The sequence below is a fragment of the Malus sylvestris genome, chromosome 2, assembly GCF_916048215.2.
Source record: "Malus sylvestris chromosome 2, drMalSylv7.2, whole genome shotgun sequence".
Lineage (NCBI taxonomy): Eukaryota > Viridiplantae > Streptophyta > Magnoliopsida > Rosales > Rosaceae > Malus > Malus sylvestris.
Genome location: NC_062261.1, coordinates 17,476,030 through 17,536,977, shown reverse-complemented (window position 1 = coordinate 17,536,977; position 60,948 = coordinate 17,476,030). Strand labels below are relative to the sequence as shown.

General features: G+C 38.9%; 2 protein-coding genes and 1 long non-coding RNA gene across 3 annotated transcripts; 2 read left to right on the top strand and 1 right to left on the bottom strand.

Moving 5' to 3' along the window:
* Window positions 1-3,070: 3,070 nt before the first annotated feature.
* Window positions 3,071-4,448, bottom strand: LOC126613760 (EPIDERMAL PATTERNING FACTOR-like protein 2). Its single transcript, XM_050281350.1, has 2 exons — window positions 3,730-4,448; window positions 3,071-3,608 (listed from the first exon to the last, which is right to left on the bottom strand). Exons 1-2 carry the CDS (start codon window positions 3,853-3,855, stop codon window positions 3,348-3,350), a joined length of 387 nt encoding a protein of 128 aa, XP_050137307.1. The 5' UTR covers window positions 3,856-4,448; the 3' UTR covers window positions 3,071-3,347.
* A 22,211-nt stretch (window positions 4,449-26,659) lies between these two features.
* Window positions 26,660-28,639, top strand: LOC126613755 (uncharacterized). The gene is made up of 2 exons (XR_007620185.1): window positions 26,660-27,481; window positions 28,342-28,639. It is a non-coding gene; the product is annotated as an uncharacterized LOC126613755 (long non-coding RNA).
* Window positions 28,640-32,939: 4,300 nt separating this feature from the next.
* LOC126613754 (ubiquitin-conjugating enzyme E2 1-like) lies at window positions 32,940-35,323 on the top strand. The gene is made up of 6 exons (XM_050281338.1): window positions 32,940-33,176; window positions 33,254-33,338; window positions 33,443-33,535; window positions 34,739-34,827; window positions 34,924-35,009; window positions 35,111-35,323. The coding sequence occupies exons 1-6, from the start codon at window positions 33,111-33,113 to the stop codon at window positions 35,154-35,156; spliced, it is 465 nt and encodes a 154-aa protein (XP_050137295.1). The 5' UTR covers window positions 32,940-33,110; the 3' UTR covers window positions 35,157-35,323.
* Window positions 35,324-60,948: the final 25,625 nt, after the last annotated feature.

The window sequence follows — 60,948 nt, the reverse complement described above, 5'->3', positions numbered from 1 at the left end:
TTCAATAATTTTTCTGTATTTTTTCATAATTTTTAATAAATTTTAATTTAGTTAATTAATCTGGACCGTTGGATTTGAAAAATATTCAAATCCAACAGCCTATAAGCTGCCACGTGGCCAATGGTCATAATTCTGACTGTTGGGCCTTTTTTTTTAATTTTAATTTTTTGGGGGAAAAACGTGGACCGTTGATCTGTGATCAGACGGTCCAGTTTAAAAGTGAAATTCAAAATTTTTTTACCATTAGAAATCCAACGGTCTAGAATAACTAGCCGTTGGAAATCCAACGACAGAAATTGGGCCATGTCACCCACCCGAGGGAGATGTTAGTGCGTCTGTGCCACTGGGCCTAGCCTCTGATTTTGTTGTCTGCTACTCGCGCCCACGCGCGTGTGTAGGACACGCGCCAGGCGCAACAACATAAATGGCCCGGTCCCAAGGTCTGTCAAAAATGGGCTGGTCTGGAGACCATCTTGGGCTGGGTGCCAGGCAAACACACGGGCTGAAGTGGATTGGCTGAGTCCCAGCCTGTTTTTTCCACTGGGTGCTGGCCTCTTTTTGCTCCGGTGGAACTGCTCTTACTGTTCACTTAAGTGGATAAATGCGCTGGGTGCTGGCTCAAAGTCTTTAGGGGTGGAATTGCTCTTATAGATCATAGACATGCCATTGAACCACAAAAGTCAAGAACAATTTTATAACTTCAAAGATCGAATAATGAACATACTTGCAACACTAGATGAAGATGATGAAGCCATGAAAGTTCTTTGTAACACTTAACCTTATCCTCCTTAGCAATAATCAAGTGCTCTCAAAGAATAGGACTTTGAATCAATATGAGCAAGGGCATTGCAAGAGCAGTGGCTAGTGTGTATATACTAAATATTTTTCTTACTGTTCTCCTATTAGAATCAACATAGGATTCAACTATCCAATCTATACTAACATGTGATTAAACACAATCCTAGTAGAATCTCATGTCCTTAAAACTCAAACCACTATAACCGGATCCAATGTTATGTTCATACTCATATTCTAACAATCAATGCAAGGTTGTTCCACATTTGAAGCCCTACATCCACACATACTCCACATTACTTGAGTTGTATTGTCCATATGTTAAGCTTGACTATTCGCCATAAGTGAGGGGTGCTTTCAGAATGAATCCCACATTGATGAAATGAGGGACCTTGCATGTGTTTATAAGTAGTTGGAATACTGTCCATATTGTCAACTCGTTTTATGGTGGAACCTCAACTTCTTCAATTTGTACCATCTTACTAATAGAGGTAGGTACAAATGATAATACAAATATATGATAAGAGTAGCATCTTTTATTCAAATTCCGAGCACCTAAGCATTTTTGGCCTTTCTAGTAGGCAAGTTGAGAATGCAAACAAAGCCACCCATGCGTCCAGGGTTAAAAATTATCCATTTTTTTAAATCAGAATAATGCTAGGAAGACTAGATTTATAAACTAAATTTACAAACTAAATGATGTGTAACCAATAGGAAATAAACACGTTTATTAATGTTTAAGTAATAATTCAATCATCTACTTTTATGTCATTTAGTTTGTAGAATTTAGTCTCTCTATCATTACTTTTTAAATTATTATAATAATTTCGGACTCTTCTTCTTCCTCTAATAATAGTAAAAAAATAAAAATAAAAAAACAAATAACTGCAAACTAACAACGTAGTTTACGTCAGCATAAAAACAGAGGGGTTTAAAAATCTGATTAATTCAAATGATGTGACTGTCCACATCAAATGCCACCTAAAATAGTATAAAAATATGGTATGAATATCATTACTCTTAATTAAGAAGAATTAGAGAGCGAGCATTTTTGGGAAATGGGAAGCGTACTTGGAGTTGGAGAGCAGCACAGAACAAAACGCAGTTTAAAGTGGTGAATGGGTGAGTCGTTACGTTAAGTTATCTCCATGTAAAATGCCATATTAACTCTTGAGAAGATGAAATGGTGGCTTATTGAAGAGGTAAAATCTCACAAAATCATGTATTGTATTGTCCTTTCAGTCCAGTTGTGCACAAAGCAAGGCCACAGTATTATAATACAAATGTAATTGTCACTTTCCATCATACAAAAAACCAAGAAATACCCTAAGAAAATGTTTTGCATTCAAAATAGACGTGGTTTCTATGCGGCCTCAATTATTGACTGACTTGTGTTTATAAACTTAATTTTTTTAACTTTGTTGTCAGACACTTAATATTTATCAATCAATGACTGAGGCTATAGAAATGCCACACGCATTCTGGATGCAGAAGATTCGATCTGTGAGAAATCAAGGTCTCCAACCCTCCGTGCTTACAACTTCCACCCAACTCATATTTCCATTATACTATACTATGCTCATTAATCAATGTATGGTTTTAAATGTTTTTTACAATAATATATTTACATTAAGGATTAAGAAAAATAATTGGTATCAAACTCATCATTCACAAAATTCGAACATAAAATCTTTTATTTACAAGTAGATATAAAAATAGGAAAACTATAAGCATTAGAGGTTAACCAATATGACAACTTGCACGGACCAACATGAAGTTTAACTAGACGTAGAATTTAACAAAAATATCTGACAAACTATCAAGTTAGCCTTATTATTATCAAATATCATGTATGGGCATATACATACATTGGCTACAAGCGATATGCATAATTAAGAGCAATTTAGATTAGTTAAGGTGATTAAGAAAAGTAAACTATACCATAACTTTGGAACCGGATCCCCTCCTGAGCATGGGGACCAGAGCCTACTGAACAACAAATCATTGCCCTTAAAATTTGATCTAACGGCTACAATTATTATAATTTTTAGAGAGATTCCTTGTTTGTAGCCGTTAGATCAAATTTCAAGAATCCAAATGAGTTGCTCAGAAGACTCGGGTCCCAATACTCAGGAGGGGATCCGGTTCCCATAACTTTCACCAAAAAAAAAAATATATAAAGTAACATAATGAATAAAAAATCCGGGTCCACAGTAGCAAAGGAGTTGTCATTTTCCATCATACAAACAACAAGAAATGGACAAGAAAATCAGGGTTCAAGCCGCCAAACGATGATATTTGCATTAGTACATATTTATAGTGCTAATTAATAAAATTACAAAAATGTTAAAACTTGATAAAAAAAAACAGGGGAGCTGAAATTAGATAGAGCATAAGGAACCAATATTTAGTTTTTTTTTTTTTTTTTTTTTCTGGAATTAGTATCATTATCATATGATATATCATCCATTTACAGGATCCAAAAATGGGCAAACTCCTCCTCAACCTAAAATAAACCATAATTAATTAAATAATTAACAAGCTAATCATGATTAGGGATTGAAGATGGAGCTGCCACACTTGCACTTCCAACTCATGGGCTTGTAGTTGCTGGAGTTCTCATCACCTTTGGCATAAGCAATGCTGGATACAACTTTGGAAGAGTTTTTGCTGCCTGTAATTGCATTTGCTTGGGGATTTTCAGGCATTTGAATTGCCTCGCAGTGCCCACAGGAGCTGCACCTTCTCTCACACCTTGGAGGCCTCGAACCTATCTGACCTCTCAGATTCACTTTACTCTCTTCATTCCCTGCCTACCCAAATCAAACCACACAAAAAACAACCAAAAAAATTATCACTTTGGGTTCAAATCACAGGCGCTTGATGAAAGTTCTCTGAGAAAGTTTTGAACAAGTCCACTGGATAAAAACCCACCTGGGAAATGACAACTTTGTTGTGAATTGCTCTGCTTTCAGCCAATTTGGTACAAAATCTGAACTGGGTTGGGCACAGAATCAAGAGAAACATAAGGGAAATTGAGTAAAAGTGGAAGCAACCCATTAAAGTGGAAGCGGAGAGGAAGATTTTGGAGGTGAGGGAGGGACAAAATAATGAAATGGCTTGTGAAAATTTAAGTGGGAAAATTGATGTGAATAAACAAACTAAAGGGTCAGAAACCCTAAAAGAGAAAGACAGGTTAATATATAAGTTTGATGTGCTTCTGAAGGAGCAGCAGAAATGGGGGTTTTTGAGGTGATCGTCTGATGGAACGTGAATGTGGATGGATGCTTGGATGAATGGACAAATGAGAAAAATGGCAGAGAGGAGCCAGTAAAAAGGAGGTATGAAAAGGGAATAACTTAAAGCCTCGATTTGGGAGTCCTGTAAAATCAAAATGTTTTATAAAAATTTGAAGGAAGAAAGGACGAGAACTAGAAAAAAACAGCAGGGTTAGATTTGGGATGGAGGACAATGAACCCCAACAGCGAAAATTCACTGAAATTTTAACCCCACTAGATATGAGATCAGTTGGCGCTAAAGGACATGGATTTTACAGCTATGGATTTTTGGGGGTTTTCGCTTTCAGTGGAATTTTTATTTTTTTGGTGGGAAAAAATTGTTATTTAATATTCGAAGGAAGTTGTTTTCAGGGATTTCTTGCTGCGGTGGGTCTGAATCTGATCAGCACTTCAGCAGTAGCACAACATAATCACGCCATCTCTCTCTCTCTCTCTCTCTCTCCCCCGAATCATGATAGTGTAATCACATTCACAGTTCCACATGGCATGCTGCAAAAGATGTGAATCGAAAAGTTGAGTTTTCATCATTCTTTCGAATCGAATCACATTCGTTATTTTTTTTACTGCCAAGATGTGAACCGTCAGCAAGTATCGAATAGATTGAAAAACTAAAATGGGTGGCGGGTGTGGTCCGTTTGGGTCAGAATTGAAGTGCATTGGACTCCAAGGCTCCAAGCTATCCTACCCGACTTTAGAGAGAAAATAATAATATTGGGAAGACTAAATTTTAAATCAAATTTACAAATCAAATGATATGTTATCAATTGAAAATAAGCACGTTAATTAATATTTAACTAATAATCTAATCACCAATCACCAACCACCAATATCCACATCATTTGGTTTACATAATTTGATTTAGAAATTTTGGTCTCCCTAGCATTACCTTAGAGAAAAACCCAACTTACTTTGTGACACTAAAGAAATTGGATTTTACCATTAAGAATCAATTAGAGCATGACATGTGGATATAAATATGATGGTTCCACCACGCAATAACTTTCCTTTTATTTCATGGCTGCATTTAACTTATGTGTTAGACTGCCTATGTACCCTAAGACGGGATCAAACAATTCGTAGTTCACCCTGTACTAATCTTTGAGATTCTCGAGGCATTAACGAGCATGTCTCACTAGATTTTAGTCTACATAACGAAACCATATGAGAATTAGAATTTTCATTCGTCATTCAGCCATATCACACATTTTTCCAACACAATTCTACAATCATTAAAAATAATCAATCAATGACCCAAAGATGCATAATATAACTATGCTAATCAACCATTACGGTCAAGTATTGATTCACAAAATTTGATAAAGCAAGTGTCATTTATGAGTAATTTCTATTCACAAGAATCTAAGGTTCCGGACTAACTCAACGAAACAGAACAAGGGTTGGGATTTTAGACCACTCAATGGAATCCAACTCAAGAATGCATATGGTTCCCTAATACAGATTAACTAGGCGGAACTATAAGCATCTATCTGATAGCATGATCTCCTAATGCGGATTAACCAGGTAGGATCACCTATGGATCTAATCTAACCAAGTAGGCAGTGACCGCCTAATGCGGATTAACCAAGCGGAAGTCACCTCTAGAATGCATATGGTCCTATACGGATTAACCAGGCATGACCATCCCTAGGGTGCGCATGGTCCCCCAATGCGGATTAACCAAGTATAACCACCTATGGGAATCATGTAATCAAGTAGGCAGTAACTTCTCAATGAGGATTAACCAAAATAGAAAGAGCCATCAACTATCTCTCTAATTTCTACTTCCTACTTTTCTTAACCATAAACCATATTAATTATGTAAATAACAACTTATAATTAGTCATCAGAAGAATAAAGAAATTTGGGATGTTTACCCATATATGCAAGCTACAGGTTGATCAAAAGTGAAGTAGTTTGTTCCCTACTCCTTTCTTCTAAAAAAGTCCTGTTGTATCCGCTCCCGTCGTTCTCTCCGTCGTGAGAGCCTTTTCTCCTCTGTGAGAATCCGCCGTTGTGAGTGTCATCGTGCGGGAGTGGGCTGCCCTCTCCTTGCTGTATATGTGTTCGTCTTGGGTGGTGGTGGATCTATTTTTAGGCGATTTTGCAGAGGGGCTCCTTTGTTGGGGTTTTGACTAAGTAGGGTTAGTGGAGATTTCCTTCCTTCTTCGATTCTCTTCGATTAGGGGTCGTGTTAGTCTGGTTGGGGGGGGTTAGTATGGAGGAGAGTGGGCAAGGCTTTTATCCCTCCCATTCTTTTATTTGGGGGTTAGGGTTACACTGGCTGTTCAATTTGGGGGTTGGGGTTTTACTCCTCTGTACGAATGGTTTCGATGTGGTAATGGTAGTCCGGCAAAAAACGTGGGCTCTGTGAGGATGGAATCAATGTGGGTACTATTAGATCTGATAACATTGAATGCTGGAACTGCATTTATGGGTCTAGAGAGAATTTGGTTGGCAGCTTTAAAGGCGTTCACCCCCTTTTGCCCCCAAATGGTAGGTATGTTCAGGTTTATGCTTTTATTGCCATTGGTATTGTACTTCCTTTGATTCTTAAAAGAAGATTTGAGACAGATAAAGGCTATACGCCTGTTACCGGTGAGTGTTCCTAAGGTTTTTTCTGTGTATTCAAAGTACTCTGCGGTATCTTTGTGGCTGTCGAAGGTAAGGAGTCTGATATTTATGGAAAATCACGGTGTGGATGAGTTTGTGGTTTATCTGGATAGTTCGTTGGATATGTCTACGATGGAGATTGGTATCAAACTGGTTGGTATGGCTTTGACGCAGAGAACATTGAATCGGTGGGGTATTAGAAACATTCTTAACTCGGCGTGGAAGGAACTTGGTGAAGTGAGCATTAAATGGGTCCGTGAGAATTTGTTCATTATCTCGGTTCAGGATCAGAGTATGGCTAATAAAATCCTGGCGCAGGTGCCGTAGGCAGTCATGAAGAAGAATTTTGTGGTGAAAACTTGGCCCCCGGACCTCGCTCTGGAGGAAGTAGACATGAAGACTGTTCCTTTCTGGGTTCAAATCCGTGGTGTCCCGTTAAGTTTGGTTTCCAATGAGAATGTTACTCGACTTGTTAGGACTGCTGGTGTTTACTTGGAGATGGAGGATCCAGCTAAAGCTCATGGTTTCTTAAGGGTAAAAATGTTAGTTAATTCGGAGAACCCGCTAGTTCTGGGATGTTGGTTGAAAAAGGAGGTAAACCGTGAGACTTGGGTTGAGTTTCGATACGAGAGGCTCCAAGACTTTTGCTAACGTTGTGGGCGTATGGATCATGTTAATACGGAGTGTTCTTATGAGGCGAACATGGGTGGGGCGGAGGGCTATGGAGATTGGATAAAAGCTCCCCCAGTGCGCGATTTTGTGGAGCCCGTACGTCCGGCGCGTGTGGGAGTAGGTGAAAGGAGGACGGTTGGAATGGTTAGGGGCAGTGCTCGTCCTGAGTTGAGGTTGCAGCGTCCGATCCATAGTGAAGCCCCGAGTAGGCACGACACATCTGGGGTGAATGTAGGGGAGCATGGTTCTCACACACGTGACAAGAAGAAATGGCGTAGAGTTCAGCGAAAAACTTGTCCTTCTAGTCAATTTCAGGTGGTTGTGCCCCAGCTTCGGCGTCAGCTCAGATGGGATTATGGCAGTGGGAGTTTCCCGCCAGGTCTTAACCAAGTGGATCTTCAGGGTGGAGAAGGAGGACACTCGGTTTGGATTCGGGATGTCAGTGAGGCATATTCTGATACTCTACCTGTTGTGGATGTAGAGGGGTTAACGGGGATCGAGTTTTGTAACTCTAGACAGAGTCCAAGCCGTTTGCGTCATGAGGTTGGTGGCATCAAGCGAGGTGGGGAGCCTTCGAGTATGGAATTAATTCTCTCCCCGCAAAAGAAAACTCGAGGGCCTAACCCGGACGCTGATAGACAAGGTAAGATGGTGGAATTGGTGTAGGTTAGGAGCTTGAAGGAAAGTTGTCTCTTGGTTGATAGGGTTCACTATGATGAAGCTGTGTTACATGAAGGCACTATGGAAGCACACGATATGTGGGATAAGGTGGAAGCAGTCTCGGGAGAGAAAGAGAGCAGTGTCTTGGCAGCTAGTGCGGGCAATCTGGCTCGGGGTAGTGGCGGCTGGCCCTCAACAGCCGTAAGATCGCCATGATTCTGGTGTTTTGGAACTGCCGTGGTCTAGGGTCGGACACAGCAGTTAGGGCCCTTCATGGTCTGATTAGAAACAAACGACCCTCTATGATTTTTTTATCTGAAACTAAAATGAAAGATCATAGATTAGATGGTGTGAGGCATCAGATGGGTTTTTTGAATGGTTTCAATGTTTCTCCAGTTGGCAGGGCAGGTGGGCTAAGTTTGTGGTGGGATGATTCGGTGGAGGTGCAAACTCTGTTCTCTTCTAAGCATATTATTGATGTTATCTTGCATAAGGATGGAGACAGTAAATGGGTCCGGATCACTGGAGTTTATGGAACTCCTTACAGGGAGGAAAAGGCTGCTTTTTGGGATTGGATGTCGACTTATTTTACTCCTTCTGGTATTCCGTGGCTTTGTGCCGGGGACTTTAATGAATTTCTTTGGGATCATGAGAAGTCTGGGGGTGTGGAGGTCCTCTACAATCGACCTCGGTACCTGGAGAATTCCATGCAGGCTACTAACTTGTGGGATTTGGACTTTAATGGCCCTGCTTTCACTTGGCGCGGTATGCGCCATGGTCAGCTAGTGGAGGAACGGATTGACCGGGCTTTGATCAACGGGCTATGGCAGGATTTGTGGCCTAATTCTTTGGTTACGCATGGAACGGTTTTGGGGTCTGATCATTGTCCTCTCATTATTTAATCTGATTCGAAGAGTGTTCGGGGGCGTATGGCGTTTAAGTTTGAGGCGTTCTGGGCTAAGGAGGATGAATGTAATCAGGTGGTGAGCTCTTGCTGGAATAGGTCGGATCCGGGTGAGATTTTGGTGAGGTGGACGAAGAAGATAAACGATTGCAAATCCAGTCTCATACGGTGGAGTCGTAATAAATTCAAGAAGAGGGGTCAGCTGATTCAGGAGCTCCTTCATCAGTTGCAGGAGCTTCAAATGGATTGGCGTTCTAATATTGACGTCATTAAGCAGAAAACTCAGCTTGTTGATGATTTGAGGGCTCAGGAGAAGAGTTATTGGATGCAGCGGTCTAGAGTTAAATGGCTTCGTGATGGGGATGCAAATACAAAATTCTTTCATAATTCTACTCTGCAACGAAGACGACGCAACCTGATTCTCAAAATTAAGGATGAGCTTGGGAATTGGGTGGAGCAACCTGGTCGTGTTCGGAAGTTGGTGGAGGATCATTTTATGCAAACGTTTACTTCTGGAGGAGCCCGGAATTGGGGATCTTTGTTGGATTGTATTAGCCCGAGGGTGACTGAGGAAATGAATCAGGCGCTTCTTAAGCCGGTCTCCGAGGATGAAATTAAGGCTGCGATCTTTAAAATGGGTGGTCTTAAAGCGCCGGGATCGGATGGTTTTCAAGGTATATTATATCAATCCTTTTGGGAGCATGTTTATGCGGATGTTTGTGCTTTGGTGGGGGAGTTAATGCAGGGAACGAGTAGTCCGTCTACTCTTAATGCTACGTATATTGTCCTGATCCCAAAGGTTTCTCACCCTGAGTCGGTCTCGCAGTTCCGGCCTATTAGCCTGTGTAATTATTCTTACAAAGTGTTGTCCAAGGTTTTGGCGAACCGGTTAAAGGTGATTCTTCCAATGCTTATATCTCCTTCCCAAAATGCTTTCGTGGCGGGCCGTCAAATTCAAGATAATATCGGGATTGCTCATGAAATGTTCCATTTTTTGAAAGGGAGGACAGCGAAACGGAAGTTTGAAATTGGTATCAAATTGGATATGCAGAAAGCCTATGACAGAGTAGAATGGGATTTTCTTGATGCGGTTATGGAGAAAATGGGGTTCTGTGGTCTGTGGAGAAAACTTGTGATGGGATGTGTTTCTTCTGTTAATTTTGCTGTCATTCTCAATGGGCAGCCAGGTGACAAGTTTGCTCTTTCTCGGGGTCTCCGGCAGGGCGATCCTTTATCTCCATATTTGTTTATTATTCTGGGGGAGGTTCTTTCGTGCATGATTCAAGCTGCGGTTGATGATAAAAGGCTGGAGGGTGTTCGGATTGGGGTCTCGGGGCCAATTATCTCTCATTTGTTTTTTGCGGACGATACTCTTCTTTTTTTTAGAGCGGAGGCTAAGTACTGTTGGAATTTACTCTCTATTCTGGAAAGGTATTGTGATGCTTCGGGGCAGAAAGTTAATCTGCAGAAATCTAGTATTTATTTTGGGACGAATGTTCCGAAGGTGGTGGCTGCCAATTTGGGTGGCATTCTTGGTGTGTCTATGGTGGATCATCCTGGCACTTATTTGGGTGTCCCTGCCATCTGGGGTCGCTCCAAAAAGCGTGGCCTTGCTTATGTGAAGGGCAGAATTTTGGGGAAGCTCCAAGGGTGGAAGCAGAGTGCGTGGTCGTGGGCGGGAAGAGAAGTTTTGATTAAGGCTGTGGTCCAGGCCATTCTTGCTTATCCTATGAGCATTTTTAAATTTCCTGCTGTTGTTTGTTAGGAATTGGATGCCTTGGTGGCGAGGTTTTGGTGGGGAAGCCATGGTAATGATCGAAAGATTCACTGGGTGTCTAAGGAGGTTTTAGGCCTATCTAAGGATATGGGTGGCCTGGGTTTTAGAAACTTTCAAGAATTTAATGATTCGTTACTTGCTAAACAGTGTTGGCGGTTACTTACGGAGCCGAATTCGTTGTGGGCTCGGGTTATTAAGGCCCGATACTTTCCGCATTGCTCTTTTTGGGAGGCTCATAAAGGGGCCAGGACGTCGTGGGCTTGGTCCAGTCTTCTTTCGGGCAGGGAGCTTCTTGCCAGCGGTTCTCATTGACAAATTATGGGTGGGGAAGATGTGAGGGTTTGGGTGGATAAGTGGCTGCCCTCTCTTCCTTCGGGGTACCCTATGCCGCTTGGTGAGGTTTCAGTTACGCCGAACTTACGGGTTAGTTCCCTTATTGACTCCTCTTCCCGGCAGTGGGATTTTGATTTTCTAAGACCGTTCCTATCTATGGCGGATCAAAGGGCTATTCAGGAAACGCTTATTGGCGACTCGAGATGGAAGGACCGGCTTGTTTGGGCTGCTAACTGGAATGGTATATACTCTGTGAAGTCGGGGTACAGGTGGCTTCAAATTCGTTCAATTGCTGTCTGGGATCATCGTCTGCCGGTGGTTCGCTCGATATCTAAAAATCTGTGGAATTGTATTTGGAAGCTGGATGTGCTTCCCAAAATTCGGCACTTCTTATGGGTTTCGTTGCATTTTGGCCTGCCTACTGGTGTGGTTCTTTTTAAAATGAGGTTATTCCCCTCTCCCTCCTGTCCTCTATGTCGGAGTGCTGATGAAACTGTGGAGCATGTCTTTCTTCGCTGTCCTTGGGTGGCAGCTGTGTGGTTTGGTGGAGCTTTGAACTATAAAGTTGACGCTGCCGGTATTGATTCATGGGCCCTTTGGTTGCTGACTGTGTTCTCTTCTCCTAGGGGATCTTTGGCTGATAGGAAATGGTTCCAGGCCTACGTGGCTTTTACTTGCTGGTTCATTTGGAAAGCTCGTTGTGATTTTTTGTTTAATCAGGTTTCTATCAACCCTTCTAAGGTTCTTTTTTCGTTGTCGACCGCTTTTGGGAATTTTTTGCATGCTGTGTCCTCTTTGGGTATGGCGCGGCTTGTCTTGGGTTCTCGGGAGGAGGCTGTAGTCAGATGGTGTCTTCCTTCTTCTCCTTTTGTTAAGATCAATGTGGATGCTAGCTGGTCGAAGTCTTCTCGGACGGGTTTTGCGGGGGTGGTTGCTAGGCAAGACGGTGGGCTTTTTCTGGCAGCGGCTAGGTCTTCTCTTTTGGCTCCTTCTTCCTTGGTGGCTGAGTCTTTTGCGATTCTGCGTGGTTGTGAATTAGGTGCCTCGTTGGGTTTCAGCTATGTTATCATTGAATCTGACTCTCTTCAAGCTATTTCCTGTTTAAATGGTTCTATTGCTAATGACAGTTGGGAGGATTTCCCCATTTTGGCTAGGGCTCAAAGTTTGGGTTCGGCTTTCCAGAACTGTCGCTGGTCTTGGGTTCCCAGATCAGCCAATATGGCAGCGGATGTTATGGCGTCAGCTGGTCTTACGGAGATGTGTGATTTTGTGTGGGTTGACTGACCCCCATCTTCGTTAGTTCATGTTTTATGTAATGATGGTCTTCCTTGTCCTCATTAGCCGCTTGTGGTGGGTTTGGGGTGACACTTTCTCTTAGTGATTGTGTCGGTAGTTGTATCCCCGCTCACTGCTTTGTTTGGAGCTTTGCTTCGCTGTGTTTGCCTCGTTGTAGGCTCTCTTGCTTCTGTTTGGCTTCTTAGCCTTGGGTTTTCTTCTTAAGCTCAATTCTTCAAAAAAAAAAAAAAAAAAAAAGAAAAAATCCCTTTTTAACATGTAACAATGTGTATAGTTTGACAAGATGAAAACCAGCTTGCTCCTGTCCAAATGTATACAGATACATATATATAAATTCACTTTTTGGGAAATCAATTGACTCATATATATAAAGTAGTATTGCAAAAGTAGAAATCTCGTAGGATTGGATTTGTGAAGCTAATTTCACAATACTAATTCAAAAGTAGTTTTGGTTGATCAACTTCAAACACATGCTTTACTTGAAATAGCGGAAACAATAAATATATAAGTACACACACATGTGTATAGTTTCATGCCGTGAAAGCTAGTTTCGTTTAGCAGTATTTACATCCACGTATATATATGCACACACTTAATAAGAAACTAGCCTATCTGCATGCGCTTTCGTGCGCGCGAAATTTTGTTTTTGTTTTTAATCATGGCGAGTTTCAAATTTTTAGTTATGAATCTTTGGATCATTCATACTTGAGAAAAGCATGGACAATATGAATATATTGATATGAAATTTGGAAACACTAAAATTTTTTTAATAGACCATTTCAAATATTATATTAGTGAGTTTTTAATAGAAAAAAGGACATATGCTTCCAACTACAATTCTCTGCTTTGGCCCCTCCTAATTCAACAAAGCTCCTCCAACCATGTTGGTTTCAAATTGGCTTTTTATAAACCATCGGTGGGTGGAAGAGAATGATATCCTTCGACCTGTCGTACTCTAATAGAAAAAAAGAAGAGAATAAAACGAAAATAAGAGATTAAACAGGTAAAATTGAAAAATAAAATAAAATAAAAGTTAGAAGGTGTTGCAGTTATATTTAGAATAGGAATGTGATTGTGTAAATCCTAGTAGATATGAGAATGTATCTTATATTCCTATAAAGAGTTGTAATCCTAAAGGGAAAGGTTTTTGCCTATCCTACTACTATAAATAAAGGCACAATGAGGTGATACAAACACACCTTACAATTAAATCACTCTCTCTTCTCTCTAATTGCAGCCGCCCCCCCCTCTCTCTCTTTTCCCCTAGATTAGTTCAATAAAATAGGCCTACAATACATTATTAGCACACTCTTGCCAGAAGTTGAGGAATTGACGGATCGTAGGAGGAGGCTATCTTCCATAAAATTCAAGGGCTTCTCTTTGTTTGCTGCCAATCAGGTATGCTTAAAATAAAGGAAGATATTTGAAACATCCATGAAGCATGAAAACATTTCCCATGATGCATGAACCCCTCTATGTTTATATTTTCCTTACGATATATATATATATATATATATATATATATATTGTATATGTTCATATATTTGTCAATATATATATTTGTTTCATGCATTACATAATTAAATTGCTATGTGGAATTGTAAGTCAAAGTATATTCATAAATTAGAAGTTAATCTAGGGTTTATAAAACCCTAACCATGTTGAAAAAATATATGGCGTTGGGCATTATGCGACACCACCACTGCGGACCACCTTGGGACGGTGTCTTCCGACGCCTTGGACTAATCACAGCATCCCATTAGGCTCGTTGTCCCTGCACCACTGCTAGGCTTTGCCCTGGATTGGACTGCACCATGGGCCCGAATACCTCTGCCTACACCCATATGTCTGCAGCCATGCTGGGCTTCGTCCCCCTTGCCTCGGCCTGCATGTCGCAGCCTTCTTGGTTGATGGGCTTGTGCCACAACCCAATGAACTCGGCCCTAGCCTCGGTTGGGCCTCACGTGACCTAAACACGCAAGCCAGCTTCAATGGGCTTGCTTTGCACGCCATGGTCTTGACCCTAATTAAGCCAACACTTGTTGCTGGGCTTCAAAACCCATACTGCCCGTGTCCTGAAGCCACCCATGGCTTCCATGATCAACCATGTTTGGTCCCGATTTATTGAATTAATTAAAAGTGATCTGCAATCCATTAATCTGATAATGAATCCAAAATTATTGACCTGAAGATCACTTTTGGACATTAACGATTCAATAATTTATTTTTATACTTTGAACCGTTGACATACTTTCGTAGTAACGAAACTCTCATACTTGAGTTCCTGAAGAAACTCAAACCCACTATACTTAAGTTAGCATATTGCATTATGTATTTCTTGCAGGAACCTCTTATTTATGAACTAGTCGTTCATAAAAACTAAATTGAACTTGTAGTTTCAAATTAAGTGCCTTTGAAACCCGAAGTTTTCATTCAAAACATACCACATGAAACCTGTAGTTTTCATGCATAAATTAAACCAATACATGTCTATAGAACCTGTATGTTCTACGATATATGTTTATGGATCACCATATGACTAATCACATTTTTTTTGTACCCTCCGTTTTAGGGACATGTTAAACTTGAACAAGCTCTATTTCATCGCTCAAGAAGTCTCCGGAAGAAACTATCTGAAGTGGGTTCAAGACGTGAAGCTCCATCTAACTGCAAAAAGTATTAGAGCCACCATCGAGGCATCTACCGACGACAAAGTTGTTGACGAAGAAAGCTACTGCAATGTGTTGGAAATGTGCCCTAAAGCCAATCATATGATGATACTTTACGGACATTTCACATGTTAAACTAATCTAGTTTAACTATAAAGGGCAAACATTATTGTTTGAGCCGTCTCATATAAATGTTATATGCTTAAACGATAAAGTCCAAGGAATATGTGATTGGGAGAATGCGATCTAATGAAGTTAGATTCATGAGACCATTCTTTCGTAGACACATCCTAAACGTTCCTGATCATAGGATTGCCAATTGGGCATTGACAGTCCGTTAAGATCAGTACGTGCTGTGTCTTCTCTCAGGGAGAGTGACTAGTCTCGAGTCATTGGTATGTGTGACATCAAGACAAGTACGTAGGTGCTCAATAGAGAATGAGTTCACTGAACACGATCAACGAAGAGTTCTCATATTCATGTCACATGAGAACTCATGGTTGGGATAATGCAAAGTAGTCCTTTGACCTGAGGCATCACAGTTGTCTTGTGGTTAAGTTCTTGATCTTTGATTATGTCAAAGTCACCCCATCGGGGTGTCCACGGCATCATTGGGGTTAAGCCACTTAGTCATGGAGACAAGTGAATGTGCAACAAGGGATCTCTAACCTTCAAACCGTTTGAGGGAGAATACTCTATGATATGATTTAGAACCTCTGGCCAGAGTATGAATGAGATTTAGGAAAGCGTTCCAAATCACATTCAAGGTAATCATATAAGCACACGAATCACATTGGATAATAGACATGAATAAATAAACTATCAAACCAAACAATGTGGTCAAGAGTATTGTATTAGAGAAATACCGTATTGCATTTGTAATCCCAAACTGAATAGGTTCTTCACCTCTTCTGATTAGCTTGGGTAACCATGATATGCTTCTAGGTGTCACTCATGGTTTGTGGAAGCCCTAAACGTGTGTAATCACTAAAGGGAGAATTGAAAGTAAGTTTCAATTCACAATCGATTTGAAAGAGTTCTAATCGCCCACTGCCTCGCTAAAAGGAACCTAATGGATCGTACACCGTGTAAGGTGGAGATTGAAGAAACAATGGAGATGAGTAAGAATGATTAAATTGTTTAATTATTTATTTATGGCAAGGATTAATTAATATGTTAATTAGTCAAACGAATAAAGTTCGTTAAAAGACCACGGGTTAGTTTTGGGCCTCAAGGCCCAATGGGCTTCGAACATCAAGTCCATTGACTTAAGTTGTATGACAACTTAATTCACAAAGGCCCAAAAGCCCAAACAAAACCCCATGGCCGACCATTTAGAGGAAGGGTAGTGAACTTGCTTTAATTACAAGTTTGCCACTCAAATGAATAAAGGTATAAATATGACTTTATAGCCAAAATTCATTTAGGGTTTGTTTTGGAGAAAATTGGAGAGAACATGTCTTTCCATTTCTCTCTAAAGAGGCCGGCCCCTTGGAGGGTGTATCTAGCCATACTACTACTCCAAGGTCACTCATTTCTTCTCAAATCTAATCTTGGTGAAGATACTTAGAGGTTCTCAATTTTGGGAACTTGGAGAAACCTTTTCATCCATCCAAATCCATAGATTTTAGATGCAAGGAATGAAGGCCCTCTCTTTGGGTGATTAGCCTTTGCTTATGCTAAGAGGAATCTACAAAGGTATGATTTCAACTCACTTTGTTTTGAGTTGAGTTTTGGTTCACCAATCTACTAGGCTTTGAATTTCATGGGTAATGTTTTGTTTTTGAATGCATGCAAGCATGATTCCGCCTTTTAATTGTTAAATGCATGCTATAGATGTTATTCAAATGAACATGTTTTCTCAAAATATTCCTTCAAGTGGTATCAGAGCCTAGGTCTAGTAGTTGGTGAATCCTTTTGGGTTTTGTAGTTCATAGTTTGTGATTTAAAAGTTGTAATTGTTACAAGCTTTATTCTTGCTTCTTTGAATGTAAATTTTGTTTGAAAATTTGCCATCTCAAATGTTGTAGATGTAGTTCATATGAGCATGAATATTGGAGCTAAAATTTGGTGCCATGATTTTGGGGATTTTCGGCCAAATACATAGGGTGAAATTTTGGGTTCTTGTTTGACTTGTTAAAAGTGTTTTCAAGTGACTTTTGGAACTCCTATGTACCCTAGTTTGGTTAGATGTTATTTCCCTAAAGTTTGAATGGTTTTGGAATGTTTTTGGATGAAAAATGTTCATGGAAATTTTTTGGGTTTTTCATGAATGTTCTTCATTGTTCTTGACATTTTTGCCAAGAACAAAAAGGTTTGTGTTTTGATTCAAAGTTTTGATTTATTTCATAAAGTTTATGTTTTATGTTTTTTCAAATGTTTAATTGTTTTAGATATTTGTTTAATTGGTGTAAGAGATGTAAGAGATATTATGGTGGGTGTGTAAGGATTAATTTCCTTTGACACACACCACTTGCACCACTTGCATGCTTTATGTCAAAACTCACAAATCAACACACACATCACTCCCTTTCTTCTTCCAAAACCGGCCACCCTCTAGTGGGGGTACTTTTGGGGCCTTTTATGCAATTACATAAAGTTTTGATACTTTTGTGTATTTGCACTTTGGCCCAAAAGTTTACGTTTTTACGTTTAGGTCCAAAAACGCTAAAGGACAAATTGTTTTGCTCCTTTAATGAAGTTTTTACATTATTAAAAGTTTGGGTTCTAGTGTAATTTCATGAAGTAGTGGACTTTTGTGATTTTACAAAGTGACCTCAAAAGTTTTTGTTTTTGCAATATAGCCCAAAAGTTGAGGTTAATTGCAAGATAGCCCAAATAAGTTGTGGTTATTGCATATTGGCCCAAATTAGATAGAGAACAAAATTGTTTTGTCTCTTTAAATGAGAATTGGATTTTCATTTTGTTTAGCTCCATTTAAATCAATTTTATGGATACAAAAACCAAATGAAAATGTTGCATTCAATTTAATTAGTTAAAGTGTTAATTAATTAAAGGGTGATTATGAACCTAAGCCTACGATAATTGAGCTATGTGATAGGCCGTTTCAAATTTGTTTGAACCATGGGAATGTGTAGATTAGATTTTGGTTGTAATTTGATTTGATCAAATGTTGTAAAAGGGCATAAGCCCTTCTTTACTTTAAGGTAATTTGTTTTATGCAATTGTTGTAATGAGCATAAGCTCACCTTTACTTTGAAGTACTTCTTTCTTGCTTTATATGATATGCATGAAAATGAAGTAGTTGGGTCCAACGCCCCTAAGACAACACGCCTTAATGTGATTAAACGCGTAACTAAAATCAATCTCCATCCCTAGACCGAGATTCAACACAAGGCTCGTGTTGAATCTAAACAAAGGTTCATAGTCATCCTAAGGCCCTAAGGCAACTATATAGTCCATCAATGAATGCAAACCTTATGTTAGTAGTATCATATACTCTTGCTTTAAAAACCGTTTTATAAGCATAGTGGGAGTATTATATACAACTAAAACAATCAAATGGACCAATAGTTGTAATAGGACCAAAATTGTTTTAATATAGATTAAAATGAATGTTTATATGTGATGAGACCTAAAACCCTCAACCAAACCATTATTAAGTTGATAAGCGTGAGAGTGCTTTGAACACTCTTTCGTGGCCTTCCACCATGGTAGCTCCAATCGTTTATGACTTGTACACCGCCTTCACCCTATCATGGGGGAGTGCAAAGTGCATGCTTATACTCAGGAGGAGTCTATATACATACTTGATGAGGTGAGTGTAGGCAACGAGGATGACCAATATCATATCATTGTGAGGCTATTCTTGAACCCCTTCATGAACTAAGCATGGTGGGAATGACTTAACTAAGTGCAATGGAGCCAATATCATATCATTGTGAGGTTACATTCTCTAGAGGCCAAATAAGATGGGTACTTGCAAGAGATGCAAATGAGTAAGTGTACTCTCTCATTATTATTAATGCTAGCCAATATCATATCATTGTGAGGTGGGCTTGGTAGTAGTGAGTCTCCCATACCATACTAAGAGTTTCATCCAAAACTCTCGAATTCCAATGAGGGATATGGAATTTGCCAAAAATAGTGGGTGGTGCTATTTGATTTAAAGACCCAAATCAAATGGCTTAAAATCAATCAATTTATATTCGTTATGTATTTATTTACCAATATATTTGCAAACACTATCCCACACTTGACAAATAAAAGCCGAAAGTTTAGTTTCTGGACTTGGTACTACAAAACCATAGATTGTCTTTAAATGGCTTGTAAATGTACCTAAGTAGTCTCATCCTCACAATCTTCCTATTGATAATGTATCATTGGAAGAACATGTTAGATAAAGTCTATCATAAAGAGGACAACACTTTTAATGTATTAGTTCTTCACTTACAAATCGTTGTATGAAGAAATAAGAGTTGCTTTGAACAACCCTTAGTCAATGCAAACACTAGTGCTTGTTTCTTTGTTAAATGAACAAAGAACTTGAGAAGAAAGCACAAAGGCATGGACACTTAATGTGCCATGATTCTTCACTTACAAATTGTTGTATGAAGAAATGAGAGTTGCCTTGTACAACTCTTGAAAGTTTGTAATTATGTTTAGAACATAATGGTTGGTTGACAAAAATAGTCCATTAACATGGACTTATGATGATTTTGAATCATTGAGTGTTGAAGTGATAAACCACTTAACGAGACGGAAACTAGGCAAGGACTTCACCTTTGTTTCCCTATCCTTATAGTTCACTAAGTTTATTGTAAACTATGTAGTGAACAATAAACCACATGCTCTCCAAAATGTTTGATGTGTATGATGAGTAAGAATGATTAAATGGTTTAATTATTTATTTATGGCAAGGATTAATTAATAAGTTAATTAGTCAAACGAATAAAGTTCGTTAAAAGACCACGGGTTAGTTTTGGGCCTCAAGGCCCAATGGGCTTCGAACGTCAAGTCCATTGACTTAAGTTGTATGACAACTTAATTCACAAAGGCCCAAAAGCCCAAACAAAACCCCATGGCCGGCCATTTAGAGGAAGGGTAGTGAACTTGCGTTAATTACAAGTTTGCCACTCAAATGAATAAAGGTATAAATATGACTTTATAGCCAAAATTCATTTAGGGTTTGTTTTGGAGAAAATTGGAGAGAACATGTCTCTCCATTTCTCTCTAAAGAGGCCCGCCCCTTGGAGGGTGTATCTAGCCATACTACTACTCCAAGGTCACTCATTTCTTCTCCAATCTAACCTTGGTGAAGATACTTAGAGGTTCTCAATTTTGGGAACTTGGAGAAACCTTTTCATCCATCTAAATCCATAGATTTTAGATGCAAGGAATGAAGGCCCTCTCTTTGGGTGATTAGCCTTTGCTTATGCGAAGAGGAATCTACAAAGGTATGATTTCAACTCACTTTGTTTTGAGTTGAGTTTTGGTTCACCAATCTACTAGGCTTTGAATTTCATGGGTAATGTTTTGTTTTTGAATGCATGCAAGCATGATTCCGCCTTTTAATTGTTAAATGCATGCTATAGATGTTATTCAAATGAACATGTTTTCTCAAAATATTCCTTCACAATGATCTTCATTCGAAGACACATCCATGATGCATTGCAGACTGAATACCTCGCTGAAGATGACCCACGCACCCTCTGGCTTGCTCTGGCCGACCGTTTCGATCACCAGAAAGACATATTCTTGCTTGAAGTAAGACACGACTGGTAGTATTTTCACTTCCAAGACTTTAAGTATGTGAATGAATACAACTATGAAGTTTGTAGAATTCGTTCACTGTTGAAATTCTATAAAGTGGAGCTAACCAAATCAGATCTCTTGGAAAAGACTTATTCAACCTTCCATGCCACCAATATTGTCCTGCAGCAGTAATATAGGGCACATAAATTCACCAAGTTTTCAGATTTAATCTCTATTTTACTTCTCGCTAAAAAGCAGAACTAGCTTTTGATGAAGAATTATCAAGCTCGATCCACTGGCTAGAACGACGAGCCTAAACCGCATGCTACCAATTCTAGCAGCCACAAACGATGAAAGAACCGTCGTGGCTGTGGCAATGGGCGGCAAGCCCAACCACGGGCCCAAGGTCAACAGAGTGCCACACCTAAGAGAGGAAATGTGACCTAGCAGCATCCACCACTTAAGGCCTCGAACTTCAAGAATAAGGGCAAAGCTCCCCGTTCAGTCAGCTTCTACTGAAATGGACATGTGCTACCACTATGGATCAAAGGATTATTGGTCACGCGTATGCCGAGTATCCCTTGAGGCTATTGCTAAGTATCATTCCCGTCATGAGTTTAACTTTGCACGTGTGGATCATCCGGAAGATGCGACTACATAATGGAGATATTGGATTTTCAGGGGGCGTCAACTCTTATGGATGAATAAATTAGACATGTTTTTAGGGTGTTTACCCCTAGTGGCCAAACCCACTAGGAATGGCCGGCCCTTCTCTCCTATTTTTCTAGGTTTATGGTTTAATTTTGAACAATTTTTCTAAGTTTTTGGAATAATTTGTTTGGTTTTGGTTTATCTTGAATTATGGACTGATTATTTGATGGATATTATTTCTCGAATTACTTAATTGAATGAATGGACTTATATTTATGCATGTGACCAATTCAATCAATTTATTTCTAGGTATGTCTAGTGGGAAAGTTAGTTGTCTGGCAGGTAGTGCAACCACGCACACCATCTTATGTGAACGACACTATTTTACTAACTTAATACCCAATAAATCTCCTCTGACAACTCTCTTAGGCCCATCTAACCTGATTGAAGGATACGAAAAGGCTCGTATCATATTGTCCAATGGTACTATTTTAACCATTAAGGAGGCACTCTATTCTCCACGTTCCGGAAGAGCATTGTTGAGTTTTAGAGATATTCAAGATAATCAATATCATATTGAAACTACTAAAGATAATGGTTCTGAATTTCTTTGTATAACTTTGTATGAATATGGCCAGAAGCGTATTCACGAGAAGTTGGCATGTCTCCCGAGTGGGTTGTACATCATAACCATTCGCGACATAGAAGCCCACAATGTAGCTGGCCCTATACCTGAGTTCCAGGACACTTTGTTGCTTTGGAATGGCCGTTTGGGACATCTTGGACATGACATGATGCGCCGTATCCTCAAATCATCACATCACATCCCACCATGCAAAGCGTGTTCTATAGGGAAGTTGAATACTCAACCCTCACATACAAAGATTATTCACGACCCCCCTAAGTTTCTTCAGAGGATTCAAGGGGACATTTGTGGACCTATCCAACCAACATGCCGACCATTTAGATACTTTATTATGTTGGTTGATGCATCGACACGATGGTTATATGTTTTCCTATTGTCCACACACAACGCTGCATTTGCTAAACTCTTAGCACTTAAGCTAAGGGCTCATCACCCTGATTATCCGATTAAGTAGATTCGACTGGATAACGTTGGAGAGTTTACGTCGCAAACTTTTGACGATTATTGCATGTCAGTAAGGATTGATGTGGAACATCTTGTACCCTATGTTCACACTTAAAATGGCATGGCAGAAGCTTTCATAAAAGCGCTTTCAATTGATAGCTCGGACTTTGGTTATAAGAACCAAACTACCAGTATCTGCCTGGGGCTATGCAATATTGCACGCATATTCATGAGAAGTTGGCACGTCTCCTGAGTGGGTTATACATCATAACCATTCGCAACATACAAGCCCACAATGTGGCCGACCCTATACCTGAGTTTTAAGACACTTTGTTACTTTGGCATGGCTGTTTGGGACATCTTGGACGTGACATGATGCGCCGTATCCTCAAATCATCACATGGGCATTGGTTACCTTCCTATGCTATATTCCCACCATGCAAAGCGTGTTCTATAGGGAAGTTGAACACTTAACCCTCACGTACAAAGATTATTCATGACCCCCTTAAGTTTCTTCAGAGGATTCAAGGGGACATTTGTGGACCTATCCAACCAACATGCGGACCATTTAGATACTTTATTGTGTTGGTTGATGCATCGACACGATGGTCATATGTTTTCCTGTTGTCCACACATAACCCTGCGTTTGCTAAACTCCTAGCACAAATCATTAAGCTAAGGGCTCATCACCCTGATTATCTGATTAAGTCGATTCGACTGGATAACGTTGGAGAGTTTACGTCGTAGACTTTTGACAATTATTGCATGTCAGTAGGGATTGATGTGGAACATTCTGTACCCTATGTTCACACCTAAAATGGCCTACCAGAAGCTTTCATAAAAGCACTTTCAATTGATAGCTCGTACTTTGGTTATGAGAACCAAATTACCGGTATCTGCCTGGGGCTATGCAATATTGCACGCAGCTATGTTGGTCCACCTAAGGCCTATCGCTACTCAACCACATTCACCGTTATAGTTGGTCATTGGATATGAGCCTGACGTCTCGCATTTACAGGTGTTTGGGTGCGCCATTTATACGCTAATAGCGTCGCCGCTACGTACCAAAATGGGTCCTCAGAGAAAAATGGGGATCTATGTCGGTTATGATTCGCCATTAATTATTTGCTATTTAGATCCCTTGACATGAGATCGCCATTAATCATCACATGGGCATCAGTTACCACCCTATGTTATGTTCCCGTCGTTAGGGGGAGATATGCATGCTAAAGTTCTTGTAGAACACTGCGAATTGTCGTGGTATGCTCCCACTATGTCTCATTTAAATCCTCGCATTGCCCAGTTTGAAACTGAGGTACGACGAATTATAGATCTTCAGAGCATTGGTCAAAGCATGTCAGATGGTTTTAATGATCTAGCAAAGGTGACAAGATCACATATACCGGCTGCAAATGCACCTGTAAAGATAGATGTACCCCGTGTACATCCACAACCCGCCTGGGAAGGCCAGATAGTCCCCGAAGGTGGGGAGGCGTCACTTTGCACTCGACAACGTACATTGGCGGCTAGCCAATCATCTGCTCCGACCCTGAAGTGTGGCAGATCCCTTGGTTCAAAGGATTCACAACCCCGGAAGAGGAAAATGGCACTAACTAGTGATCCTAGTTTAAATCCGACCATCGCTCACTTATCCGTTCCAACGCATGAGTTTATTCTAGATTACAACGATGTCTTAGACGAGACAACCTGGCCTTCCAAGAATCGTGAGATTGCGGTCCACTATGCAGTATTAGATGAGGTTTGGAATAGGAATGAGATGATTATCGACAATGCATTTGCGTACACAATAGCTACTAACATCATACTTAGCAATGACATTGAACCACGTTTTGTCGATGAATGCCAAGGTAGAACTGATTGGTCAAACTGGAAATAAGCAATCCAGGTCGAACTCAATTCGCTCGCAAAACGTAAAATGTTTGGGCCTATTGTTCCTACACCACCACGCATATAGCGCAAGGCTTCTCTCAGGGCCTTAGGATTGATTACAAAGAGATGTATTCCCAGTAATGGACGTTATAAAGTTCCGCTGCCTCACGTGGTAACCACATATCTCTATGGGGATCTAGATATGAAAATATACATGAAAGTTCCAGAAGGACTTCCATTGATTGGTTCAAATAGTTCTAAAGAAGTCACATTCCAGATTTGCAATCGTTGTAGTTTATGTAGATGACATGAACCTCATTGAAACTCTCGCAGAGCTTAAGGAAATTGCTGCACACTTGAAATCAGAATTTAAGATGAAAGATATTGGGAAAACTCGATACTTCCTCAGCCTGAAGATCGAGCATTGTTCGGATAGAATTCTAGTACATCAATCGAACTACTCCCAAAAGGTGTTGTGACGTGTTAATGAGGATAAAGCAAAGCCTTCGAGTACTCTTATGGTCGTTCGGACTCTAGATGCTAAACGAGATCCCTTCCGTCCTAAGGAGGATGAGGAAGATGGGCTTTATTGTACTTGGCTCAGTGCACTAGACCCGACATCTTCTTCGCTGTTAATCTTTTGGCTAGATACAGCAATACACCTACACGCAAACACTGGAATGGTGTTAAAGACATTTTTCGCTACCTTAAGGGTAAAACGAATTTGGGCTTGTTCTATACCTGCGAATCTCCGATTGTTGCCACCCCTTATGGTTCTCAGATTGATTCTCGCCCCCTATGGTTCTCAGATTGATTCTCACCTTATTGGTTATGCAGATGCTGGATATCTGTCTGACCCACATTGGGCTTGTTCTCAAACAGGTTATGTCTTTACCGTTGGAGACACCGCTATATCTTGGATGTTTACCAAGCAAACGCTAGTTGCGACTTTTTCGAACGATGTTGAGATTCTCGCCCTGCATGAAGCATTACGTGAGTGCTTTTGGCTAAGAGCAGTTATGGAACATATTCGAAGCACTAGTGGTCTTACTTCCGTCGTTGACCTTCCTACGATGATCTTTAAAGACAATGCAGCATGTATCGAGCAGTTAAAGAAGGGATATATCAAGGGAGACAACACCAAGCACATAGCGCCGAAGTTCTTTTACTCACACCAGTAGCAGCATTAGAACTTTGAAGTCAAGCAAATCCGTTCCCAGGACAACCTGGCTTATCTCTTCACCAAGGCATTGCCCAAGTCTACTTTTCAAAAGCTCGTCCAAGGAATCGGTATGCGTAAATTATCTGAGTTGAATCGCTTGTAGTTCTCTTATTTATAAATTATGTCTAACTCAGGAGGAGTATCTTGAAGCATACTCACTTAATCTTAATGTACTTTTTTTCCTATGATTAGGAGCATTTTTCCCACTGGATTTTTACTACCTAACGAGGTTTTGATGAGGCACCCATCCTGGGATGATCATACTCTGTTGAGTTCACTACCTTCGTCCTGTTTGACTTTTGTTTTAGAAATTATGCATACTTCTCACTTTTCTCCTTAGTCTATGGGGTTTTCGCATACCTTGGGTTTTACCATAGTAAAGTTTTGTGAGTTTTACTACCAATGCATGCTTTCTTAAATTTAAGACACGCGTTCACCCGTTGTGCCGATGATTTCATCAACTATTCTACTTTATCTGCTGAAGATCTGATGTGATGGTTTGTTGAGTATTTCCACACTCAAGGGGGAGTGTTGCAGTCATATTTAGAATATGAATGTGATTGTGTAAATCCTAGTAGTTTTGGGAATGTATCTTATATTCCTATTAGGAGTTGTTTACCTATTAAGAGTTGTAATCCTAAAGGGAAAGGTTTTTGCCTATCCTACTACTATAAATAAAGGCACAATGGGGGTGATACAAACACACCTCACAATTAAATTACTTTCTCTTCTCTCTAATTGTTGTCGGCCCCTTCTCTCTCTAATCCTCTAGATTTGTTCAATCAAATAGGCCTACAACACAAGGAACACTTTAAAGACACTAATTTGGTTTGATGTTGTTAATGCAATCAACAACACTTTTCTGTCATTCCTCCAGTTGAATCAAAAGTCAAAATTAATATATAAGAAGAAAAAACAATACATTTAGCCTAAATGTGAAGAATTTTCTCGAATTTATTAGAGAACCATAATTCATAAATCATAAGCCGACGTAAGCAAAATAGTAAGACCCCTTTTTCGCCTGTTATTTTTTCTTTCTATTTTTCTAAGAAGTCATCAACATGAAATTCAGAGTGGCTCTCTTCTCTGAGGAGCAGCTGACACCGGATGGAATGGATACTGGCCTAGTTTGATGTAATTACTTACTAGTAGTACGGGACTGGTTAATATAACTTTGATTAGCAGAGATGGGAGTATTATAGAGGATTCTAGTGCCACTATTGCTGGAAGGTGGTTTGTTTTCCTGCTGCCTTTGCCTTGGGATTGGCTTGGAATGAGGCTGCTGCTACCGTCTTTCTCGCAGTTCAAAATTATGGTACTAGATCTCTTTAAGGGAATTAGATCTCTCATAGCTCAAAATGATATATATTTAACATGTATATCTACATAGTTCATGCCTATTTTGGTTTAAAAGTAGAATTGGCTATATGATGTTCACCATATACTACTGAATATCATGCAAAACCCTTTTTTGGATTGAGGTGTTGGTCGTTAGTCTTATACTCTTTGAAATACTGTTTGCAAATTCTTTTTTAAGAAAACGTACAATTGCCAAATTACTCCACATGTATAAAAGCAATTTGTTTAAAGGACGGAATTGGTCTTTTAGTATTATGTGTACTCATGCCTTTTAGTGATGGTTTGTACTTGTGATTAGGTTAATTGCGTGGAGTATCAGGGGGACCGGTGCGTGACAATAGATGTCAAATGGTATTGTATCTCATTTTGAAGTTTGGTGTTGTGAACCCCTTTGTACATACAAGTTTAAAATATATATGCATATATGTTTATATGCACGTGGGATGAGGTCATTGATTTTTTGGGTGCAATACATCTTAATTCTAAGAAGAGGAGTTTTGACTCTGTAAGTGCAGGTATCGGATTGCTCCATTCTCTCAGTGTAAGTACATCTCTGCATATCTTTATTTCCTCAATTATATTTGACTTTGTTATGTTGAGTTGCCAAATTAAAGATATTGCACTACCTTTTCGATACTACATTAAATATAGAACATGCAAAACATTAAATTTTGAGTGTTAATTATTGAACAAGGGCTGCATTTTAAATTTGTAAACATCCACTGTAATGGTTTGGGGCTTGATAGTTGTACCAAATCTCTTGTTCTTATTCCCATGTGCATGTCCATGTGTAGACCTTTTTGTAGCTTTCTAAGTTTGAGTTTTTCTTGATGTGTGCTTACGTGGTTTGGGATTACTTTCCTTTGCAGGCATGAGTATTAAATAAAGCTTTGCACTTTCAGATTAAGGTAAAGTTTGATTATATCTTATAGTTAATTTTGATGCCCATCGCAAGGTGTATAATTTTTTGTTTCCATTACACTTATGTGTTCTATCAATTAAACTCCAAACCAACTTCTAATCTCCTAAGTTCTTTAAATTCGGGTTTGTTATATGTTGTAGGAAATGGCATATTTTGAGATATTATGCATCTTTCTTTCTTTAGTTCTTTACATTTGAAAGAGTGAGAATTATATTGTTGGGACTTTGGATTCTATTTTTATGTCCTAATTTGTGTGAGGATTGTTTGCCATCCATATAAGAATGTTACTAAAGTGTCAGGCAAAAGTCTTTATGTTTCAATCACAAACAAGTGCATGTATACATAGCAGAATTACACCAATTAATCTGTGGGAGGAAGGATATACAACAGCTTATGAGATAAAGATAAATAATCATAATTTGAAAATTTGGAAGCTACTACATACTCATTTCTTGTTGCTCTATGTAAATTTTGAAGGGTTTGACATTGTGGCACTCAAACAGCATTTGGGAAAGAAAATTTTGGAACTAGAAGATGAGAAAAGAACTATGCAGATTCACTTAAAACCTTAATATTTGATGTTCTTATTCTTAAGAGAACCGATATTCACTTAAAACCTTTATAATTTTAGTTTTATTTTAGTTGGGGATAGAACATGTAAAATTATAGTTGTTTTTATATATAATGGTTGTGAATATCTTTGTAAATTGTAATATTATAGATGTTTGTGGTTGTGGGCTGTTTTAATTTTATGAAAAAAATAATTTTTTGTTTAGCCTCAATCTCAATTTGTAGGTGATTTTGGTTTTTTAATTTTTTAATTTTTTTTAAAAATACTTGACATATTGGGCACAATAATAATAAATGTGCTAACATGGGTGGCAGCAGTCATCTGACAACTTTGTCAGAACTGGGCACAAAAGGACATTTATTTGTGCTTACACTTTTCAGCACAGCATACCTTATTGTGCTCTTTGATCAAAGGTGACGTCCGTAGGGGGCACATATAGAAACTTAGTTGCTGCACTATTGCTATTGGTTTATGGACACATATGTTGGTGCTCTTTGACCTCAAAGACCGAATTTTGGAGAATCCGAAATTTGAAATGTATTATGATTAATCGTATAATCAGGGATATGATCCAATAAATATCATATATCCTTGTCGAGAGAAGATAATTGTCATGGAATTGAATTTGCAATTTGGTTTAGTCATCGTATAAAAACACTAACCTGCCATTTGAATGGGAATTAACTCCCTGTAAAGTTTCACAAAGCCAAATAATTGATTACAAATTCGAAACATTAACAGTCGTAATTGTTTAGTGGACTGCAATTAGAGAAATGAGATGAACGATACCGCTCTTTTATGAAAGAATGAGATGGATTTTTATTAAGAAACTGCTATGTAATGGGTTTTGGAGGACGTAAATATGGGGTGTGTGGGGGTAACTGACTTCTCGATCTCCAAACAGTTGATTCTTAATAGTAACTGACATGTGTTTTTATTAAAAGAAATAGAAAATCTTTTTTTTTTTGTTTTATTTTACAAAAATACAGTAGGAATTATGTTCCTTATTTCTTTGTGTCCTGTGGATTTTTTTTTTCAAGGGCTTTTGGATCCAATTGTTTTTGGTGAAGCCTTTAGACACTAAAATTGACTTCTGCTTTTCTAATATTAGAGATATGCACTTTAAATACGGGTCTTCACACTGCTGCCTACTTGCTAGAGCCCCTATTCCACCCGCTTTCTTATCCACCTGGATGCCAAAAGAGACCCAAATACCCAACCCTAACCCCAATCCCAATTCTTGTTTTTCCCACCCCCAAAGTACATCATTTGGAGATGATTTGGACCCAATCTGGGTGTTATTTTCACCCCTGTGTTGGAGACAGTCTAACTTGTTAAGTACTAGGTTTATTGTTTGGCTTCCCTTGTCAAAATTTGTAAATGCTACCACACATGCTCATAATTTAGAGTTAGAGTACAATGTTGATCTGGATTTTTACTGGGATTGAACTTGTCAAAGCATCAGCCTTCTACACTACAAAAGGTTGGAATCATACATTTGCATTTCCATATCAAGTTTATGTTTCCAGATTCCTTTAGTTTAATGCAGTTGTCTAGTTAGAAATTTCATCTGTTGTCCAGCTGTCTAGGCAAGCAAATTAAGAAAGCCCATATGGGCCATTTGACACCTTATCTCGTGCGTGGATTTCTCACCCTTGATCTAAAAAGGTCTCTTGGCTTGTGACACGTGTCTCCTTGTTCCTCTAGTCTGAAACATCCAGCCCTTCTATTAAAAGAGGTTTCATTTGTTTCTTAGTTAGGATTTTTACATTTCAGAAGAAAAAAAAAAGTGCACTTAGCGTAGAGCTACCTCTTAAGCTTCCAAACCGAAACCCTAGCCACAAAACCATCTCATGCACAAACACCCAATCACTGCATATTAGGGTTGCATTGTTTTAATGGTTTTGCATTAAGTTTTGGTCTAAATTTAAGTTTCATATCCTTCGTAGACCAAACATTTGGATTCAAGTTAGATTCTTCCTTCAACTGTTTGACTAGAGAATCTGACTGGTCATTTGAATCTAGATTTCATAAACATAACATAACATCTTATCATCGATCATGTTGATCTCAGTGCCACAAGGTGAAGAGCTCAAGAGAAGCTGTCACTTCGTGAAGACCGAAAGAGTTCATCTCGTGTAAGACAAGGTTATACAAAGGTAAAGCTGCTCTATAGATGGAATTTGGGAATTGAGCTTGTGTGGTCTTTGTATGAACTTTGTTTGCACTAGTGGATTGGATTCACTGGAGAGTCCCCAGTTTTTTAACCTAGAGGTGGGTTTTTTCTGGCCAAAAACTTTCTTGTGTTCAATACTTTACAAAGCATCCTTTATGACCAAATAACCATTGTTAGAGGTAAACATTTTAGGGTTTGCTAGTATTGACACTTTGTTAACCAAGTAAACATAACTCAAGAATTAAGGCTAAAACATAATTGACGATCACACTGCCTTGTTTTAGCTTTATAAGTTTTCTTGGTTTATATACTTGTGAGCACCTAATAATCTGTCCTCCATTGACTAACACGTTTGACTAGTCAGTGCAGTTGGTTTCAAAGTTTTTATTGTAGGGTAATGCACTTGTTACCAATTTCATAACTAGAATTTTGAAACGATTTAAAATAAAAATCAACTCCAATCATGCTCCCTAATCCACCTGCTAAGATATGGATACATCTAGGAAGCTCCTAAATGTACAAAGGGAGACATGAGCTCCTAGTGGCTATCTGCAATTAATGCTAACTACTTCTACTATTATTTTAATAAATAACTAGTTTCTATTGGCTAATTATTGAGTCATGGTAATTATAACTCTCTAAAGTATGAAGTATGGTTGGAGCACAACTTTGTCAGAGAGGTCCTTTAATAATTTTTTATTGTTTTAGCTAACTTTGCTATAAAATAGATTGCATGATTAGAGGTATTATAATATACGAATGCCTTGGGTAAAGAAAAAATTTACTTGTAACGGGTTCATTATCTTCTTTCTCTGCACATACTGTCACAAATAAGCGATGTAAAGAGAGTGAATAAGAATTTGTTACATACAAGTTTTTTTTTTCCTTAAATAATCAATGTGGTCAACTCATCGTGAGTTCATATTTCTCCATTGATAAAAGTTGGTCGCACTTCGTCCCAAACAATTTGTTATCTTTAAAAGTTTCCTGTATGCTCAAATCTCAATACAACATGGAATATGGGCAATGTAAATGCACTCTCTCTGTTAGACTTAAAACTCAAATCAATCTCCTCGTACATTAGAGTCGTTTAGAATAGTACAAAATCTCACAATCAATTAGTTTATCTTGAGCTGATTTGAAGTCATGGAAGGGATTGTTTGCACTCATAAACCCTCGATGTAGCCCAAATGAAAAGATCCAAGGCCCAAATGGAAATGGTTAGCCTAAGGGACTTATAAACAAGCACGCACAAAACCGTATTCTTGTTTACCCACCTAAACACCTAAAGAGTCCCTCCCAATCCCAACCAATCACCACTGCAGAACCAGGTGCTCTCGAAAACAAAATAAAAAACTTGATTTGTAAGTGAGAGGTATTGAGTTTGATTCACGTTAAAGGTGAATTTGAACCATATTATTATGACCCTATTATAAGGCTTAACCAACTCCTTCACTCCCCTCGTGTGATAATATCGTTTGTTAACAAACAAAAACTCGATTAAGGAGAATGATATACATAAAACTAAATTACTACTTTTGTGGCGTTTCGGTAACATCATTGTTATGCGTAAGTTTTTTTTACGATGAAATCAAATGATATTCCTGGACTAGAACTTTATGTGGAGGTGAACATGTTCTATGTGAGTTGCTCTCACTCTCTTGAAAGAGGCCTTTAAATCCATTTTTTCTTCAAGAGAAATCACAATCCAAAAAATGATAAACATACATCTTTTTAGGATACTACTAATTCCTGCTTAATTTTGTCTGTTGTTCGGGCTGGTTTGGTATTGCTGTGCTTTGAAAAAAAATTGCTTCTACTCTACTGTGAGAAGAAACTCATTTTTGCTGCTTCACGTTTTCAGCTTTTTTTTTCATTCAAAAATGTGAAAATAAGTTGTTTTTAAGTATTTACCAAACAACTTTTTGAGCTCAGCTTTTTTTATACCCACTTTTTATAAAAGCAGTTCAATACCAAACCAGTACTTATTTAAACACTAAAAATAAAGAGGGCTATGAAAAGTTAGGCGTGCGTAAAAATCAGTTCACGATTATCAAACAATGTAATTCTCTTCATATACGATGTTTTATTTCTAGTCATCGAATTGCAAAAAATTCCATGATAATTTATAAGTGTCCAAAGAGAGAAAAAGTGTGCAGTGTGCGATTTTCTTTCCTATTAAAAAAGTTACAAGCGCCATAGACAAAGTTGGTATTCAAATTTCATGAGAGCCAGCAAACAAATTAAAAGAAAACAGAAGAATTTACAGCCAGATATTTAGAGAGATACAAACACATTCCGCACAAAGACATATAGATACAGAGGGCCAGTTTCCATTCCTACCTTTTCTTTCTTTATTAATTTCGAAAAAATATCAGCAAAAAAAAATAAAAAATAAAAGGCATCCAAAATCTGTGCCTCTTTTGCTTTACTATATATTCTGCGACCTACCGAGCTTCTGGTCCGCAAGGACGCAAAGCTCCGTGATTTGCATCTGAGATGGCGTCGTCGGCGCAGCTCCGGCTCATGTCCGATCTCAGAAGCATCATCAACGAGCCCCCCGAGGTAAATTCCGATCAAGTTTACCTCAAATTCCGATCAAATCCGATCAGATATGCTGAACTGCATCTGGGTTTTTGCAGGGTTGCAGCGCCAGCCCTCTGTCTGATGACAATCTGATGGTGTGGAGCGCCACCATATTCGGGCCTGATGAGACCCCATGGGAAGGTTGTGGGCAGATCTGTTTCTGTTTTTTTTGATCTGTGTTTTCTTTGTTTGTTGATTTGGTTTTGGAATTTGACTGTTTTGATGTTAAATTTGGAAAAACTCAGGTGGTGTTTTTAGCTTGAGGTTGACATTTAGTGAACGTTATCCCGAAAAGCCGCCTCGGGTTCGTTTCACCTCCGAAATTTTCCATCCAAATGGTTAGTTTGATCAAAATCATATCTGTTCTACTTTGCTTTCTTTATATAGGAAATGTTAGCAACAACTGAACTCAAAAGCTTAAGCTTGTAATCTTGCAATTAACAAATAATTGAAGGTTTCAACTCAGGGACTCTCGTAAGTTGTAACCGAAGTTATGATACCGTGTTAAACGACCACACGATGAACATTTCATCTCAGATAAGTTATGATAACCTTAGGTAGCGTTTATCAAGTGATTAGAGATCAACGTTACTTGTTGCTGGGATTATGCATTCTAGTCTTTACCTGTATAGATGGATCGAGTGTCTGAAGGTTGTGAACTTCTATAATTTCACTTTAAAAACAACAATGAAATTGTCTGAACCAACAAACAATATCGAGCAAACAGCGCTGCTGAGAAATGCTCTGTTCTGTTGTATAGCATTTCAAGTCCCTGGTTTGGAGTTTTACAGGCCATTGAAGAGGCTATATGCATATTCTTTTTGCACCGCTGCTAACTTACTTACAAATAATGCAAACTCATGGTATCCGAGGGCAATTCATCTTCAATAGACTAAAGAGTTAAAACTACTGTTTCTATTTCTCCCTTGATATCATATGAAGTCATTGGAGACGATGTTAAGGTCCATTGTTAAAAGGAAACATAGACCACTATTAACAATTTAGATTTAGATTAGATATATAGAAAACATGCTGTTCTGCTAATTAACTTTCAAGGGTATGGCATGATGATGATGAGATTTGACAATTGCCCGATTCTTGTTTTCATGTTCATACCAGTAATGTTTTTTATATGTATCTTCCTTGTCAATGTAACAAGCAGCACGGTAATAGTGGTTAATATCTTTTGTTCTTAAATATATATCAGTTTCAATACACCGACAAAGAGGGATTATGAAAATTATAGTATAGATGAGCACTACTACAAAGGACAGTGTCTGATTGCAAAAGAATAAAAAAAATCCAAGAACAAAAGCCATAAGCTTTTATCTTTGTTCAAATTCAACAGCTTACGGTTTATATTTCTTCTCATTATATTGGTTCATGTATTAATAAACATATTGTGTTTTTGTTTATTTGTTCCTTGACCCCTCAATTCTACTCTGCTTCCGGTTTATTGATTTACAAGTCTACATTTCTACATTTCTGCATTTTTATCCGAGCAAAAGAATTCTGACTCGTTACTTATGTTGTTTGTGCAGTTTATCGTGATGGTTCACTGTGCATGGATATAATTCAGGATGCATGGTCACCATGCCACAATGTATCTACGATTTTGACGTCTGTTCAAGTAATTTTCAAATCGGACTACTCATTTCCTTCTCTCGTACATTCATTTTACATGGCGATCATGTTGGTTAATTTACTAATGAACAAATTGTTGCAGTCACTTCTCACTGATCCAAACGCTGCAAGTCCAGCAAACCCTGATGCTGCTCACATGTATCAGCATGATATACAAGCTTACAACAAGTTAGTAAACTTTTGATTTTTCGTTTTTCTTTTTTTATCCGGAATTAATTTATTTCTACTTGTGCCTATTCGAACTGACTCTTCTTCTTCATAATTTGTAGGAGGGTACGCCGTTGTGCTCGTCATTCCATTGAGTCTTTGCAGTAGCACTTTGAAATTATTATTCGTGTCTACTTTTTTAACACTTTTGGAGAAGGCTTTGTTTTTGCTTTATGCCTATCCGCAGCTCGTGTATCTCGCTCTTATGGTTGAATGTAATCATATATACACTATTTAAAGTTGACGTCAATATAACACATAAAGTCATGTTTAAATTTCACTTGTCGGATCTCGAAGAGTTCCAAAGTGATTGTAATGCAACCTATTGACCCTACTGTTGGAGATATGCGATGGGATGCTCATCGCATATCTCCAACAGTAGGGTTAATAGTATATCATGCTCATCGCATATCTCCAACAGTAGGGTTAATAGTATATCATGCTCATCGCATATCTCCAACAGTAGGGTCAATAGGGATGGACAACGGTTATGGCGGACGGGTAATCGTGGTTATTTATCCATAACCGTTTATTCTCATACTCGCATAACCGTTTACCCGTTAGGTAATTGTCTAAACGGTTATTCCCATATCCATAATCGTTGATAAATGGTTAACCATATCCATAACCGTGTACCTATTTAACCGTAACTATTTACTACTTGTTTATCCATTTATTATTTTTAAAGCCGTTTATCCTTTTCTTTTTACCATTTACTCCATTTTCACCTGTCTACTTGTTTTTTTAACAAATTGAAAATTAAAAAAGAAAAATTTGTCATAATTTTTTTTTCTAACAATAAAACACTGTTATAGGTACATTTATCATATATTTCCGCGTTTTAATTTTTTAAGTCCTTATGCCATTTTAATAATTGAAATAATAGTTTACAGACAATATTTTTAAAGGAAAACTAATGAAAAAGGTTTGAAAACTTTAAGTTTTAATGATAAGGACAAAATAAAGAGTAAAGTGAATAGTACAAGGATTGACTTTTTAGTGTAAAAATGTGGTTTTTCGTTAAAGTGAACAATACCGGGTGCTTTTCGTTAAAGTTTCCTATTTTTAATTGTTAGCAATGAATGTAATATAAAATTTGTTAAGTATTCTTGGGTTACAAAAACTGTTAAAAGACAATATTCTTGAGTTATTTAACTCGAAATGTAAAATATTAATATAATATATATAATGGACCATGAAATTTAAAGTGGCTAAGGAAAATTATATTATATTAGCTATATAAATCATGCACTATAGTCAATAGCATTGATCTAACTTTTGTTCGATAGGGAACATGATTTGTGTTAATTTTACATATATAAAATAAATGGGTAAATGGTTATCCGTTTATAACCGCGGTTAATACCCATAACCGCCCATTTAAATTTCGCGGGTAAACGGTTATACCTATAATTGTTTATTTATTTAAACGGTTACCCATAACAGTAACTGTGAAACTTAAATGGACGGGTAACCGTGGTTACCAATAACTAATGGGCATTTGCCATATACTGCTGCAAGAGACCATTAGCAAAGGAGTATAAACATTAGTCAGAAGTAGTATCATTTTATTGCTTAAGGCCAGTGGCAATCAATTTTTAAGCCCTTTTTCTCCTTTCCTTTTCCTCCCCCTTCCCCCCTCCCTTCCTTCCCTTCTTTTTTTAGTTTTTGCACCTGAGAAACTAGGATGCGGGAGGCTTCTCTGGATCCGTGTTTGGTAGCTGGATATGTGTTTGGGAGGCTTCTCTGGATCCATGTTTGGTTTCTAGATCTGTGTTTGGTTCCATTCGACAGGAGGTGAGACAAAGAATGGGCTAGAGTTCTGCTTCTTCTAGTGGATTTTTTGGCATTTCTGGCGGCTGACCATCTCCACTAGCACTCCCCGGGGGGGGGGGGGGCAGGGGCAACGGGTGACCATACCAGTAGTTTTTGTAGTGTTTTTGGTCACTTTTGGGACTTTTTATGCGGGCCTCCTTATTACTTGGGTAAGGATTATCTTATGTAATATTTGTGTTGGATGCGTAAGAAGGAAACCTTTATTTATTTATGGGTAAATTACATTTTATCTCCTCATGTTTGAGTGTAATTGCAACTTTATACAGTATATTTAAAACATTTCAGTCACATACATTGACTTATCATTTAATTACAATCTCATATATCCGTTAGTCAAACCATTAATTTGATCGTTAAGTGATGATGTGGAAAATACAAAGTCCATATATTTTTACGACTTGGAAAATAAAAACAATTCAATTTTACAAATCAATTAAAAATAAATAAATTAAACCAAATGACCCCACTTATCTCTCTCTCACTCATTTCTCTCTCTAAAAATCTCCAGCCTCAAACTTAGTGGCTGCAGCCACTTTTCATCTTCTTCTTTGACGATCCGACGCAACCAGATGACTCAGATGGCGGCTCCACTGCCGTTCCCCATCGATGTCAGACCACCAACATGACCCAATGTTCCTCATGGAACAAAGCCCAAGTCTCTGCTTGGTGATTTTCAAACCCCCAAGCTCTCAAATCGAAGAGCCACGTCTTAGACCTGACTTCCCACGGCAAAGTCGACATCGTCCTCCTCCCCCTTCTCTCCCTAACCACTCCAACCAAAGCCCCGTTGTTTGGGTTAAAACTTGAACTTTGGGCTCAAAAGGGAGTTAGCCCAACAAGAAGACTAGAAGAAAGGGCTTTTTTCCGACTAGGTGCAGACCATTTGCACCACTTGTTCATCTACCTAGAGACCAAGTGGTGTAGACCAGCCAGCTAATCAGCCCAAAAGCACTTTACAGTGGCAGTACAAGTAAAAAGCTGATGAGTCATTGCCCTTCAAGCTGCATTTAGGCAAGATTAAAGCTACAGGAGACCAAGCCAAATTGTTTATAAAAGAAGAAAGAGAAATCAGAGATAGGGACACTCAAACAAACAAACAAATACAAGCACAAACTCTGCTCAAGCCAGATTTGCTTTCAACAAAGTTGTAGTCAGCCCAAGTCTTCATCCCTTTCGGGATCAACCTTCACCCAAAACCTTTGTAAAAGCTCTGCTACCTTGCATAAATCTTGCTGTAGTATCGATTTCCTTCTGTAAACTCATCTCCCTATCCCTCTTTCTAAAGCTCTCAAGCCCCTCCATAAATCACAAAAGATAGGAAGTTGCAAGACATCCAGTCTTGCCCGAGAAGGTGAAACCTTGTCGACCCTCTTTGTTTTTTTTTTTTTTTGTCTTTTCATTCATAAGTCTAGTAATATGTTGTATACTTCCATTTGTATCCAAGTTGGTTCCAGCAAGTTGATGATTAAAAGACTCCTCAGTGCTTGAAATCCGATTAGAATATGTAGTCACAACTTAAATTAGATCTAAGTTCTAAACCCTCGGGCATGTAAGATTGATCATTCAAAAGTCCTTGGTCTCAAGGCATAAAAAAGAACCTTATGTGGACTTAACCCATCCACGACAGTCTTTGATAATAAGAAGTCTGAAGTTACTTGGGGTGCAAGTAATCGACCGATTTCCTAAGTTTTATTTCTCTTATATTATGATTATCGTAGAACGCTTGAGTATAGAAGTAATTCTGATGGGAAGCCTCAAGGCCTATACCTAAGGCCCAACAAATGCACCTATCTGGATGCATTCTGCTTTTCGAGCTCGGGTAATTAGAAGTATAATAGTCATAACACTTTTGCAACCAATGAAATAGATATTATATGTTCGAGTACTGGGTTAGTTATTGATGGGAAGCCTCAAGGTCTACACCTAAGGCCCCACAAAGGCACATTTCATAACTAAAACAGCCTCTTGGGTATATATACAATTAAAACTCAACATCTGTTTTACATCTGCCATGCTAAAGATGGTAGTGGCACCCCTGAACACCTAAAAGTTAATCTTGATTATGAGCCTCAAGGCCTACACCTAAGGCCCTACAAAGGCACCTTTCAAAGTTAACCCTGTCCTTCTCTTTCAGCCTTGCCCCACAAGATTTGCCCGATAAGCCAGCCAGTAAGCAGAAGCCTGACAGAAAGCATCAGCCGACACCAACCTTTCGGGGAGCTGTGTGCTCGTCGGCTAGGAAACATCCCCAACGGAAATTCTAGCCACGAACATAGTTTTGGCACGCCCGGTGGGATTTCTTTAATCAGATCTTACTTACCAAAGAGATATGTCAAGAAAACCTGAAGATTTAAAAAGAGCGGTTGCTCTAGAACATTTTGATGAAGACGTGCAAACTACCTTGTTGCAAATGTTGCAAAGACTGGAGAGCGCTTCCACATGCTTCAGAAGGAAAATAGACCTGGTTCTAAGACCAACTATTCCTGTATCTTTACCCCAGCTTGGGGAAAAAGATAGTAGGGAAAGAGAGAGACTTAAAACCAACCAGCCAGAAGAAGCAGTGGCGGACAAACATACAGATCCCTTCTTAGAAGCCCCAGTAAATATGATCAGTATGGCATGGGCCAAGAAGGGGAAAGAAAAGGTCACAAGGGAAATAGAAGAAGGAAGACTGGCCGACAAATCCATAAAATGAGTGATCAGATTGGCCGAACATCCAAAAGCAGCTATAATCAAAGGGATGGTTCTTTGCAGTAAATGCCAATGCGAGTGTGAGCTTGAAATACCACCAGCAGGAGTCCTCATGGATCATGAGCTAATCAGGAGGAAGGAGGAAGAAGAAAGAAAAGAGGCTCGCGAGAGAGCTAGACGAATTGTAGGAAGAGATTCTTCTCGAAGTGTTTTCCAGCGGTTAGGAGGCGATTCCCAACCCAGAGCTTTATCAGAGATATTTCGTAATCATGAAGCTTCTAAGGAGGCAGAAGACAAGGATGCTAAAAAGCCAAATGAGAGGGGTGTAGAACATCTTCAACATGGCCATATGGGAAAAGAAGTCAGGAGAAATGATGGGATAATAAATCCTGTCAAGAAAGATAACCATGCCCGCCTCGGGCGAAAATGGTACGTGGTTGGGAAAAATGGACAGCCTGTTAAACAAATGGGAGCCTCCATGGTTAGAAGGGTCTAAAGGCAACACAAAGCCTACATGAATTCTTTAAAAACCCCTGCGACGTCTGAAGCATCCAAGAATAAAAAAGTTCAAAAAACGTCATCTGGGGGGAGTAGTCAGTTCCGCTGAAAGAGTAAAAAAGAGGTGGAGAAGGCTAATAGTAAAACAGAAGGTGAGGGAAACCATGTACTACAAAGCCTACACCTTGGGAAATATAGGATCTTAAGGAGAGCTCAAGAAGATATGATCATGATGCCAACTCCCGGATGGAAGACGGAGCCTATTTGCTTTAGAACGGTTTTGCCTGAAAGAAAACCACATTCTCTATCATTAGCAGATCATTTCGGTGAAGTTCCAAAGCAAACACCATATTCGAGCATAAATCAACAAGAGGGGGCACCAGAACCACTGCTTCTAGAAGATGCGATGGCCTGGTTAGATGAGTTCATTGAACAGATCGGGAGCAAGAAAGAAGAGCTACCAGAGCCTAGCAATTTTCATATCAACATGGCGTATGTATTATCTTCCATGTTTGGTGCCGAACCTAATCAACCTGCCACTATGGAAGGAGACTATGTGACGACGAAGCCAATGATGGCCCATGTCAGTGTTGAGATAGCTGAAGAAAGAGAATCGGGAAAAACTGAATCTTCCGAAGCATCCAAAGATGGTCAGTTGAGAATCTATACGGATAAAATGGTGTTCAACTGTCCAAACATATTGCTAGCCAACCATCTTAAGCCAATATATGTTGCAGCTCATTTGGAAGGGGTGCATTTTAAAAGGATTTTAATTGATGGAGGAGCGGCTGTTAATGTACTGCCAGCCAAGTAAATGAAAAGGATGGGGAGAGGCACATAAGATCTTATTCCCACGGACCTCACGGTTTCAAGCTTCTCGAGCGCTATCACCAAAACTCATAGGATATTGCCCTTAGAAGTGGATCTGGGGTCCAAACAAATCATGTTGGCATTCTTTATGGTAGATTGCACTTCTACCTATGGAGCCTTACTTGGGAGGGATTGGATCCACCAAAGTCTCGCCATACCCTATACTCTACATCAACAAGTGGTAGTTTATCATGAGGCAGGAAAAGAGAGACTAGGCTTTTGGGAGATGGTGGAGGCCGAATCACGGCCATTTCTCCCCACAGCCAATGTTGCGGAAGCGAGTTTCTACAATCCTAACGTAGGAATTCTGAAATGTTCATGAGCAGATGAGAACGGCCGCCCTACCAAGGTGACGGCCCAAAAGCTTTTAGAACAAGGAATGCTCCTTACTAGAGAGGAGTGGGATAGACCTTGTATCATCCCAACACCCCTACACCATCAATGATAGAACAAAAGAAGAAGGATCAGGTAATGGCAGTCAGGTCCCTGATCAAAAGACTGTTGGTGTATGGGAAAGGAAGAAAGTAAGAAAGAGAGCTCTTAGACAAAGAAGAGCAGAAATGGCAGCTAGAAACTCCGACCAATCAGGATAAAAGCAGAGAAGAGCTTTACGAAGAAGAGTTGGATATGGCCATACAAATGGTCGAGTGTACATATGACTTGGATGGGCCAAATGACTTGCCCGAAAGCCCGGAGTTAGTTGAATTTTTGTGCGCATAATCGGACAAACCACCACCAGAGGTTCAGGATCCTTTGGAAGTCATTGATTTGGGGACAGATGAAGATCCAAGACCTATACAAATCAGTGGCTTGTTAGAGACTAATGATCGGGCAAATATTATCTGTCTTTTACAAGAATTTAAAGATTGTTTTGCTTGGCATTATACTGAGATGCCAGGTTTAGATTCAACCTTGGTGGAACACATAATGCCCATCAAGGAGGGGTATAAACATGTAAAGCAAGCACCACGAAAGATGTCAAAGAAGATAGAAGAAAAGGTCAAAGAAGAAATTAAAAGGCTAGTAAAAGCTGGATTTATTAGACTAGCCAAATATGTAGAGTGGTTAGCCAACATTGTGCCCGTTTTAAAAGCCATAACAAAAGCAGTACGATGTTGTGTTGATTACAGAAATATCAATGGCGCCACACCAAAAGATGAATATCCCATGCCCATGGCTGACCCGTCCATAGATGCGGTAGAAAAACATAAAGTCTTATCTTTTATGGATGGGAATGCCGGATATAATCAGATAAAGATGGCCCAGGAAGATATACATAAAACAGTTTTTAGATGTCCCGATCATGTGGGGGCATATGAATATCTAGTCATGCCATTCGAGCTCAAGAATGCTGGTGTAACCTACCAAAGGGCAATGAATGCCATTTTTCATGATTTAATTGGTCAAAACATGGAGGTGTACATCGATGACATCGTGGTAAAATCCAAAACAGAAAAGCAGCATTTGACAGACCTCAGGCAAGCTTTAACAAGGATGAGGATCCATAAGCTGAAGATAAATCCAAAGAAGTGCGCATTTGGAGTAAGAGCGGGCAACTTCTTGGGGTTCCTGGTTCATCAAAGAGGAGTAGAAGTGGACAAAAACAAATATCGGGCAATAATGGAGTCGCATTCACCCATCAATAAAGTACAACTTCAGAGGCTGCTTGGCAAAATTAATTTCTTAAGGAGATTCATTGCCAATTTAGCGGGCAAGATCCAACCACTGACTCATTTGCTGAGACTGAAGGATAAAGAAGATTTCGAGTGGGGACCACCATACCAAAGGGCTTTTGACAGCATCAAAGCCTACTTGACTTCTCCACCAGTGTTGGTACCACCTCAAAGAGGAAAGCCCTTAAAGCTATATATCTCAGCTTCAGAAAGATCAATCGGAAGTTTGCTGGCTCAAAACAATGAAGGCAGGAAAGAGCAGGCGGTGTACTACCTCAATAGAATTTTGACCGAGGTAGAAATAAGATACTCCTCGGTGGAAAGATTGTGCCTAGCTCTATATTTCACTGCCAGTAAGCTGAGGCATTACATGTTACCTTGTCACGTGCACATCATTGCCAATACATATGTGATAAAGTATATGTTGTCAAAACCAATGTTAACGGAAAGGATTGGGAAGTGGATTCTAGCATTATCAGAATTCAGCTTTCAGTATGTACCCTAAAGGGCAGTCAAAGGCCAAGCAATTGCAGACTTCTTGGCGGAGCATCAAGAATCTCAAGATGAGATAATCAATATCCCGGGGACCTTGGAAGTTACTAGTATTTGGATCCCGCCAAGCAAAGATATCTCGGGTAAAGAGGAGTGGGTCCAGCAAGAGATAAAAAGAGTGACTGGTCTCTGGATTACTCCTTGGAAGCTTTATTTCGATGGTTCATACACTTAGAAGGCCTCTGGAGCTGGGATTGTCATTGTGAACCCCCAAGGGGTTTATCATTATTACTCGTTCCTTCTAGATTACCAAAGGAACACCAATAATCGGGCAGAGTATGAAGCCTTAATAATTGGTTTGGAAATCTTGATGGATCTGGGGGCAATAGAGGTAGAGGTGTTTGGTGATTCAGAGTTAGTAATAAACTAGCTAAATGGGGATTTCAAGTGCAGACATATCACCATGGCAGGGTATTATTTGGCGGCCACGCAATTGCTGAGCTATTGGGATTCTGAGATATCAATTAATCATGTTCCCAGGGGATCCAACCTAGCAGCCAACGAGATGGCGCAATTAGCCTCAGGTGTGCCAATACAGGAAATAAAATATGGGGTAGATATCGAGATTCAAAGAAGAAGCCTTCCTTCTATCCTAGAAAGAGGATTCAGTCTGGATGTAATGGTTTTAGAAACCGAGATAGAAGATTGGAGGTTGCCTATCATTCATCATTTAAAAGATCCTTTCTCACCCACAAGCAAGAAGAATAGACAGCAAGCAACCAAGTATGTCTTATGCGCGAAGAACCTGCTAAGGAAAACTCCAGACAGGTTACTATTGAAATGCTTAGGCCAAGAGGAATCTATGAGAGTGATGGCCGAGGTACATGAAGGAATCTGCGGGGCACATCAAGCTGGAACGAAGATGAGATGGTTGCTTAGAAGGTATGGGTATTTCTGGCCCGACATGGAAAAAGATTGCAAGTCCTATGCCCGAGGCTGTGAAGAATGTCAAAGACATGGACCACTCCAACATGTGCCTTCAGTACCTTTAAATCTAGTAGTTAAGCCTTGGCCCTTCAGATGATGGGCAATGGACTTCGTCGAGCAGATTTATCCAGCTTCTAGCAAGAGGCATACTTTCATAATTGTAGCAACTGATTACTTCACCAAATGGGTAGAGGCTTCGGCCATAAAATCCATAACCTCAGTTGCAGTCAAGAATTTTATTGAAACCAAAATTCTACACAGGTTTGGGGTGCCCGAAACTATAGTAACGGATCGTGGGCCATCTTTTATTTCAAAAGAAGTTGAAGAGTTTGCAAGCAAATACAAAATAAAGATGATCCAGTCTAGTCCTTACTACCCACAGTCAAATGGCCAGGCATAATCCAGCAACAAGATTTTGGTAAACATTATCAAAAGAATGGTGACAGATAGTCCGGAAAAGTGGCATGAAAAGATGGGGAATACTTTGTGGGCATACCGAACCTCTAAGAGGGGTAGGAACATGGACAACTCCTTATGCTTTAACTTTCGGGCAGGATGCAGTGCTTCCCATGGAGATCAACGTGAGTTCTATCAGAATTCAAAATCAGTTTGGGTTACACAGTGAGGAGTACATCGAGACCATGTGTCAAGGAATTGAAGACTTAGATGTAGCCCGAATTGAAGCCTTGAACCAGATTCAGAAAGGAAAGCGAGCTGTTGCCCGAGCTTATAACAAAAAGGTAAAGATAAAGTCTTTCAAGGAAGGAAATTTAGTGTGGAAGATAGTCCTCCCTCTAGGGGCTCAGCTTAGGGGCTTTGGAAAATGGAGCCCGACATGGGAAGGTCCTTTTATGATTAGTCGAGTATTAGACAAGGGAGGATATTACTTGGCGGACCTCGAAGGAAATTGGCAGAGACATCCCATTAATGTCAAATTCTTAAAAAGATATTGTCCTACATTATGGGATGTTAGAGACTGTTATATTGAAGAGGATACAAGATAAAGCAGGCTTTGGGATGTCAAAATACAGTGTTTGTTCATCAATCATTCAAGAAGACAGAAAGATAAATTGATAAAATAATGTTTTATTCATTTCGACAAATTGGTGAAGTTTACATCAGATTCTACCTCAGTGCACTATGTATGGTTCCTTTTGGATGCAGTGGTGTCTCAACCAAGTTTTTGTGGTGTTTATGAATGGAACCCGATCAGATGATCGGGTTGTACGGCCAAGATGAGCTTGATAGAGGACCCTCAATGCGAACCGTCGTCAGGTATGATGGTGAAGCCTGACTTATCAAAGCAACGAGCATGAGGACAAGCTATCAGAAGGAGACTGCCTAACCAAAGGTGTTGGAGATAGAGGGATGTTTGACCAAAGGTGTTGGAGATAGTAGACATTTGATGAAAATCCTTTTTCTCATGAAAAAGGAGTTTTAGGAAACCCCAATTGAATTCGGAAGAGCCCATTTTCCAGCTTTAGAATAAAACTGAGAAGGCAGAAACCTCTGAGGAAGATAAAAGAGAAGGCTGAAGAAGATCTGTTGGCTGGACATGAGCAATTTCAAGCCTGAATTTATAGAAACATCAGAGGATAGCTCAAAGGTCATGAGAAAATCTGTTGAGACGCAACATCGCATTCGTCCCGTTTAGAAAACATAAGTTCCGAGATGAAGGTATACATGCATGCGGCTATTCAATCAATATTGGTGCCTGGAATTCCAGCCTGAATATTAATTGAAGGGGGCACTGTTTGGGTTAAAACTTGAACTTTGGGCTGAAAAGGGAGTCAACCCAACAAGAAGACTAAAAGAAAGGGCTTTTTTCCGACTAGGTGCAGACCATTTGCACCACTTGTTCATCTACCTAGAGACCAAGTGGTGTAGACCAGCTAGCTAATCAGCCCAAAAGCACTTTACAGTGGCAGTACAAGTAAAAAGCTGATGAGTCATTGCCCTTCAAGCTGCATTCGGGCAAGATTAAAGCTACAGGAGACCAAGCCAAATTGTCTATAAAAGAAGAAAGAGAAATCAGAGATAGGGACACTCAAACAAACAAACAAATACAAGCACAAACTCTGCTCAAGCCAGATTTGCTTCCAACAAAGCTGTAGTCAGCCCAAGTCTTCATCCCTTTCGGGATCAACCCTCACCCAAAACCTTTGTAAAAGCTCTGCTACCTTGCATAAATCTTGCTGTAGTATCGATTTCCTTCTGTAAACTCATCTCCCTATCCCTCTTTCTAAAGCTCGCAAGCCCCTCCATAAATCACAAAGATAGGAAGTTGCAAGACATCCAGTCTTGCCCGACAAGGTTTCACCTTGTCGACCTTCTTTGTTTTTTTTTTTTTTTTTTGTCTTTTTATCCAAGTTGGTTCCAGCAAGTTGATGATTAAAAGACTCCTCAGTGCTTGAAATCCGATTAGAATAGGTAGTCACAACTTAAATCAAATCTAAGTTCTAAACCCTCAGGCATGTAAGATTGATCATTCAAAAGTCCTTGGTCTCAAGGCATAAAAAAGAACCTTATGTGGACTTAACCCATCCACAACAGTCTTTGATAACAAGAAGTCCGAAGTTACTTGGGGCGCAGGTAATTGACCGATTTCCTAAGTTTTATTTCTATTATATTATGATTATCGTAGAACGTTTGAGTATAGAAGTAATTCTGATAGGAAGCCTTAAGGCCTATACCTAAGGCCCTACAAAGGCACCTATCTGGATGCATTTTGCTCTTCGGGCTCGGGTAATTAGAAGTATAATAGTCATAACACTTTTGCAACCAATGAAATAGACATTATATGTTCGAGTACTGGGTTAGTTATTGATGGGAAGCCTTAAGGCCTACACCTAAGGCCCCATAAAGGCACCTTTCATAACTAAAACAGCCTCTCGGGTATATATACAATTAAAACTCAACATCTGTTTTACATCTGCCATGCTAAAGATGGCAGTGGCACGCCTGAACACCTAAAAGTTAATCTTGATTGTGAGCCTCAAGGCCTACACCTAAGGCCCTATAAAGGCACCTTTCAAAGTTAACCCTGTCTTTCTCTTTCAGCTTTGCCCGACAAGCCTTGCTCGACAAGATTTGCTCGATAAGCCAGCCAGTAAGCAAAAGCCCGACAGAAAGCATCAGCCGGCACCAACCTCTCGGGGGGCTGTGTGCTTGTCGGCTAGGAAACATCCCCAACGGAAATTCTAGCCACAAACACCCCTTATCTTCGACGTAGCACTGAGATCTAAGTCGTTGGGGAGAAGGAAATCCTTGGCCACCACCTGCTGTCTCGAGCAGGTGTCCATTATTCATCCACACTTGTTTCCCCTTTGTCTGTCCCTCATCCCTTCCACCACCAAAACCATAACCCACTCCCCCACCCCTGATGGCGGAATCGTGACAGCAAGCCCTTGGAACTCATCTGTTAACAACAACAAAGATGTTTCTGATTTGGGATTGGACCTTATTTCGAATCGCAACCCCTTTCATTTTTTTTTCTGCAAAATCACAACCCTAAACTCTTTGCAGAAAACAAGAACTATGCCTTTCTTTTGAATTATTGAATTGTTTTTTTTGTCTTGGCTCATGATTTCTTCCTCCTGGAACCCTGATATTCTTTGAGCGTCTATGGCAATTTGGCCACTGTTAGTGGCAGCAGACGGTGGTGCAGCGAGGTCGCCTAAGTAACTTCAGCAGGGTAAGCAGATCAGCCACATCCTAAAAAATCCTGAAAGCCTGAAATCTAGAGGTAGCAATGGGTGTCGTTTTGTAGGCAGAATTGGGTGAGGCGAAAAAGAGAGTGAGGGATGGAAAAGACCAAGAGAAGAAGAGAGAGTAAGGAAATGGTGGGTTGGAGAAGAAAGAGAGAGCCCTTCTATAATTAAAAATTATTTTATTAATTTTAATTCCACGTGTCACATGTATATGGGGCATATGAGATCCACATAAGCAGATAACTAATAATCTAATAGAAATTAAGATGGTTGTATGGAATTGAAATGAAATAATAGTAAAGGTATGAAATTGAAATGTTTTAAAGATATTGTAAGAAATTGTAATTGCACCCAAACTTGAAGGTGCAAAATGTAATTTACCCTTTATTTATTTACAAGTCTCGCGGCCCACACTGAGGCAAACTATGAATACTAGATATGACCTCAAAATAATAGGGGTCAAGGTCGGGCTGTGAGACGATAGGGGATAAGCTTACTAGCTAAAGCCCCTAAATGACCGCTTAATGATAAAGGAGGTAGGGGTGCAGAGAGAGCTAAATATTTTCCTAGAAGTAGCCACTTTTGAAAGAGTGCGTTATAGCTCACTGATCAAGCGCTCTTGCATCGAATATTGATGGGGCTAAGCAATTTGTAGAAGCTGTGGGATGTAAAAATGCATCAGTAGGGGAGAGAGAAGCATGCGCGCGAGCGGCAGTGGACGAAGCGGAAGCCAAAATGTTGGCTTAAGTAACGCAAACATTAGTGAGAATCCAATGCCTCGAAAACATAAGGGTTCCTCCACAAGGTTTCTCCATAGAGGGTGAGTCAAGTCCTAAGATCAGGCTGAAAGGCGTAGTGGATGGACAACAGGTGAATATTCCTGTATTACCCTTGTTGGTCCAGAGGGACGGAAGAGGCTAGGTTAGCTGTAGCTATATCTGATCCGTACTTCCTTGCCCGAGTGGAGCTGATATACCTGGACCACGTCGAGTGGTACCTGGGTGAGAGAGTGTTACGGCAGTTTGGGATTTATCAGCCGGTTCCTGATCCGCCACCCCAATCCTTCCATGTATCGCGGACGGGTGGAGCTGCTAGATATAGCTTACTGGAAACTTTAAGAGATCAGATTAGGCACTTCAATGCTGGAGGAGACTTCTTCGAGATGCATTTGACCGACCGCGAGGGCTATGTTGAATGGTATGCTTCAGTGTCCACAGGACCGACCCTATCCTCGTGTTTCAAGGAAAAACTTCTCTCTGTTTTGTTTTCTTTGCCCTTTTTTTTTTGCTAAATAAATCTCTTACCTGCGTTTCGCGGATCTAGCACTTACTCTCTTTCTCAAACTCTTACTCGAATACACCTCGCTCCGCTCTGGTAGAACCCTATTTTGGTCTCTTGCTTACGGTTCTTTTGACTCTTTGGAAGAATGGGTTATTTGCAAGAATTGGTAGAAGATATCCACGCACAGAGCAAGAAGGAAAGGATGCCGGTTGCTATTCAATCCGGTGTTACAGACTTGCCAATGTTTTTATCACGAACAATTATAGGGGTTGCAACATGAGTATATTCTCCAATGACCAATTCATTGATTTGGTGATATTCCATACAAACAAGCACAAGGATGAATCCCTAAATTGGGCACCTTAAGTAGTAGTGCTACTAGCACAAACACCACCGAGAAAGATTCGTCACAAATAAAGTAAATGCAATGAACATACTCTGAGGCCCAATAATGTCATTGCCGACAAGCGAGGCCACATTAAACCATCACTAATGAGCAACCACATCACTCACTAGGCAAGAAATCACCCACTAGATGCAATACAAGACCAACAATAATTCGAGAACAGAGTCCACTGATCGGCTTCTCTCTACCTATGACTTTACCACTTTTGTGAGATCTGCCATTACCGCAAGCCAATCAAGGCGGATCCACCACAAATTCAACTAGGTAAGGCACCGATGCTACAAGAAGAGTAGTTCCACCCTGGAAATCAAACTGTATGAGGTGGATCAGACCCACCAACAATAAAAAATACTCTATAGTAATTTAGCACAAGATCAAGGGAAAGACCTTGAAACAAGGACAAATCTCAAAATTAGGGAGGAGGCTTTATCAAATACATGATAAAATGGTTTCCCACCAAATGGTAGGAGAGAAGATAGGTGTTGGGCATCACCATTGAAGGGAGAGAAAAATAAAATAGAGGAAGGGACGTTGAAGGAGTAGTTGGGGAGAAAAGGAAGAGAAAGGAAGGCGAAGGTGTAGAGGTTAGGAGGTGTGGAGGATTAGGAGACAGGAGGAGAGGCTACCACTAGCTCTAAGCCAAAGCAAGGGGTCGATGGTTGAGCTTGGTTGCCGATCTAGTGTTTACTTATGTGAGGTATGATGTGTGGTATCCCATTAGTATCCTCTCACTTTTTTGGGACAATTATAAAATTAGATATGCACAATGTTTGGCGGATATCATTTGGTCTTTATTATGAAATCTCCATTTACCAAAAAAATTAAGGACCTAATAGTAGTTGTGTAAGCATTGGAAGGAATGTAGGCTGACTATTTTTTCAACTCTTCTTAGTGATTCTTACACTTGTGATATAATAATATGTTTTACTTTACTACTTTGAAGTATCATGGTTTTCAAACTTTTATATATCAAATTTTTGTTTTCATCACAGTCTACCTAAAGTTATGTTTTTCTTCTAGATTCATATTTTCCTTAGGTTGACCGTTAGTAACTTCATTAAAGCATGACGTGATTCTTATGTGGACAATAATTGTGCATCTACTTGTCACTGTGGCTCCACGTTGACAATTAAAAAAAAAAAAATTAGCAGAATGAAAATTAAAAAGAATAAAAAATAATTTTTTTCTTGTCGTCTTCCTCCCAGAGGGAAGAAGTTTGATCCCGCCCCTTTCTCCTTCCCATCCTGTCTCTACGTCTTCGACCTTAACGAATGGCTTAAATTCGCCCTGGATTTCCTCCTGTTCTGCTCCGCACACCCTGTCGCCTCCTCCCTCGACCTCGTTTGCCCCTATCGACTCCACTCCCTGACTGGAATTTACAGAGCATTGCAAATTTTTAATCTGGAGTTTGCAAAATTGGCAGAGGAATTTCGCCGGAATCTCTCAAACGATTTCGATATCGGCAATGTGGAACATTGATTCTGTTGGCATTAAAGCTTCAAATCCCGGTTCGGTTATTGCCCACTCATGTAGCCTCCACAATTAAGCCACCATTTTGCGCAATTTCTCGGAAAATCATAGAGGGCAAATCTCAAAGACAAAGAAGAAGTTTATAGTATGGTTTTTTGGGGTTAATTTGTTCTGGATTGTAATTCAAAAAGAGGAACTTGTTTCAGATAAATCAATATTTTTGTGATATTTTGGGCTTGCCTTGTAGAATTGTGGCCAATAACAAATGGGTTCTCCTCAAACTCCATGAACTACGAACAAAAATTGGTTTTTTTTTTTTTCAGGGGTGGAATTTTTGTGGTTTTTGTTATTTTCTTAAAGGTTTTTGGTTGTGCATTTTGTTTCCACTGCGGACAGTTAGGGATGGTAAGTGGTCGATTAACAGAGACTTTTGGTAAGGTTTTTAGATTCCATTGATGGGATTGTTATGAAAAGGCATGTGCTCGCACTGAAATTAGTAAAGATTCACACATCTCGAGCTCGTCTTTGTCTACTGGCGTGAAGAACAACGGAAATCAAGGGGCTAATGTCGACGACATTGAAATTGAAGACGACGTTCAGGCCCCGTCCATTTCTGTGGCAAATCCTCCAGCTCAAACTACTTCTTCTGGGTTTGTTTAGGTTTTTATTTCATAAATTGGGTTTTTTCTTAATTGGCTCTATTAACGTTCTTGTTTTGGAGTTCAGGGATTTGGGCAACTCTAACTTCTCTGGGAGGTTGGGGCTAGAGCTTTGGCAGCTGATGAAATAAGGTAGAGATTGATATTGGGTATGAAGGGAGGATTCTATGAATATCAGTTTTCGAATCGTTTGTGGTAGGAGTACAGTAGTGTCATCGTCACTGCGGTGCTACGTCTTGGCTGCTGTTGCAGCATTAAAGGGAGAAAAGGATAGAGAATAGGGAAATACCCAAAAATAGGACATTTTAATAGAAATAGGTTTTTTTTTTTTTTTTTTTGAATATGCACACGGCATGCACAACAATCAAATAGAAATAGAATTTTTTTTACACCTTGAAATGACCAAATTGCCCTTATACATAAATTGGTTATTTCCTCCCATTTTCTGATTTTTCTCTCTGTACTCTTTTTCTCTCCCTCCCTCTCTCTAAAATTGATATTTATTGGATGTTCTTAGATTAGTGAAAGATAATGAAAAATCCAAATGAAAGATTTGATTTATTTGGAGATTGTTTGTGTTTGTTGATTAGCCCTTTTGGGAAATGAACACATTTATGTACTTGCAGTTGCAAATTGGGGATTTCTTCCTCGCATAGTGGGAGTATCATATACTACTAAATCAATCACATGGACCAATAGTTGTAATAGGACCAAATTGTTTTAATAAGATTAAAAAGCATGCTTATATGTGATGAGACCTAAAATCCTCAACCAAACCATTATTAAGTTGACAAGCGAGAATGCTTTGAACACTCTTTCGTGGCCTTCCACCGTGGTAGACTCCAATCGTTTGTGACTCGTACACCGACTTCACCCTATCATGGGGGAGTACAAAAGTGCTTGCTTACACTTAGGAGGAGTCCTATACACATACATGATGTTGTGAAGCTAGGCAACGAGAATGATCAACATGAGATCATTGTGAGGTTGTTCTTGAACCCCTACCCAAACTTGCATGGTGGGAATGACTTAACTAAGTGCAATGGAGCCAACATCATATCATTGTGAGGCATCGTTCTCTAGAGGCTAAATAAGATGGGTACTTGCAAGAGATACAAATGAGTAAGCGTACACTCTCATTATTATTGATGCTAGCCAACATCATATTATTGTGAGGTGGGCTTGGTAATAGTGAGCCTCTCATACCCTACTAAGAGTTTCCTGCAAAACTCTCGAATTCCGATGAGGGATATGGAATTTGCCAAAAATAGTGGGTGGTGCTATTTGATTTAAAGACCTGGATCCAATGGCTTAAAATCAATCAATTTATATTCGTTACGTATTTGTTTACCGATATATATGTAAACGCTATCCAAAACTTGACAAAGAAAAGCCGAAGGCTTTAGTTTCCGGACTTGGTACCACAATCCCGTAGAATTCTTCACTTACAAATCATTGTATGAAGAAATAAGAGTTGCTTTGAATAACCCTTAGTTAACGCAAACACTAGTGCTTGTTTCTTTGTTAAATGAACAAGGAACTTGAGAAGTAGGCACAAGGGCATGAACACTTTATGTGCCATGATTCTTCACTTACAAATTGTTGTATGAAGAAATGAGAGTTGCCTTGAACAATTCTTGAAAGTTTGTAATTATGTGTAGAACATAATGGTTGGTTGACAAAAACAGTCCATCAATATGGACTTATGATGATTTTGAATCATTAAGTGTTGAAGTGTTAAACCACTTCACTAGACGGAAACTAGGCAAAGACTTCACCTTTGAGTCCCTATCCAAATGGTTCACTAAGTTTATTGTAAACTATATAGTGAACAATAACCGCACTCTCTCCAAATTGTTTAGTGCGTATAACACAATTGAAATAAGTTTCAAGAGATATAGTGGGAGTTTAGGGACCATGACTATTGTAGTCAATGGAGAAGTCAAATGAAGAAGGCGAAATAACTCCAAGGGATCAAACTTTCTTAATAAAAGGATGGACATTGGAATGGGTATTTGCAAGAAATGTTTTGCAAGTGTCAAGAACACACCTTTTGAAAGTGTCTCTAGTGTGCCGACACTACGACATTAATGGGGCAATAGCTCAAGCCAGGGAATCAAGATCTCATTAAGATATGAACTCAAATGAGAGACTGAACCACACAATTGAGAATCATGTATAATGGTGACGTCGTTAGTCTCAAGGTTGCTTCTATGGATAATATATAGATATCCATTGTCTAAGTCGACTACTCAGCCATTTATGAAATGAATTTAGAAAAGGTATTATCACAGATGACCAAGCTGATTGGCTTGAGTGCAAGTAGGAGATTGTTGGAAATGTGCCCTAAAACCAATCATATGATGATACTTTACAGACATTTCACATATTAAACTAATCTAGTTTAATATAAAGGGCAAATATTATTGTTTTAAGCCGTCTCATATAAATGTTATATGCTTAAACAATAAGTCTAAGGAATATGTAATTGGGAGAATGTGATCTAAAGAAGTTAGATTCATGAGACCATTCTCTTTTGTATACATATCCTAAGCGTTCCTAATTATAGGATTGCTAATTGGGCATTGACAGTCCGTTAAGATCAGTACGTGTTATGTCTTCTCTTAATGAGAGTGACTAGTCTCGAGTCATTGGTGTGACTGACACCAAGACAAGCATGTAGGTGCTTAATAGAGAATGAGAACATTGAACACGATCAACAAGGAGTTCTTATATTCATGTCACATGAAAACTCATGGTTAAGATAATGCAAAGTAGTCATTTGACCTGAGGCATCATAGTTGTCTTGTGGTTAGGTCCTTGATCTTTGACTATGTCAAAGTCACTCCATCAGAGGGTGTCCACAGCATAGTTGGGGTTAAGCCACTTAGCCATAGAGGCAAGTGAATGCGCAACAAAGGATCTCTAACCTTCAAACCGTTTAAGTGAGAATACTCTATGATATGATTAAGAATCTCTGACTAGAGTATGAATAAGATTTAGGAAGTCATTCCAAATCATATTCAAAATAATCATATAAGTAAAAGAATCACATTGGATAGTAGACATGAATAAACTATCAAACCAAACAATGTGGTCAAGAATATTGTATTAGAGAAAGACTGTATTGCATTATAATCTTAAATTGAATAGGTTCTCCACCTCTTCTGATTAGCTTAGATAACCATGATATATTGCTAGGTGTCACTTATGGTTTGTGGAAGCCTTAAGGGTGTGAATCGTTAAAGGGAGAATTGAAAGTAAGTTTCAATTCACAATCGATTTGAAGAGTTCTAATTGCCCATTTCCTTGCTAAAAGGAATCTAATGGATCGTACACCGTGTAAGGTAGAGATTGAAGAAATAGCGGAGATGAGTAAGGATAATTAAATGGTTAATTATTTATGGCTAGGATTAATTAATATGTTAATTAATCAAACGAATAAGTTCGTTATACACCTCAGGTTAGTTTTGGGCCGCAAGGCCCAATAGGATTTGAATGTCAAGCTCATTAACTCAAGTTGTATGACAACTTGAATACACAAAGGGCTTGAAAGCCCAATGAACCCTTAAGGCCGGCCACATTAGAGGATGAAGGGTTTTGGTTCTTTTGTCACTTAATTGAAGGGACTATATAAAGAACTTTATAACATTTCATCATTTGGGTTTCTTTTGGAGAAAAGATGAGAACACAAGCTCTCTTTTCTCTCTAAGAAGCTGGCCACCCTAGAGGAAATTAGCTAGCAATCTTACTTCCTCTAGGTCACTCATCTCTTCATCAATGCTCTCCTTTGTGTGGAGACCTAGAGGTTCTTTATTTTGGGAAGAATCCATTCTACCATACTAATCCAAGAAATCCATGGAGCTAAGAAGTAAGGAATGAGGGCCCTATCTTTTAGGTGATTAGCCTTTGCTTATGCAAAGAGGAATCAACAAAGGTATAATATTTCTCAACTCACTTTGTTCTTGAGTGAGTCTTGGTTCACCACACTCACTAGGCCTTGAATTTCATGGGTAAAGTTTTATTTTTAAGTGCATACAGGCATGATTCCACCTTTAATTTTTAATTGCATGTTGTAGATGTTGCTCAAATGAACTTGTTTTCACAAATATTTCCTTCAAACATACCTCTACTTGATGCAATGAAACAAATTCCCAGTTATGTAAAGTTCTTAAAGGATGCATGCACAAACAAGAGGAGGTTTTTGGAGCATGAAAAAGTAATGATTTTGGAAGAGTGTAGTGCTATTTTACAAAAGAAGTTGCCACCGAAGTTGACCGATCCAGGGAGTTTTTCGATTCCTTGCACAATTGGAAAATCTTCTTTTAAATATGCTTTATGTGATCTTGGTGCACGTATTAATCTAATGCCTTTCTCTATCTTTAAACAACTAGGTTTGGGAGAGATGAAACCGACATCTGTTTGTTTGCAACTTGCGGATCGGTCTATCACATACCCAAGAGGAATTATTGAAGCTGTATTGGTTCGGGTTGACAAGTTTGGTTCTTGATATGGAAGAAGATCGTGAAATTCTGATTAACTTAGGCAGGCCATTCTTGGCCACTGCAGATACTGTAATTGAAGTCTGAAAGGGCCTAGTCACATTGCGAATACAAGGATAGCATGTGGTGTTTAAAGTTTTTGAAGCTATTAAGTGTTCGAATGAGGCAGAGTGCTTTGAAGTCGATATTTTGAACAAGGAGGTGAATGTGGATGTCAAATCCAATGCCACCAATTCTGCACCTCTTTTGATTGATCTTGCTTAAACCGTTCCGTAGTCTGGTTGAAGACTATAAATTTAGCGCTTTTGGGAGGCAACCCAAATTTTCTTTTCCTTTATTTTTCCTTTGTTTCCTTTTATTTTCTGTCATTTTATTTAGTTTTGAATTTTGTTTCTCTCTTGCTCGGCTACTTATCCTTTCCTTTTACCCTTTGCTTTTGTAGGTTCATGTTGCTACCATCCAACACAAGTTAAAACTCTGAAACATTGAAGTTTAGGGTTGGTGATTTCTTTGGAAATTGCATTTACGAGTTGGAACACAATGGCTGCCATGTGGTGCATAAACTAGGGAAGTGTCTTACTCCCAATACTTTTCCTTATTCATTTTATTTTATTTTCTTTATTTCATGTGTTGAAAGACATTAGGGACAATGTCTAATTTAAGTTGGGAGGGGGGTGAGGAAGAAGAAAAGTAAAAAAGAAGATAAATTTTCAAATTTTCAAATCTTTCAACAAGAATTGGATTGCGTTGTCTTTATGTTGCTTTACCAATTTTGAGTTGGCATGTTTTATCACTTTAGTTTTCTTTGTTCTTGGTATTTAAAAAATCAGAAAATAAAAAAAAAATCAGAAAAATTCAAAATTCAAAAACATTTTCTATTTTTTTAATTGTTTTGAATTAGTTTTTTGTTAGTTTCCCGACACAATGATATGATTGGTTGAATTCAAAACATGGTGATCGAGAAATTAGTAAGCATGTTTTAGGTGAATTTCCTTATTCTCTTGTTGTTTGTACATGTCCAATCATCCTTGTAACACAAATGCACATGGCCTTGTTGATGTGAAACTAGCATGATTTAACGCTTCATATGTGAATTTAGTGACCAAATGTGAACCTTGTGAGTTTTTGAGCCTATTATATGATTGAACTACCATGCATCAATCACATTTATTCTTGTGCGTTTGATTTTTCGCGCAATGTATTATAATGTTAGCACGAGAATTGAAACAAAAATGTTGGATGACAGAGAGTCCAAGAAGAGTCCCACTTTAAGCGAATCTCATTAGAAATTCTCATTTTTCTTTATTTTGACCTGACAAAATAGGAATTGAATGTGTGGAGGTGGGAGTGGGGAAACATATTAATAAACCACAAATTATCGAACTTTTACTAATTAGCTATTATTTAGATTGAATGGTTATTATTATTCTACTAATCAAATTCCTCCACCAAAATCTTTTTGTTATGGTCACAGAAATTCTGTAACAACCCGTCCCTAATTTTGAAGCTTTATTAATTTTAAAAGTGTGAATTGATCAAAATGCCCATTGAGGTGAGATGATGACTTTCGTTGACCGTCATTTCATGACACTTACTAGCTATTATTTTACCATATTCTTGAAGTTCTCAATGGTAAGGAGGCAGAGACACAAGCGGAATCGAAATCAGAGTTATGATGGAAGTTTTATTGAACTACGAATCCGAAAAATATTTTTGTAAAAAAATTACTATTTTATATTCTATATATTTTTCATAATTATTATATTGTTATACTATTATTTTAATAATTTTTGGGGGATATTTTAATATTTAAATAATTTTTCTGGCCCATAGGGTCCACACCCACACCAAACTCTCCACTCTTCTCCTACCACGTGTCTTTCTTCCCATCTCTCTGGACTCTCGAACGCTCTCCGTCTCTCCATCTCTCACCTAACTCTCTCACTCTTTCCATTTCCTTTCTCTGCAATTGCAGACACCGAGATCCACAACTCACTGCTCCGGCGAAATCCACCGCCACCAACGACCACCACCTCTCCATGCACCTTCCCATTTCCTCCTCATCTCAAACTTGGACACACTCTCTCTCTGTGCTTGCTGCACAAGAACGCCAACGAGAATCCGACAATCCCCTTCATTTCCCGACCTCAGTAATGACTTGCACCACTCTATTTTCTTTTAGTTTTCGATTACGATCTTACACGTGAGTTTTGGATAGGTTTTACACAAAAATCAACTCGGGGAATAATTTCCCATTTTTCGACGAGCCACCCGAGACTTACAGGTGTTTTCTGTCCAATTTTCGACCACGGCTGAGAACCAAAATGGTATTATTTGAATACTTACTCTCCTAGCTTCATTTTGGTATTTAAATGGCGAGTTTTGGTTGAGATTCGAAGCTAAACAGAAGCGGGGAAGTTTCTTAGCCAAAATACCGGTGTTCTTCTTCGTTGGGTCCGACAAATTCAACCTGCGAGCCCAAATGGGTCGACCCGACCCAAAAAAATAAAAAGAAAGCCCAAACCCATATCCGCAAACCAGATCTAACCCGATTGGATTTGGAATATTCTTGGAATATTCTTTACATTGACTTTTTCGAAATTTTCTTGGAAACCCTCCTAGACTAATTATGACAGCCTGAGTATGCTTTTGACATCCATTTAGTGAAATTCCAAAATTTTAACATAGTTGATTGCCGTGGCAGCTTGATTGACTTTTTAGGGTTGATCGTTGACTTTTTGCAAAATTTGTCCTGGACCATTCTAAGCGTATTTCGACGCCTTGATTCCAAATTCGCACTTCATTTTCCCAAATTTAATCATTTTAGTAGATTTTTCCTAACGGGTGCCAATATTATGCTTAGGTGCGATTACTATTGGAGACTCCGACTTTCCTAGTTCGAACGGTTGCGGCCTCGCAAGTATCTGTGAGTGGGTCTTTTCTTTTATATAGTATTTATACTTATTGAGTTTCCATATATATGATTATTATTGAATTTTCTATGTGATACCACAATTAAATTAACATTTGTAAGGAATGTCATATGGTTAGGAAATTATAAAATAAACCCACGAGATGCACATGGTAAGCAGACTATAAGGGAATGCCTTAATTATATTTCCTGCTCAAAATAGTATTATATTGACTATAATTGTTGAATTACTGTGGCATGTTCATATTTGCGTTATCTAATCATTGTGTGCTACACTGGTGTTAGTACTCGCTCGGGCTAGGGTCAGGCTTCACGTGTATGTTCACATCGCACCGTAAGCTTGATTTGGATCCATTGTAAGGTCCAGTCCTGTCCTAGATTGCTATAGACAATTAGGACTCATATATGACACGCATAGTCTTCACGTGATTGCAATACTGGAGCGTAAATCATTATTACACCCAGTCATGTTTATGTCAGAGTATCTCTACATGAACTTGTGTGTCAGCATATGTCGATGAGTACTCGATATGATTATGTTTATTTATGCGAGATATTGTGATTACTGGAAGCTATATGCTTGTTTACAAATTATTGTGAAGTACTGCATTTTTAGGTATTGCTGGTTATGGTAAGTATTTTCATACTATACGTAGTATGTTATATTTGGAAACTATACTGTTTTACAGTGAGGGATTATATGTTTTTGAAAAGGTTTTTACAAAGCTTTCTTTTTAGGCCCACTCACCCTTATTTTTTCGCCCCTCCAGGTTTTAGTGGAAAAGCTTTCGTGTTGATGAGGACTTTCTAGCAAAACATTTTTATGGGAATACTCTCGATTGTATAATTCTTCTTCTACCTTTGTTATACTTTACTTATGCTCTGACGTCACGTGTGAATTTGGTTCAATCCCGCTCATATACGCACTCTTGCATCTAGTCAATTTTAACTTTAAATTTATTCACATTTCCACCTCACTACAATTTATGGCTTCATCACCTTCGTGGTGATGGCCATCACAGCTCAATTCAGAGTCCAGGTGGACATTCCGGGTCGACATGTGTCAAATTCTATGGTTACAATTTCCTTAGATCATAAGATCTAAAAGAATGGAATTGTAAGATAAAAAAGAATGGAATTGTTATGCTGAAATACACAAATAGTTTCATTTGAATTGTAAATATAGGAGGTTTTTAACTATGCTTCAAAGTATTAGATATTCAAGGTCCTTTAATCGTTGGTTGTTTGGTTAAATACAAACAATTAAAATCTGATGGTTAAAACGTCTAAAATATCCTATATTCTAGAGCACTATAGAATTTTTGGTGAATATAATACAAGTAAATATCAATGGTAGTGCTGTAATTTTTCAACTCTACCCTTCAACTAAAATCCTTGTAATTTACTCCTAAACATCTAAATTCTACCCTTTATTTGAAAAAAAAAAACATGACTTCCCAAAAAATTCCCCAAATTTAAAGCTGTTTCTGTAAACATACAACTAAAATTTTTTATTCTTGAAAGTTTCGGGTCGTTCGTTACACTTGATCTGAGAGGCTTCTAATTATTGTAGAAAAAAAGTATATTTTTGGCCATATTTTTTTTAATGAAAATATGAAAACAAAATTGAAGAAGTGCATTTTGTATCTCGGATGAAGTTGTCCTATATATTTGGGGATATCGTTTTATTTTCTTTTATTTTTTTTCAAGGAAGAGATTTCCTCACACTCTTTTTTTCTTATGTTTACTTTAGTTGAACAAGTCAAATAAGAATTAAGGAACATAATTAAAAAAGAAAAAAAAAATTATGTGTAAAAATCATTTCTCTTTTGTAAAGTGGGGTCAACGGACAACCTCAATTCATAATTTTCTTACATAGCACACCATCTCAAT

Excerpts from the sequence above, each read along its gene's own strand:
- LOC126613760 (XM_050281350.1), bottom strand. The coding sequence starts at position 3,855 with ATGGGTTGCTTCCACTTTTACTCAATTTCCCTTATGTTTCTCTTGATT. Across the intron at positions 3,609-3,729 it reads ACAAAGTTGTCATTTCCCAG|GCAGGGAATGAAGAGAGTAA; the intron begins GTGGGTTTTTAT and ends TGATTTGGGTAG.
- LOC126613754 (XM_050281338.1), top strand. The coding sequence starts at position 33,111 with ATGGCGTCGTCGGCGCAGCTCCGGCTCATGTCCGATCTCAGAAGCATC. Across the intron at positions 34,828-34,923 it reads CGATTTTGACGTCTGTTCAA|TCACTTCTCACTGATCCAAA; the intron begins GTAATTTTCAAA and ends AAATTGTTGCAG. Across the intron at positions 35,010-35,110 it reads GATATACAAGCTTACAACAA|GAGGGTACGCCGTTGTGCTC; the intron begins GTTAGTAAACTT and ends CATAATTTGTAG.